Source organism: Phyllostomus hastatus, unplaced genomic scaffold, assembly GCF_019186645.2.
Source record: "Phyllostomus hastatus isolate PE091 unplaced genomic scaffold, TTU_PhHast_1.1 phas_contig_86, whole genome shotgun sequence".
Taxonomy (NCBI): Eukaryota; Metazoa; Chordata; class Mammalia; order Chiroptera; family Phyllostomidae; genus Phyllostomus; species Phyllostomus hastatus.
The window spans coordinates 34,697,913-34,762,804 of record NW_025333977.1 but is presented as its reverse complement, the minus strand read 5'-3'; the positions used below and the strand labels follow the sequence as shown (position 1 = coordinate 34,762,804).

The 64,892-nt window shown below is 39.3% G+C and overlaps 2 protein-coding genes across 2 annotated transcripts; both read right to left on the bottom strand.

Annotated features, from left to right (window-relative positions):
• Nucleotides 1-4,994: 4,994 nt before the first annotated feature.
• Nucleotides 4,995-46,132, bottom strand: LOC123827047 (kininogen-2-like). The gene is made up of 11 exons (XM_045851330.1): nucleotides 45,754-46,132; nucleotides 39,099-39,209; nucleotides 37,507-37,588; nucleotides 34,057-34,229; nucleotides 32,578-32,685; nucleotides 18,437-18,521; nucleotides 17,373-17,533; nucleotides 8,953-9,060; nucleotides 8,750-8,836; nucleotides 7,228-7,305; nucleotides 4,995-5,236 (listed from the first exon to the last, which is right to left on the bottom strand). Exons 1-11 carry the CDS (start codon nucleotides 45,946-45,948, stop codon nucleotides 5,156-5,158), a joined length of 1,269 nt encoding a protein of 422 aa, XP_045707286.1. The 5' UTR covers nucleotides 45,949-46,132; the 3' UTR covers nucleotides 4,995-5,155.
• Nucleotides 46,133-49,756: 3,624 nt separating this feature from the next.
• Nucleotides 49,757-61,024, bottom strand: HRG (histidine rich glycoprotein). The gene is made up of 7 exons (XM_045851163.1): nucleotides 60,748-61,024; nucleotides 58,100-58,216; nucleotides 57,168-57,258; nucleotides 55,851-56,017; nucleotides 54,433-54,513; nucleotides 52,300-52,401; nucleotides 49,757-50,941 (listed from the first exon to the last, which is right to left on the bottom strand). The coding sequence occupies exons 1-7, from the start codon at nucleotides 60,937-60,939 to the stop codon at nucleotides 50,111-50,113; spliced, it is 1,581 nt and encodes a 526-aa protein (XP_045707119.1). The 5' UTR covers nucleotides 60,940-61,024; the 3' UTR covers nucleotides 49,757-50,110.
• Between the last annotated feature and the right edge of the window lie 3,868 nt (nucleotides 61,025-64,892).

Here is a 64,892-nt window from a genome sequence, read left to right as displayed (position 1 = left end):
GTATGTGCTCTCTTTAATTCTGCAGTTGTCAGATTTTTAAACTCAACTTCTGATAGTTCTGATTGATGGTTGTTCTATATCTCAGTTGTAATTTCGATGTGGTTGTATGAACAGGTGACCTATATTTACCTAGGCCAAGAACTTGACTGGAACTACATACTCTATATTATTATTGCAACAATCTTAGTGCATATGAAACTTAGTTATCCGCCTGTCTGCCTGTCCATAAATCTGTCAATCAATTCATCTTTTATCTCTTCTGAGTTTCATAATGCTCCTATTTTAAAAAATATTTGAAAGAGAATAATGTGGAACACTGCACAACTGGATAACTAAGATTAAAAGGAAACAGAGTAGGCATAAATCAATTGTTCTCACATTTCAGATGTATTAGAATCAATGGAGAACTTTTGGAAAATACTGACACTCAGAACAATTAACAAATTTTGGACTCACATGGTCTGGAGCTTCCTGGGTAATTCTAATGTGCAGCCTGAAATTGAAAATGAGATATTACAGGTCATTTGATATGAGCTGATTACAATCTTTGAGACCTGTGTCTGGCTACAAAGACAAAAAGTGATGTATGTATGCTGTGTTTTTTCTCATTGTCTGAAAAAATATTTTTACCAGAGTTAAATTTTAAAAGCAATATATTTATGTCCTAGTAATGCAGAGGTAGATAACTTTTATTGAATGTTTGCCATGTGCTATGCATTATGCCAGTTAAATGAATTATCTCTTCTAAGTCTTACAGCTTACCTATGATCTGAGCATATTATTAATCTAATATTTCAGGAAACAGGGATTTTAATAAACTACATAAATTTCTAGCTTTTGAATTCAGGCTGTCTAACTGCAGAACCCTGGTTCTCAACAACTTTAGTGAACTGCCTCCAATGTGACTATTGGGCAACACCGCCAGTTAAGGTGTTGGAAAAGCCAAAACATGATGGTCAACTCGAGATTCTTCTAGAATAAAGGCTGAAGGTAAATAATTTAACAAGAGCATTTTTGCAAGCTGTTTAGATAATATTTTGCTTTCTGATCACCTAACTTATTATAGGCAGAGACATTGAAATTTCTAGAAAAGTGGGTTGTTATCATATCTACTGGATTCCCTCAAGACTTCCCCTAGGAGACTTGGGGAGGTCTGGCTTCTCCCACAGAGCACCAGCAAGGGCTTGGGGGGAAATGGGGTGAAGCATGAGCATAGGACAGACTCAGAAGGGGCTTAGAAGCAGAAAATGAAGAAGGGGTAAAAAGCCAGAAAGGGTTTCCTGCTTGAGATGCTAGGCCTAGACAACATGAGGAGTATGGGCTGGGCTAACAAGAGGAATGTTTGCAATAAAAAGAAGCACAAATGGGTGAAGCTGGGTGGTTTCAGAGCCAAGGTCAGAAACATGGATGTGCTTTTTTTTTTTTTTTGGTTTTGGAGTGAGAAGAGCATGCAGATATTTCAAGAGTGAGGGGTAGGTGCTGGGTCACAGGAAACTTGTGAGTATTTTATCTAGCAAAGGTCTGAAGTGGAAATACTTCATGTTGTTGAGTAAAGTGAGAACTGTAGGCTTTCTATGCTGGCTCCAAGTAGTCATTCTTCTGTTAAAGTACCTGGATTACTTACTGCCTTGAGACCAGGCTCGTCTCACTCTCATCAATGCTCCCCAGAAGCTTCAGAGTGAAGGCTTCTATACACTCTGTTAGCACGTCTTAGCTCGAGATCTGTAACGGGCTCTCTACTGCCTACTATGAATCCATATTCCCAATTGGACTTCATTTTGTCTTTCCAAGTTTGTCCCTCCACATCTTCCACACTCGTCAGGTCTGCTTACTGCTCCACAAATGATCATGACTTGGATCAAATCTGTTCCTCATGCTTTAGTCCTGACTTCCCAACCAGACTGTGAGTCCCCTGAGGGAAAGGATTTATGTCTTTAACACTTATTTCTCTTCTTTTTCAGTACCCGGTGCTAAGCATACAGTAAATGGCCAATGCTGGTGCTTGACTCATTTATAGCTTACCCTGAACGTGCTCAGAACAGCTCCAAACACAATGAGATGTTCATTAAGGTTTGTTGTATTGAGATACTGGTCATCTCAGATTCAGAAATGTGTGTTTTGGTGATGACAACATTGATAATAATGCCTCATGATAATGTGGCACAATGAAGTTTGAAAGGTCTGAGTTGGAATGCCAGCCTTCTCACGTATTAACTGTGTGACCCTGAGTAGGGCACTGTGACCTACAGTTTCCTCATTGTAGAAGGGTGATCACAAGGACCTAGAGTGGTTGTGAGGACCAAGTCACACCCCGAACAGAAATTGTCTGGCCCTGTCTAAAAGGGCTATAGTAGGTATTCAGTAAGTGAGTTTTATTACAGGAATGGAAAACCTCAATCACTTTTGATTGTATTAGATTCCTATTTCCTCCTTTATTTGGACCAGAGAGATCATTTTAAATTTTCTTTAAACTTGCCTGAGGTTAGATTTTTTTGCTAATGAAAAGTTGGTGGACATAGGACTTCCAGCCAAGATGGAGGCACAGGTGAACACACCGTACCTCCATGCACAACCAAGATTGGGACAACAACAATTTAGAAACAGAATAACATCCAGTAATGACAGAAAATTGATCTGAGTGGAAGTCGGACAACCAAGAAGTTGAATTAGACCCTTGCATCCAGACCAGTAGGAGGGGTGGAGATGAGCAGCCGGGCACAGGTAGGGCTGCAGCGTGGAGGGCAGAGAGCTGTGGGACCGGTGCGTAAGACATTTGGGGGCACGTAAGGCATCTGGGACACACGGGACCGCAGCGGGTGGACCCTGAGTGCAGCAGTTGGCAGACCCAGTGAGGCAGCGATAGTAAAGCAAGGCAGGGCGCGCAACCCAGGATCACAGCGCTGGGAAATACAGCCTTGGGACACTGACTGAGGACATCTGTGGGAATTGGGGCGCACTGAGAGACACCCATCCTCATGGGGGAGGTCCTTGGAGGGTCCACAGTGTGCACAAGCCCACCCACACAGGAATTGGCACCAGAGGGGCCCAGTTTGCTAGGGGGAAGGAGCAGAGGGGACTGAGGTCCCACGGAGAACAGCAACCGCCACTGTTCCCTCTCAACCCCGCCCCCCATACAACATCCCTATCCAGCGACTGCGGGGCACAGCCGTGGTGAACATCTAAGGCTCCACCCCTCACTGTAACAGGAGTGAACAGACCAAAAAAGAAAAAAATGGCTCAAACAGAACAAATCAATACCCCAGAACTCATCCTTTTAAGTGACTGAGAGATAGCTAACCTATCAGATGCACAGTTCAAAACACTGGTGACCAGGATGCTCACAGAATTGGTTGATTTTGGTCACAAATTAGATGAACATATGCAGGCTACAATAAGAGAAATAAAGAAAAATGCACAGGAAACCAATAGTGATGGGAAGGAAACTGGGACTCAAAACAATAGAGTGGACCAGAAGGAAGAAAGAAACAACCAAACAGGAAAGAATGGAGAAATAAGAATTCCAAAAAAAAAAAAAACAAGGAGAAGCTTAGGAACCTCCAGGACATCTTTAAACATTCCAACATCCGAATTATAGGGGTATCAGAAGGAGAAGAGGAAGAATCGGAAATTGAAAACATATTTGAACAAATAATAAAGGAGAACTTCCGCATTCTGGCAAAGGAAACAGATTTCCAGGAAATCCAGGAAGCTCAGAGAGCCCCAAAGAAGTTGGACCCAAGAAGGAACACACCAATGCACATCATCGTTACATTAGCCAAGGTAAAAATGATGGAGAGAATCCTAGAAGCAGCAAGAGATAAGGAGACAGTAACCTACAAAGGAGTTCCCATCAGACTGTCAGCTGATTTCTCAGAAGAGACCTTAGAGGCAAGAAGGGGCTGGAAATGAGTATTCCAAGTGATGAAAGGCAAGCACCTACATCCCAGATTACTCTATCCAGCAAAGCTTTCATTTAGAATGGAAGGGCAGATAAAGTGCTTCTCAGATAAGGTCAAGTTAAAGGAGTTCATCATCACCAAGCCCTTATTTTATGAAATGTTAAAGGGACTTATCTAAGAAAAGAAGATACAAAAAACATGTATAGTAAAAGGACAGCAAACTCACAATTATTAACAACCACACCTAAAACAAAGCCAAAAGAAACTAAGCAAATAACTAGAATAGGAACAGAACCACAGAAATGGAGATCACATGGAGGGTTAGCAACAGGGGAGTGGGAGGAGGAGAGAGGGGGAAAAGGTACAGAAAATAAGTAGCATAGATGGTAGGTTGAAAATAGGCAGGGGGAGGGCAAGAATAGTATGAGAAATGTAGAAGCTAAAGAACTTATGACACATGGACATGAAGTAAAGGGGGGGAATGTGGGTGGGAGAGGGTGTGCAGGGTGGAGGAGAGTGAAGGGGGGAAATGGGACAACTGTAATAGCATAATCAATAAAATTTATTAAAAAAAGAAAAATTGGATATAACATTAACATTTTTGTCTTAATATTAACATTAAGATTTTTTTCTTTTTGGTAATTATCTAGATCATAAAAAATAATACTAAAATACAAATTACTTTTTTACTATACTTTTAAATTGTATCTTCATTACCATTTAGTCCTATTATACTCCCCTCCCCATCACAATCACCCCACTGTTGTCCATGCCCATGAGTCCTTTTTCTCTTTTGCTCAATCCCTCCACTCCCTGCCCTCTCCCTACCCTTTGCTGTCACCCTGCTCTCTGTGAATCTTGCATCTATTTTGCTTGTTAATTCAGTTTGTTCATTAGATTCCACATCTGAGTAAAATCATGTGGCATTTGTCTTTCTCTGAATGGCTTATTTCACTTGGCATAATATTCAAGACAAATTATTTTTAACTTTGGCCTGAGAAAGAGGAAAGCAAGTGAGAGATCCTTTAGATTGCTGGTGGACTTTGCTTCAGGATAGATGTGGCTGAAAGCAGACTACTGTGAATTAACCAGGAGTGAGAACATCAAGATCAAACTTTATTTCACCAAGACACAGAGTGGTAAAGTGGCATTCTTCTCAACTGCAATCTCCCCCACCTTCTTGTCCTTCCACGCGGGGCTGCTGACACGTTGGTTGCTGGGGCTATTGTGCCAGGCATGGAGATTCTGCCCACTGGTCAGGAGACCTCACTCTGAGATGGTGGCTCTGCCCCTGCCTCCCGAGTTCGGCCCTTGTACTCGCAATGACTTAGTCGCTTCTGTAAGTATATTAAAATTCTGTTAATCTGAGGTTATCATTCACTAAGACAAGAGCGAAGCACCAGGTGACAAAATGAGACCTTTTCCTGGCATCACTGGTTCTTTATTGAAAAGTACAGATAATATTTGAAATGAAATAAAAACTCAGAGGCTCAAATCATTCCATAAATTGAAGTGGCAGTGACACATGCATCCACAGGCAACTGTAGTTGATTAAAGCCCAATCCTGTTTCCCCAGGCAAAACACAGCAAGGATTATAAAATATGTGGCTCCCTCACATTAAAGATATTAAACACTATCATATTGTACTTTTTTTTGCCAAAATCAGTGCTTTCCAGTGTTGTAAAAAAAAGAGGATGCAATGGTAGAGGGTGGGTGGAGAGGTAATTTCTGCCAAAATTTCTGAACAAACGTTGCATCACATCTCATGGTGTCCCCTTGACAATTACTAAGAACGATTTCCTGCACAAGCCTGCCTCTATCTTACTTCCTCTGCTTTCCATTCTTTTCATTCAATGCACAGCTGCTAAAAACTAAGGAGCACTCAAACTAGCCTCAGCAACAAATAAACGCACAGAAAATTTCTATTAGAAAGCCATGTTGCAAGGAGTAGTTAATGAGGTAACAAATTATTGGCTTATGAGAAACACTCCCAGTCAGAAAGAGAATTATTGGAATAACTTTGTCAAGTGGGAGCAACTATTTGATATAACTAGGCCATTTTGGAAACAGGAAGTCAATTAGTTTGTGTCTCCTTTTCTTATTTGTTCCTCCTTGACTTCTAGTGTTTTTTATTATTATTTTCCCCCTATTCAGGAGCTCAGCATTCTGTCTCTTGACTTTACTTCACAGGTGTTCAGGGATCAGATGCCACAGTTTATTCAAAAGGGTAAGAATCTTTGTAGGAAGAGCAATATCATTGTAACGTGCCCATTTGTTATTAGAAAAGTAAATTGCAGTAAGCCACAAGGCACATTTGGTTGCCCATTTTCTGTGCTAGTTTAGAAAACTTGTGAGGAAGACTCAGAAAGGGTTTAGAATTCTGCATGCAGTTTTATGTTGTCCATAGGAACTGATGGTGTCCCCATGGGTGTCTCACCACTTCTCTCTAGGCTGTTCTGAAACTTCAGGGTATTGAGTGCATTATAGTGGGGTATTTGGACAATGGGCAAAGGGGGCGGTGAAGTGTTACAGAAACCCCCATGGCTGTATACATTACTAAAGAGCATCAGAGAGATCAAAATCAGGAAAGTCTTTCATTTCCACAGTTGGATTCATTCTATTAAGTGGCTTCCAGGGGTGTCCAGGACATTTGGGGTAGCTTGTTTCTGGAAAATCAGGTATCAGGTTAAATGAAAGACTATTTGGCTTTATCTGGATTTCAGGGATCCAAGCATCATCACTCAGTGTGGGAATAGTTGGTGGTATATTAGTCATCCCAGCTGCAACGAGATCTAAGTCCTGAAAGTCAGAAAAGCTAACTGCTACACCTGGCTGAGCTGGGGAAGGGGAGGGCGTTGGCCTTCCTGTCTTTTCATATGTTTGTGCAGATGTAGTACTGTCTTCAGAAGAACTTTCCCCATGCATTGTTCCCCAATCATTGTGCTTCCCATTCTTTTTTCCTTTATTTTTATGTTTTCCATGGCCATGACCATGCTCATGTTTATGTGCATGGGCTAGGCCATGTTCCCACTGATGGCCATGGCCAAGGCCATGCCTCCCTTGGTGTTCAGGAATATAGTCAAGTTTTCTTTGTTGTGCATGGCCATGGCCATGTTGCTGTTGATGTCCATGGCCTAGACCATGACCATGTCCCCTTTGGTGACCATGGCCTTGGTCATGCTCATGTTTATGGCCAAGACCAAGGTCAAGGCCCTGTTTTATTTTCTTTTCATGGCCCCAGCCATGTTTCCGCATGGGTCCTTGTTCTTTTTCTGAATCCTGCTCTTCATCTTGTATAGGTGCCATGGAAGTGTAGGATGGACTTACAGTTGTTACTTCCTTTGTTTCCTCCACTTGTACTGATCGGAAAGGTGAAAAACCTGGAGGTCTTCTCAGCATTACGGTCTAAACAGAAAATATTAAGATGAATGTATTATTGTGAAGCCACACTGTCAATGAGTAAGGAGGGACTCAGACCTGGCAATGCTTTCTTGGTTTACAATGGAGTGAGTCTTTAAATGCTATATTAATATTGCAGAAAGGATGAAAATGTATATTTTTTCCTTTCATTGATTTTATAATTGTGGATATTGACTATTGTCCTTAATAATAGTCCACTAAGATAGAGAGTTTTTTTCTTTCTTTGAAATAATTGGTTGTTTATATTCCAATAATTTCAATAATTTGGAATATTCCTTTGGAATATTTGAACTACATAATCTCTAGGATTCCTTCTAGTCCTATGTTATGTAAAGCCATGGCACATTATTTATTAATTGATACTATTTCTATTAGCTCAATTACTGCTTTTATTTTAAAAGACTCCAAGTGGCTTTAAGAATGGAATATACATGAAGCACATATCCATAATTACCTGTTTGGGCTGAAACACATGTGTTCAAAAGCTTGAAATGCAGCCTTTGTATGGTGTTTGTGTTAGACTATCTATATATCTATGCTTGGTGAAAACCTGAATCAGAAAAAACAGAGAAGAGGCAACTTGCATGGAAGATATGGATTACTTCCTCCTGCACTTTCGCTGCCAGCAGGAACTCAATGGCTAGAGGCAGTGTTCAGTGCTGCAAAGAGCATGTTCTTTAGAGTTAAGTAAGCCAGATCCTAGTTATCAGCATCATGTGAACATGGAGGCTCTGATTTGACCTAGACTTGCATCTGAGGGCTACTAGCTTCACTTTTCTCATCCCTAAGAAACCAACAGCAACTGCCTCATAGGGTTGTGAGGAGAAAAATATGTGTGATGTCCTCAGTGCACTGGCCTGGGGCACAGGATGCATTTGACAATGATATTATTCACTCTAGGATCTAAGCAGCTTGGTAATGTCTAATGTCTCATTCTTGACAATGGGAAAAGAATTACTTACCTCCCAGGGTTCTCTTAAGAACTGCAAAAGATGATACAAACTAATGCTTCTCACACTTGAACATGGGTATGCATCCCCTGGGGATCATGTTAAAATGCAGTTTTGGACTCAGTAGATGTGGAGCGGGCTCTGAGATGTGCACCTCTCCCAAGCTCCTTGGATGTAGGCAGATGCCAAAGGAGCATCTCAGGCACACCTTGAAGCTGCATAGCTAGTGTCAGCTCTCCTCAGCTGGGGCTAAGAGAGAGCCTGCTGAAGCATGGGGCACTGACAGCGAGCAGGGAGTGATTAAGAGGACTGCTGTTTTCCCTTCTAGCCATAAAAAAGAGAGCTCAGCACAGAAATACCACATTTCTCTCCACTTTAAAATTGTCCTCCTATATTTAAATAATGCTTCATTTTTAACCCCATATAGAGCTTTTCAGAATATCAAAATTTACCCAATCTGACTATAATGAAAACCATACCTTTTGTAGTGGTCGACACTTGATAGTAGATTCAATTTTGTTCAACCATAGTACCTCATAAACCTTAGCAGTGCAGCTTAGAATTTCCTATCCATGAAAACAAAGCCAAAAGAGAGAAGAGTGCTATTCATGAATCACTGAAACACATTTAAAACATCAAGTAGATATGCAGGGAATAAGTAGAGAGTTGCATTACTACGCACTCCAAGTAAATTGATCTTGCAATCTTCAGTCAACTCTTTATCACTCTCCTTGGAACATGTGGTTTCCCTGGCCAGGAACTCAATAGAATATTTTGTTCCAGCCACCACCTGGAAATAAATTAGCAGAAAGTAGCTGCTTAATTTATATTATATAATAAATCATGTGTTTTTACCCTCAGGGATCTTAGGGGAGAATATTAAAATTTTAATTACACACTGATCAGTTGAGAGTTATACAGAAAAAGTACAAATGTCTGACAACTAAACTTTTAGTTTGTATGCATGTGTGAAATATTTGGCCATTGGTTGGTCTTGTTTCTTTTTCTACATGGGAAAAAAAAAGCAGGCTATAATTTTTGTTTTTATACCTTTCTGAGTTTTATTGCTCAATAGCTAAAAATTTCATTAGTCATTCAAGAGCTCAAGTTGTAATTGAATCTACAAAGTATAGGATGAAAAACTTAAACATTTTCTTTAAGTCTGCCTGACTGTCCTGCCAAATCTTGAATCACAGACATATTGAGTTAGTGTCACTATAGAAATTATGTGGGTTAACTTATGTAATTAGAAAGGTTGTTCTGATTTTGCAGTTTGCTTCTCTTAATTTTCTTTATATTAAGAAACCATTTCAATCTGTAGCAAAAGTTTTAATCACTATGCACTGCTGTTTACACAACTGACATTTTGTGGCCCTATTTATTTTTTTCTAGAATAGCCACATTATACTTATTTAAAAAATTAAGCTCACACTTTTTAAGCGATTTTCCTCATTTCATTTTATTTTTTAAAACGCGTTTAAAAAATAAAATGAAATGAGGAAAATCGTTTTAAAAAATACTTTGAGGTCAACAATATCACAAATGTACTTTTTAAAAAGTCATTTTAAAATGCCACATCTTTTATCTCTTACAATGGAAAAATATACTCAGTAAAAATGATTTTAAATTATATGTTAAAAAGTTAGCTGATATGGTCCACTTTCTAGACCAAGTTATTCAGTACTTAATTCTAGAGTTAAATGTTTGTGTATGTGTTTGTAGTATTTTATCTTTATCTACAGAATTCATCAATATATCTTGACTTAGAGAGAGATGACCATTATTTAAAAAAATAAATAAAATCACAGCGGGAGGTATAATCTCATCTGTAAAAGCAAACCATAGCAATCTTCCCCATCTCTTTGTGTTTTTTAAAAGTATGGGGAAAGTGTGGTGAGAAGAACAGAGGAGCAAAAGAACAGAGTCACAGGAAGAACTAAACTCCCTTCTACCTTTTTTTTGTTTTGCTAAATAAGCCTGGTTAAATTTTTAATAAAAATTTCATAATTAACTTTTAAAACTCCAGTTCTGTGTGTATAAATGAGGAGGAAGGTCTAGGAGAGTTTTAGAGTTTAAATTTTTGTGATCATAAGTTTTCTTGCTCATTTCAGAATATATTTTAATCTAATTTTTTAAAGAATAATGTTGATCAAGGTAATGTTGCTTAAGAAGCTTGACAATATATGATATAAGCCACAACTGATGGCTCAACTGTATTCATCATCCAGAAGAGGAAATTAAATGGACATAAATCTTCTGTTCTAGGGCCTCAAGATCACATCCATACTGCCATTATTATCAGGCATCATTCTTTTTTTATTGTATTTTTTAATTTACTATTTATCCCCCTTACAACCTCGTGTCCCCTGTAATCACCACACTGTTGTCTGTGTCCAAGAGTTCTGTATCCTTTTTGCTCAATCCTTCCACCCTCAACCCCCCGTAGCTGTCAGCCTGCTCTCTATCTATGAGTCTGTCTCTATTTTTCTTGTTAGTTCAGATGGTTCATTAGATTCCACATGAGTGAAATAATATGGTATTTGTTTTTCTCTGACTGGCTTATTCCATTTAGCATAATGTTCTCCGTGTCCATCCATGCTGTTTCAGAGGGCAAAATTTCTTCTTTTTCACAGCCAAGTAGTATTCCATTGTGTAAATGCCCCATAGTTGTTTTATCCACTCATCTACTGATGGACACTTGGGCTGCTTCCATATCTTGATGATTGTAAATAACACTGCAATGAACATGCAGGTGCTTATGTTCTTTTGAATTAGTGTTTTGGGTTTCTTCGGAAAAATGCCCAGAAGTGGGATCACTGGGTCTAAAGGCAGATACATTTTTATTTTTTTGACGTATCTTCATACTGCTTTCCACCAATTTACATTCCCACTAACAGTGCAAAAGAGTTTCCCTTTTTCCACATCCTTGCCAGATCTTGATATTTGTTGACTTATTGAAGATAGCCATTCTGATTGGTGTGAGGTGATATCTCATTGTACTTTCAATTTGCATTTCTCTGATGATTAGTGATGTTGAGCATCTTTTCATATGTCAGTTGACCATCTGTAGATCCTCTTTGAAGAAGTGTCTGTTCAGGTCCTTTACACATTTTTTAATTGGATTGTTTGTGTTTTTTGGTGTTCGGTTTTGTATGTTCTTTATAAATTTTACATATTAACACCTTATCAGATGTATTGGCAAATACATTCTCTCATTTTGTAGGTTGTGTTTTTATTTTGTTGGTTTCCTTTGCTGTGCAATATCTTTTTAGTTTGATGTAGTCCTGTTTGTTTATTTTTTCTTTTGTTTTCCTACCTGAGGAGACATATCAGACAAAATATTGCTATAAGAAATGTCTGAGATTTTACTGCCTATGTTTTCTATTGTTTTCTATTGTTTTACTGCCTATTTTTATGGTTTCTGGCCTAATATTTAAGTCTTTAATCCATTTTGAATTTATTCTTGTGTGTGGCATAATAAGGTGGTCTGGTATCATTTTTCTGCATGCATCTGTCCAATTTTCTTAACACCATTTATTGAATAAATTGTCTTTAGCCCATTATGTGTGCTTGCTTCATCTGTCAAATATTAATTGAATATAAAAGTGTGGGTTTATTTCTGGACTCTCTATTCTGTTCCATTGATTTCTGTGTCTATTTTTATGCCAGTACCATGCTGTTTTAATTATTATGGCCTTATAGTATAGTTTGATATTAGGTAGTGTGATTCCTCTAACTTTGTTCTTTCTCAGGATCATTGTTGCTATGCAGGACTTTTTGTGGTTCGATATAAATTTTTGAAGTATTTGTTCTAGTTCTGTGAAATACATCATTGTTATCTTGGTAGGTATTGAGTTGAATCTATAGATCGCTTTTGGCAGCATGGACATTTTAGTGATGTTTAGTGATGTTAATTCTTCCTATGCATGGACATGGTATGTGCTTCCACTTATTTGTATCTTTTTCAATTTCTTTCTTCAGCGCCTTACATTTTTTCAACTATATGTCTTTTACATCCTTGGCTGGGTTTGTTCCTAGGTATTTTATTCTTTTTGAAGCAATCGTGAGTGGTATTGTCTTCTTAATTTCCTTTTCTGATAGTTCATTATTGGCATGTAAAAAAGTAACTGATTTCTGGATATTAATTTTTTATCCTGCTACTTTGCTGAATTCATTTATCAATTCTAGTAGTTTCTTGGAATCTTTAGGATTCTCTATGTACGATATCATGTTATCTGTATAAAAGACAGTTTTACTTCTTTCTTTCCAATTTAGATGCCTTCTATTTCTTCTTGTCTGTTTGCTATAGCTAGCACTTCCAGCATTATGTTGAATAAGAGAGGTAAAAGCAGACATCCTGTCTTGCTCCTGATATTAAAGGGAATGCTTGTAGATTTTGCCCATTAAGTATGACACTAACAGTGGGTTTGTTATATATGGCCTCTATTATATTTGTGTATGTTCCCTCTATCCCACTTTGCTAAGTGTTTTCATCAGAATGGGTGCAGGATCTTATTAAATGCTTGTTCTGGATCAATTGATATGATCATGTGATTTAATCCTTCATTTTGTTTATGTGGTGTATCACATTTATTGATTTGTGAATGTTGTACCAATATTGCATTTCTGAAATAAATCCCACTTGATTATGGTGTATAATCTTTCTAATGTATTGCTGGTTTTGGTTTGCTAATATTTGTTGAGGATTTTAGCATCTGTGTTCATCAGTGATGTTGGCCTATAACTTCTTTTTTTAGTGTAATCTCTTTATCTGGTTTTATAACTAGGATAATGCTGCACTCATAAAATGTGCTGGGGAATCTTCTCTCCTCTTGAATATTTTGGAATAGTTTGATAAAGAGAGGTGTCAGTTTCTCTTGGAATGTTTGGTAAAATTCACCAGTGAAGCCATCTAGTCCAGGGCTTTTGTTTTACGGGAGTTTTTTTTATTACTGCTTCAATTTCACTAGATATAATCTGTCTATTTAAATTCTTTGATTCTTCCTGATTTAGTTTTGGAAAATTGTATGTTTCTAGGAATTTATCCATTTAGTCCAAGTTTTCCAATTTTTTGGCATATAGTTATTCATAACATTTTCTTACAATTCTTTGTATTTCTTGGTATCAGTTGTTATTTCTCCTCTTTGATTTCTGGTTTTATTTATTTGGGTCCTTTTTTTTCTTGATGAGTCTGGTTAAAGGTTTGTCAATCTTGTTTATCTTTTCAAAGAACCAGCACTTAGTTTCATTGACCTTTTGTACCATTTTTTAAAGACTCTGTTTCATTTATTTCTGCTCTAGTCTTTATTATTTCCTTCCCTCTACTCACTTTGGAATTTATTTATTGTTCTTTTGTATGGTCTTTGAAGTGTGAAGTTAGATTGTTTATTTGAACTTTTTCTTGTTTCTTGAGATAAGCCTGTAATGGTATGAATTTCCCTCTTAGGATTGCTTTCCCTGTGTCCCACAGATTTTGGGTTGTTGTGTTCTCATTTTCATTTGTTTAAAGGTATCTTTTGATTTCTTCCTTGATCTTGTTGTTAACACATTCATTATTTAATAACACATTATTTAGCTTCCATGTCTTTGTGTATTTTTTCAGTTTTTTCTTGTGATTGATTTTTAGTTTCATAGCATTGTGGATCAGAGAAGATGCTTCATATGACTTCAATCTTTTTAAATTTATTGAGACTTATTTTGTGTACTAGTATGTGGTCTATCCTAGAAAACACTTCATGTGCACTTAAAAAATATGTATATTCTGCTGTTTGAGGGTGAAATACTCTATAAATATCAATTAAATTCATTTGATTTAGTGTGTTGTCATTCAAGGCTGCTGTCTCCTTGTTGATTTACTTTTTTAAAAAATATTTATTTATTTATATTATTGTTCAAGTGCAGTTGTCTGCCTTTTCACTTCACCACACCCTTCACCCCAGCCAACCCCACCTCCCTCCCCTGATTCCATCCCCCCTTTGGTTTTGTCCTTGTGCCCTTTATAGTTGTTCCTGAAAACCCTTCCCTCTTTTCTCCCCATTACTGACAGTAACCTCCCCTCTGCTTACTGTCAGTTTGTCCTTGTTGATTTTCTGTCTGGAAGATGTATGCATTGAAGTCAATGGGGTGTTAAAATCTCCTACTATGACACTGCTTCTGTCAATCTCTCCCTTTATGTCCATCAAGATTTGCCTTACATATTTAGGTGCTCCTATGTTGGGTGCATAAAGGTTTACTAGTGTTATATCCTCTTGTTAGATTGTTCCCTTTATCCTTATTTAGTGTCCTTCTTTGTCTCTTACTATAGCCTTTGTTTTAAAGTCTATTTTGTTGGATATAAGTATTGCTACACCAGCTTTTTTCTTTTCTATTTGCATGAAATATCTTTTTTCTTCCCTTTACTTTTAATCTGTGTGTATCTTTCAATCTGAAGTAAGACTCTTGGAGACAGCATATATATGGGTCTTGTTTTCTTATCCATTCAGCTACTGTATGTCTTTTGGTTGGAGCATTTAAGCCATTTCCATTTAAGGTAATTATTGGTAGATATGTATTTATTGTCTTTTATTTTTTTAACTATTGGCATTAATATCAGGTGTCATCCTCATCTGAAGTCTTCCTGGCTTAAGCCCTCCTACTGAAGTGTTGTTTTTAAAATAGAGAATACCATAGAGCAAAATAAATTCTAAATGCATTAAAAATTTAAATTAAAGAAATGAACTCTAAAGATATAAATAAAAATTCATCAGATCTGAGCATGAGCAAGGCCTTTCTTAAGTGATAAGCACAAGAAGAAAATCAAAAGGAAAAAAAATCTAAATTTTTCTACATAAAAATGAACACTGATTCTCAAAAATCATAGCAAACAAAGTAAAAAGACAACAGGGAAAATATGGTATATGATTCATATTCTTTGCCTATAGCCAAACACTAGAAAATGAACAAAAGACATGAACAGATATTTCAGAAAAAAAGTTAAAATGGTCATTAAGCCTGAAAAAATGTTTACCTTCATTAATAAGCAAAGATATGCACATTAAAAAATGCAACAGTATTTTAAATCTTTCATATATTGGGAAAGGTGAAAAATAGCAATGATACTTGGTATTGTTTGTGTGTGGGAAGCACTCAGCCTCAATCACTGTTGGTAGGAATGCAACTCAAATCAAGAATTCCAATGTTTTATACCCAGGTGGTGTGAATTTAAATTGCATAATTGCAAATGGTTTGTTGATTTGCAAAAGTCTTCAACATATACATAAGCTTTGATATTTCTAGTATTTTGTAAAGAAAAAACATTTTGAATGTGCACACAGGCTCTTGAGCTGAGCCTGAGCCTGGGCCTGACTCATCTGACCAAAGACAGGGAGAAATATGGGCCATAGCAGGGACAGTGGAGGTAGAGGCAGGGCAAAATAGATGGCCTAGACAGATATTGCAATCATTCACATATGCAAACAGAATGTTTAAGAAATATTTGGTATATGAAATATGAAATGGAAATGCATTCAAATAGGACTAAATATGCAAAGCCAAGGAAAGGCTAAACCTGTAAAATAAATCTTTACTAATTTGGCAAATTGATCATTTGGAGATTGGCTTTTGGAGTATTAGACTATTCCTGCATCATGAAGAATAAGGGAATGTCACAAGAAAGCAGAAAGAGGAAGTGAGAAGACAAGCCGACAAACCCAAGAGTAGCATCATTGGTGTGCCCTGTGAGTAAGCCTAATGTGGGCCATGTGCCCGTAAAATGAGGGAGAAAGATTGTGGTGTTCGGGACAGGAATAGGTGCCTGAGTAGGAGAGAGATCAAAGTGTCAGTCTTGATTTATTTTAATAATATTTGCTTAAGGTTTTCTCCCAATAATAAAACTAATACAGGACATTAGAAGATGAAATTAAACAGCCCATTGTGTCATTACTTAAAGCCGTCACTGTGAACAGCTGGAGGCATTTGTGTCTTTTCAGCAGTGTTTTCTGTAGTTGTTTATAACACAACTGACAACAGAATGTACATTCAATGGATGGCCTCTTCTTTTTTCACTGCATACTTTAACACAAGGAATTTACCACATCAAGAACTCCTCACAAAATGCTTTATAACTGCTGCTTGATATTCTTTCTACATTATTAATCAATTGACAGTTTATAATTTTTTCTTTTATAGTTAGTGCTGCAATGAATGTCATTGTCTACAAAGACTCTATTTTAGATTTCTAGAAATTCAGTTACTGAGCCAACAGTATGAACTATTTTAAAAGAAGGCTTTTTTTCCTTCAGATCAGAAAGCATGTTTATTTGCTTAAGAGTGTGGTTCTATTTTGATTACTTTAGCTTATGATTAGGGAGGCCAGTTTTGAGGTTTATAATAGGAATCTGCCCATGAATAGATGAGTCATACAGTGTTGGAGTTTGAAGCAGTTTGGGCTTTTCTCATCCAGCCACTCAGTTTACATGTGGGCATGGAGACTGAGTGAGTCTGAATGACTGCCTGGGGTTACCTAGGACATGAGGGGTAGGTACTGTGGTAGAACTGGGTCTCTGGACCCCCAGACTGGGACTCTTCTTATCCTCCATTAACAGGGCATGGAAGGAAAGACCACTCCTTAGAAGGTACATTTGTGGGCCAGAAGGACACCCAGCCAGGGGGAAAATGACACAGAGGTGTGAGTGTGAAGAGACTGGGTGATGATAGACTGACTCATGTGGCTGAGCCCAAGGCCCTAGATGATGCTACAGTAAGAAACAAGACTGGAAAGGCAGAGAATAAGTCCTGCTTTTTATAGCCCTACATTTTATTAATTATGTAATAGTTGCTAAAATTTATATAACACTTTAGAGTTTGGAAAGATAATGTATTGACACAAATTATCTTCCTTGATCCTCACCCCTGCCCTTTACAGACAGAAAATGAAAAGAATGTTCTCAAGACTTGTCCAAGATCACACATCAAATATGCAGAGAGGCTGGGACTTGAAATTCAAATTCCTTTCACCAACCCAGGTATACTGTTTCCCAACCCAAAGCCAAGGTCAGTGGCAAATTATTAAGTGATTTGCACACAGACTAAGATATAAGCATTTTTGCAGGAAAATTTACAGACCTGTGTTGTTGCTCTCTTCACAGTGTCAATCTTGAAAAAGAAAGTTCCATTATTCTCTGCATTAAGCTTTGTGATGGAATGTTTCAGAATCCCCTTTAGTTGTGGGCTGTCAACAGGGATCTCACTGGGGCAGCCCACGCAGTGTGGTCTAAAATCCTTCCCTGAAAGAATCAGGTTTTATGTCAGCATGTGACTGAAGGAGCAATCTAGCTCAGTACCTCTCCTTCTCATGGTCCAGCATGCATTTGCACAAGGCCATGCGGCCACCCAAAGCCCAGTAGTAAGTGGGTGGAGGTTCTCTTTCTCACCTTCCCATTACTGCCTCTCCCCTTCCTTATCCTCAGAGTCAAGTATATTTAGGGAAACCTTCAACTGGTAGGTGTTAGTTTGTGACTGAATCAATATGCTGCATTTTTCCTAGTTTTTGCATTTTTGATAGAAAGTATTAAAAGCAATGCTTAACATAAAATGAATGACTGCCTAGTGGGAAAATTTTAAGTCTTAATAGTCCAGTGATGGGCAGTTTCATCAATGTTTCTCATTGTGGAATGTATGCAAATATCTTCCAAGTGTGAGAAAAGCCAACACTTGGTGTAAGACATACTAGCTTGACCATAAACTCTCACTATCTCCTTTTCCTGCATTATAACATGCAGGAGGAAATAGTCTTTAATTGAAAGGATTTCATTTTGAGTGATTAAACATGAGATACTGTTTCCCCAGTTTACAGCACCTGACATCTTATACACAAGGAAGTGTACAGGGACACTTTTCCCCAGTTTACAGGGACATCTTATACACAAGAAAGACCAGATGACATTGTCTCAGGATTCCAGCTTTGCCCACAGAACATGAGTCTTTTCTTCTGTCACCATATTCCCTTCTGGCACTTCCAGAGCAGTCTCAGCTGCATCTGCTACAGCACAGCTGTGCAGAGGTCTCCTGATCATATAAACTTTGTGGCATATCATGGGACCCAAAGCACAATGTCTATGAAAAGACCTAGCCAGTTGTCTGGGATCGACATGTACTATATTAGGGCACAAACACGTATTATCCCATACCTGGATGAAGACTGCAGTTCTGTGAGAAGGAAGCAATTCTTAGCTGAAGGTCCATGTGTGCATGAGCTGTACATTCACCAGTATCCTAGTTGTTAATACAAGTACATAAGTTTAAAACATCTTTAAGAACCGTTAAAGTAAACAATTAGTAAAAATAAATATAGGATGTCAACTTTACATAGAAAACAAAACAAAATATGATCCAATTGCTAAACAGGGCATAAGAAACAATTAGGTATTAGCATCAACAACAATAAATGCATATATGCAAACACATAGAAACATGAAATAAGGTGACAAGAATACCTAATATAGAAATAATAATCACATAATTGAGTGGGTAAAATTTTTTTAAAGTATAGACCTCAGATTATGTTAAAAACAAAATTAATGTACTACATATTCAAGAATAGTATCTTGTAATATAGAAGATAATGGAAGATTAACATAATGGATGAGCAAAGTTATATGGGACAAATATAAACAAAAAAGAAGCTAGAGCATTATTAATATTGGACAAAGTAAAATCCCAGATATCAAAAAAATCATAACAGTGGTTAAAAAATTATTTTAATACAAGATACAGTAAGATATAGTCTAGAAGCATGAAGTCAAAGTACATACAGCAAAAATTAGATATATGAATAGAGATAGATTAAAATGAGGGTGGTGGGGAAATTTAATGTACAACTATAAGTCTAAGGCAGACCAAAGGGATAAAAAATAAATAAGGTCATAGAAGACTGAAGCAACATAATTTATTTAAGTGATATTTTCATATGATACATATAATTTAAATAATATTTTTATAAGCATGATATAGATTTTTAAAAATAGCTTTTACATTATTTTACAAGATAGGGTCAGTAAATTTTCAAGTCCAAACAATACAGGTCATGTTCTTTGACCTCAGAACCAAAAAGAAAAAAATCTCTGAAAATTAATAAGTTTAAATAAATAAACAAAAACTAACTACTTGGAAATCTAAACTCACCTGGCTAAATAGTTAGGGTCTTCCTTAAATGAGAAAAAATATTTAAAAAAAAACAAAACAAGAAGAATAAAAATTTTACAAAATGTTGCCAGAGCAGCATTTAGAGTGCCAATCATCATTTTATATGCTTTCAAATTTTAAAAAGAGAGAGGCTAAAATAAAATAAACTTTAACTTAATTTAAAAGAAGAGATAGGCAAAAGCAAATAAAAGAACCTCACATCGGGTAATTATCTGAAGAAGTTAGAAAAAAGGAAAAAAATAATAGCCTTAAGCACAGCAGAAAGGAAGAGACAATGAAGCAAAACTGATAAACTAGAAAACAGAAAGCACTGGCATTAATAAATGAATATAAATGATTATTCTTCAGGTAAGGAAAAAGTCAAATACAAAAAGGCAACATAGCAAAGTTTACAGAGAAGTATAACCATATAAGAGAATATTTATGAACAAGTGTATGCTAATTTAAATCCCTCCAAAATGGATACTTTTCTGGAAATCTATAAGTAACCAACACTGATTTAAAAACAAGAAAAAAATTCTAAACCAAAAACACAAACAGTCCAATTAAGAAATAAGCAAAGGACCTGAATAGTCACTTCTCCAAAGAGGACATAGAGATGGCCAATAGACATGAAAAGATGCTCAACATCACTAATCATCAGAGAAATGCACATTAAAACCACAATGAGATACACCTCATGCCTGTCAGAATGGCTATCTTCAATAAATCAACAAATACCAAGTGTCGGCGAGGATGTGGAGAAAAGGGAACCCTTGTGCACAGTTGGTGGGAATGCAGATTGGTGCAGCCACTGTAGAAAGCAGTATGAAAATAACGCAAAAAGTTAAAAATGGAACTGCCTTATGACCAGTGATTCCACTCCTGGAAATTTATTTGAAGAAACCTGCAACACTAATTAAAAAGAACATAAGCACCCCTATGTTATAAAAGACTGTTCTGTGTAGCATGGGGAATGTAGCCCAGTTCCCACTCGAAAAGGCCAGTGGAAAGCGAGGTCCCACGCCCATGGATAGGTTCTCCCATGGGCAATCAGGCCTGCATTGTACCTAGGCCGCTTTGAGACTTTCTTTTTGCTAAAACTCTCTCACCCTGACTTGAGGCAGCAAACGTTTACTGCATATCTTTAAAGTAACTTCCTAAAATCTATGCTAAACATCCCAAGGACAAGTGTAACCAGTTCAGCCACTTTTGCCTTTACATTTGCAAATACTCTTCTTTTTTGATGTAATCAGCAACATCCTCTCCTTTCTTTTCTGTAAAAGGTAACCACCTAAAGCGAACCTGTGCATAATAAATGAGGACCATCCTCAATGTAAGGTGCCCAGAAAGCAATAAAAGCTTGTCCAAGCAAGGGTTGGGGCTGGCCCTCTCTTTCACTGAGCAAGTGGCCGTGTCATCCCTTTTTCTCCACGGGATCTCTATAGTCCATGTGAATTTGTCTCGTCTCATCCATAACACTGCAGACACTGTAGGCCAGTATCTGCATCACTATGTTCATTGCAGTATTATTTACAATAGCCAAAATTTGGAAACAGCCCAAGTGTCCATCAGTAGATGAGTGGACAAAACAGCTATAGTATATTTCACAATGGAATAGTACTCAGCCATAAAATAGAAGAAAAGTTTATCCTTAGTGACAGCATATATGGACCTGTAGAATATTATGCTAAGTGAAATAAGCCAGTCAAAGAAAGACACATACCATATTATTTCACTCATATGTGGAATCTAATGAACAAACGGATCTAACAAGCCAAATAGAGACAGACTCATAGAAACAGAGTAGGCTCACAGCTCTGGGGAAGGGTTGCAAGTGGGGGTAGTGGAGGGATTGACCAAAAAAGAAAAAGGAGAGAGAGAAAGAACTCATAGAAGACCTCTGGTCAGAATGGCAGTGTAGGCAGACATAGCTCACCTTTTCACACAACCACATCAAAATTGCAACTAAAATATAGAACAACAAACACTCAGAACCATCAGAAATTGAATTGAATGGAAGTCTGACAACTATGGAATTAAAGAAACCACATCCATTCAGACTGGTAGGAGGGGCAGAGATGTGAAATGGGCTTTATCAACGTGTGGTGGATAAAAATTCAAGAAGGCTATCTCAGGAGCAAGGAGTCCCAGCCCCAGCCAGCCCCGCACCGCAGGGTTCCAGTGACAGGAAGATAAGTTCCTAGAACTTTCGGCTGCAAAAATCAGTGGGGATTGAGTTGGTGGAAGAAACTGGTGGAACCCCAAGCAGTTCCTTTTAAAGAACCCACACATGGACTCACCTACTCAGACTTACTCTCTCTGAGTACCAGCACCAGGGTAGTTTGAAAAGTACCAGTGGTATACAGGGAGGAACTGAAGTATCGGACATCAAGGGGAGCAGAGACAATTGTCCCTTTTCTAAACCCTTCCCTCACAAAGCTGGCAATCTGGTGCCATATCTGAGACTTCATCAACTTGACTAACATTGTTTGACCTGCCTTGGAGATCCCAGAGACTCTGCCCCACCTAATTTATGGGCCCACCCAAGATGCTTTTCCATATCAATAGCTGGTCTCGGTTCACACTTCACAACTTCCTGAATCCTATCAAACAAGTAACAGCTGACCTCAGTGAGTCCCAGGTCTGGCACTAGCAGCAGCCAGCCTAAATTCACAGCTTGGCTTCCCCTGGGAATCTCCAAGCCCAGCAGAAGAAGTAGCCATCTCAGATTGCTTTATAGTTCAGGCATGGTGGACCAAGGCAAAACACAGGTGGAGGATGACCTTGGCCTGTACCACTCATGAAACCCTAGGGCCAGTGCACCCAGTAGACAACTACAGACCACTTCAGAGCCCCACCACCCTGCCCCTGCACAGTTGATCCTCCATGGAGGGTAGAGGTTAGTGGTCACGGTCACAGCCAATTCTTGTAGCTGATTGGCCTGGGTAAATCCCTCCCATTGATCTGCCTACAGCAACCAAAGATCAATTACAAGTGGAGGGTATACTTAGTACCCAGCTTGGGTGATAGGGAAGGTTATGATACTGGACCCTACAGGATACCTACTGCATTAGTCCACACAAGACACGGAGTCAAGGCAGCTCTACTGAATACATAGGAACAAACACAGGGAGGCTGCCAAAATGAGGAGACAAAGAAACATGGCCCAAATGGAAGAATAGAACAACACTCCACAAAAATAGCTAAATGAAATGGAGATAAACAATCTATCAGATGCAGAGATCAAAACACTGGTTATAAGGATGCTCAAGGAACTTAGTAAGGACCTCAAAAGCATAAAAAAAGACCCAGTCAGAAATGAAGGATACACTAATTGAAATAAAGAACAATTTATAGGGAAACAACAGTTGAATGGATGAAGCCAAGAATCAAATCAATGATATAAAACATAAGGAAGTAAAAACAGCCAATCAAAACAACAACAAGAAAAAAAGAACCCAAAAAATGAGGATAGTATAAATAAACTCTGGGACAACTTCAAATATTCTAACATTTGCATCATAGGGGTGCCAGAATGAGAGGAGAAAGAGCAAAGAATTGGAAATCTATTTGAAAAAATAATGAAAGAAAACCTTCTTAATTTGGTGAAGAAAAATGTCCAGGAAGCACAAAGACTCCCACATAAGATGGATGCAAAGAGGCCAAGACACATCATAATAAAAGGCCAAAGGTGAAAAATAAAGAGAGGATCTTAAAAGCCACAAGACAAAAGAAGTTAGCTACCTATAACTTCCACCTATACCCATAAGACTGTCAGCTGATTTCTCAAAAGAAACTTTGCAGCTTAGAAGGGATTGACAAGAAACATTCAGTCATGAAAAGCAGGGACCTACAGCCAAGATTGCTCTACCCAAACAAAGCTATCATTTAGAATTAAAAGGCAGATAAAGAGCTTCCCAGACAAGAAAAAACTAAAGGGGTTCATCATCACCAAGATGGGAGGGGGGTATAGAGGAAAGGATGAAGAGATGAGGGGATAAGTACTATAACTAGGTAGTTACAAAATAGCCATGGGGATGTGAAATACAGTACAGGAAATGGAGTAGTCAAAGAGCTTATACATATGACCCATAGATATGACCAATGGTAGGGGGATTGCCTGAGGGAGTAGGGATACTGGGTAGAGGGATAGAAGAAGGGGGAAAATCAGGACAACTATAATAGCATAATCAATAAAATATAATTTAAAAAATAATCATGGACAAAGACTAGTGTGGTGATTGAGAGGTCAGGTGGGTAGAGGTGGAAGAGTGCATGGGCAGTGAGTATGAAAGGTTATGGAAAAATTAAAATAAAGTAAAATCTTTATATGGACCAATTATTGAAGTACTGGATAGTGCTGCCATTATTATTAACTTCCCTTCAACTTCTCACCTCCAAACAACATAGATGTTTTATAGATGAATAATTTTTTAAATTAAAGAAACACATAGTTCCATGCTGCATAAACTGTGTCTAAATACAGAAAATGGTGGCAAACAACTGAACTGAAAAATAGAAGGAAGCAGAAAAAGACCAAGACCAAATATGACATTCACTGACTCCATGAAAGAAGTCACAGAAATGGCCTGCAGGCGCCCAGCAGAGCTGTTGAGATCAGGACAGTGTGGCCACCACTCATCTGTAGGGTTGCCAGGAGTCAGAACTGATTCAGCTGCATGTAACTCCCACCCAATTTACTCTATAAAACTAATCTAAATAGGAAAACTTGAAAAAAAACAGAATGAACACACACACCCAGAAAACTATCAAACCATTTTTATTTATAAACATAGACGTAGAATTATTAAATACACTAGAAATAAAATGCAAATGCATATTTAAGAAATAATTAGCACTAAACAAACAGGGTTTAAGATTCTAGAGATTACTATTAGGAAAGTTGTCAGAACAACATAACAGATTAAATTAAAAATACATAACATGGTATTTTGATACATGTCAAAAGGATTTATTACACTAATGCCAACTACTTTCTCTTTAAAATTTATTTTATTTTATTTTTATATATTTTATTGATTATGCTATTACAGTTGTCCCATTTCCCCCCTTCACTCTCCTCCACCCTGCACACCCTCTCCCATCCACATCCCCCCCTTTAGTTCATGTCCATGTGTCATACTTATAAGTTCTTTAGCTTCTACATTTCTCATACTATTCTTGCCTTCCCCCTGTCTATTTTCAACCTACAATCCATGCTACTTATTTTCTGTACCTTTTCCCCCTCTTTCCTCCTCCCACTCCCCTGTTGCTAACCCTCCACGTGATCTCCATTTCTGTGGTTCTGTTCCTATTCTAGTTGTTTGCTTAGTTTCTTTTGGTTTTGCCTTAGGTGTGGTTGTTAATAATTGTGAGTTTGCTGTCCTTTTACTATACATGTTTTTTGTATCTTCTTTTCTTAGATAAGTCCCTTTAACATTTCATAAAATAAGGGCTTGGTGATGATGAACTCCTTTAACTTGACCTTATCTGAGAAGCACTTTATCTGCCCTTCCATTCTAAATGAAAGCTTTGCTGGATAGAGTAATCTGGGATATAGGTCCTTGTCCTTCATGACTTGGAATACTTCTTTCCAGTCCCTTCTTGCCTGTAAGGTCTCTTTTGAGAAATCAGCTGACAGTCTGATGGGAACTCCTTTGTAGGTTACTGTCCCCTTATCTCTTGCTGCTTCTAGGATTCTCTCCTTCATTTTTACCTTGGCTAATGTAATTATGATGTGCCTTGGTGTGTTTCTTCTTGGGTCCAACTTCTTTGGGGCTCTCTGAGCTTCCTGGACTTCCTAGAAGTCTATTTCCTTTGCCAGAATGGGGAAGTTCTCCTTTATTTGTTCAAATACGTTTTCAATCTGCTGCTCTTCCTCTTCCTGTGGTACCCCTATAATTTGGAAGTTGGAATGTTTAAAGATGTCCTGGAGGTTCCTAAGCTTCTCCTCATTTTGTTGAATTCTTATTTCTCCATTCTTTCCTGTTTGGTTGTTTCTTTCTTCCTTCTGGTCCACTCTATTGTTTTGAGTCCCAGTTTCCTTCCCATCACTATTGGTTTCCTGTGCATTTTCCTTCATTTCTTTTATGGTAACCTGGATATGTTCATCTAATTTGTGCCCCAAATCAACCAATTCTGTGAGCTTCCTGATCACCAGTGTTTTGAACTGTGCATCTGATAGATTGGCTATCTCTCAGTCACTTAAAAGGATGAGACCTGGGGCATTGATTTGTTCTTCTGTTTGAGCCATCTCTCTCTCTCTCTCTTTTTTTTTTTTGGTCTGGTTGCGCCTGTTACGGTGAGGGGCGGAGCCTTAGGTGTTCACCAGGGCTAGGCCCCGCAGTCGCTGGATAGTGATGTTGTATGTGGGGCAGGGTCGAGAGGGAACAATGGCGGTTGCTCCATTCTCTGTGGGACCCCAGTCCCTTCTCTGGGATCCTGGGCTGCGCGCTCTGCCCTGCTCCACAATTGCCACCTCACTGGGTCTGCCAGCTGCCGCTTGCATACTCAGGGTCCACTCGCTGCGATCTTGTGTGCCCCAGATGCCTTACGTGCCCCCGGTTGCCTTATGTGCCCAACTCTCTCTACTCTCCACACTGCAACCTGTGTCTGGCTGCTTGTCTCTGCCCCTCCTACCAGCCTGGATGAACAGGTCTACTTCAGCTTCTTGGCTGTCCGACTTCCATTCAGATAAATTCTCTATCAGTTCTGGGTGTTATTCTATCTCTAAATTGTTGTTGTTCCAATCTTGGTTGTGCATGGAGGTACGGTGCATCCACCTATGCTTCCATCTTGGCCAGAAGTCCTCTCTTTAAAATTTTTTTAATGCATTTGGGTGACATTGGTTAATAAAATTATATAGGTGTCAAGCATACAATTCTATAATACATCACCTGTATATTGTATTTTGTGTTCACCACCCAAAGTCAAGTTTCCTTCTGTCACCATTTATCCCCCCTTTACCTTCTTCTACTTACCCCTACTCCCTTTTCCCTCTGGTAATGGCCATACTGTTGTCTGTGTCTATGAGTTTTTTGTTTGTTTTTCTGCTTAATCCCTTCATCTCTTTCACCCAGCCCCCTAACCCACCTCCCCTGTAACAGCAGTCAGTCTATTCTCTGTGTCTATGAGGTTGCTAACACACATTTCTTATTTAAAAACAAAACAAGCCTCTTTAAAAGCAGGAATGTAAGGATAACTCTTTAAAATGACATGAATGTCTACCTGGAACCCACAGCAAATATTAATAATAACACAACTCTAGAGGCCTTCCCAAATAAAATAGGAATAAAATGTAAATTTGTGTGAAATGTCTCTGGGCATTTGGGTCAATTCATTGAGACACAGAAGAAAAAATAAGCACTGGAAAAGAAGAGATGAAATAATATCTTTTTAGTCTGTCACTAGAACAATCAAAAGAGTCAATGCAAAGCTGTTGGAGTTAACCAGAGAGTTCACTTGCTGAATATAAGGTGGCTGTATCAAAATTGATATATTTATATACAAAATAACATTTAAAGAGAATAAAATTAAATAATCATAAGATTTAATTCCTAGGAGCAATAACCAAAAATAAATACACATAACCCCCCAAAACTAGAAATAACTTTAGTGAGAAATGTTCTGAATATACATAAATAAAATCACACCACCTTTAAACATTTAAAATATAACTTGACTAAGTAGAGTTGTATACCAAGTTCTTGACAGAAAAGACTAAATATAGTATATATTCCAATTCTCCTCAAATTAATTTAGAAATGTAATGCAATTCCAATCTATGACAATGTAAATTTTTTCTTACAAACTTATTCTAAGGCTAGTTTTTGAATATATAGACACTAGAATTGTAAATCACACATTTATACCTACTGCAGAGCTATGGCTGTTAAAACATGGTGATACAAATATAGAAGACAGGCTTTTCATGAGAAACTATTATAGGGTAAATGTCACAAATTCATGTATAAGAAAAGAATGTTGAAATACCTGGTTATCCTCTTGAAACAAAACTCAATTTAAAGACCTTACCAGATACATTAAAGTTAACTCCAGATAGTTTCATAAATTATGTTTAAAATACTGACCCTAAACAAACTGGGGGGTGGGGGGGTGGGGAGATGAATGCAGAGCAAATGGTGGAAGAATTCAAAAGGAAAATATTGTTAGATTTGGCCACCTATAAGCAAAATCTATTTGTAAGTCAGAAATACCACAATGAATGCTAAAAAGTAAACAACTGAGAAAAATATGATAAAGCACTGATACCTTTAATAGCCAATATCCTTTTCCAAATCATTAAGATTTATCACAAAAAGAAATGGGTATAGAATATAGAAAAAAATCATAAATTTAACTCATAAATTTCTAACAAATATATAAAAACAGGAAAAAACAAATACTGAAATAGCTTTATTCTCAAGAATGTTAGGTGAGTTGTTAATTATAATAAAAAAATGGAAACAACCCAAATGTCTAAGTATAGTTATTCAAAAAATAATCTGTGTTATCTTTAATAGGGTATTATCCAGTAATTTAGGAGAAAGTTCATCAGTTTTAATGACACAGGAAAATTCTTAGGTGAAAAATGCAGCATGTGAAATAATTACAACTATTATCAGGAAAAAAGATCACCACAAATTGTCTATATTCTGTCCCCCACCCCTCCAAACAAAAAAATAAAAGGGACATACACTAAGATGTCATTGGGTATTTGAGTATGTGATTCGATATTATCTTTTTCTGTGTTTCTGCATTGCCTTGAAGTTTTCTCTCTATCTTTACTTTCAGTGAGGAAACATGCATATAATAGATGTCATAGCTGTTAAAGATACAAGAAATACCATACTATAATATCTTAATTTTGGATGGGGAGAAGGATGCTGGAAGTAGCCCTGAGGTTCTCAATTCTATCAGCCTATTTGATTCACAAGAAGCTTTTATTCTGACTCCAGAAACCCACCCTCTGACCAATTAAGTGACAATGTCTGGGGAAGAGCCCAGGAATAGTTATTTTTAAGCTGGAGAAGTGATTCTAATATGCAGCATGGCCTGAGAACTACTTAGGAGACCTCTTGAATCAGTGCTTCTTCAACCTTAAAGTGCAAATGAATCACCTGAGAATCTTGTTAATATGTAGTTCCAGTAGGTAGGCCTGGGGTGGAATTCAAGACTCTGATTTTCCAACAAGCTCCCTGGTGATGCTGATGCTGCTGATTCAGGGACCAAGTGCTGAATAGCAAGGCCTTCAATCATACCAACTGCAGGCACAATAGTTCATTCACATTTTATGTCCTTTCATTATTGTAACCACAGCTGTGAGACAGGTGCTATTATTCCTCCCTTTTCACAAATGAGGAAGTGGAAGCTCAGAGAAGTGATACCCCAAATCTGATAGGCTTTGTGACTGCAACCAGCCCTTGCGCCTCTCTGTGCTGCAAAGGGAAAACCAGTAGGCCGTACAATATTGAGGCCTTACAAATAAACACAGAAAGATTCAAGTTAGATAATATTTGAGCCTATATAATCTCAAATAACTAAAAAACAAACACCAGAAGGTGTTGATAGATGCTTAAAAGGCCAGACTTGACTCAAACTAAACAAGATAAATAGTAGCTAGAACATACATTTCTTAGAGTTTCTCTCTCTCCTGTTTACTATTTTTGTATTATAGTAAAATATGTGTAACATAAAATTTGCTGTGTTAAACATTTTTAAGGGTAGAATTCAGTGACATTAATTACAATGCAGCCATTACCACTGTCTATATCCAATAGTTTTCATCAACCCAAACATAAATTCTGTACCCAGTAAGCAATAAATTCCTATTTTCCTTCCTCTCAATCCTTGGTAAACTCTAATCTACTTTTATTTCTATGCAGTTGTATACATGAGATATTTCATACAAGTGGAATCATAGAATATTTGTCTTTTTGTGTCTGGCTTATTTCACTTAGCATAATGTTTTCAAGGCTCATCTATGTTATAGCAGGTGTCAAAATTTCATTTCTTTTTATGCCTAAAGAATATTTGACTGTTTTATATTTATATCACATTTTGTTTTTCCATTCATCTGTTAATGGATATTTGGGTTGTTTCCACTATTTGGCTATTGTGAATAATGCTACAGTGAATAATGGCACATAAGTATTGTTACAGGGTACAGCCAAGAGGGGGACCCCAAATAGGGATTTGGAATGGGGTCCAGAACTCAAGGTGTCCAGGAAATATTAGGATATCCCCACCTCCAAACCCCCTCCACCCCTCACCACAGGTGTGGGTTGGGGGAAGGGACAAATGGAACAGGGCCATTGAGAGCTGTTTTGCATAGCAACAGCTTTGCAGCTAACCTCTGGTGTGTTCATTTAACATATCTATAACCTTTAATTGGTTGCACAGATATGTTAAATAGCTGTAGACATGCTCTGAGCCAGGGGAATGGAAGTAACTTCCCCCCAAGATGTAACTGGGGGCAGGTCCCCCGAGTTACAGCACCTGCGTGGGAGCTTGGAGAAGATTGGCTCCATGACATGGGGCCACACCTGCCCAGACTCATGATGGCAGCCCAGTAAAGCTGGAAGGCTTTGAGAGTACTGGCAGGTGTAACTGATGGTGGGAGGAGTCGGAAATGGGGCTGCAGAGGAAGATTGGCACAGGGATTTGAACCCCTCCTTGCAGCCATTGCGGAGAGAAGGCCACAGACATGTAGGAGAGAACAACACAATTTTGGCAGAGTGGAGACTCCTGCAGCCATTGTGCAGAGAGGACCACGCGGCTGGGGCAGTGGAGAGAGAACCTCGTGGCTTTGCCAAAGTGGAGACCCTTGCAGCTTTCAAAGTGGGAACCGCCATCCAGCTTTAGCAGAGACCCCGGCAACACAGCTGATGGTGCTGGGAATGGGGGGAAGCCTACCAACCAAGACGGATTACTGAGAAGAACTGGGGCTGCCTGAGCCACGGACTTCTATTTCTTTTCCTGAGATACGGTACCCCAGACTTGGCAAAGGGAGGAAGGAAGGACTGTGTGTGTTTGTGGGTGTTTTAAGGGACTTTGGGATTTTGAAGACATTAGGTCACTACTTTAAGTCTGTATAGCATTAAATAAACATTTCCTTTCCTTTTCACGAATCTCTGACATTGAAAGACATCTTTCCTCTGGCAGCGGACATAATGAACCTGGGGGGTTCCTTTCAGTAATAGTATATCCCTCCCCCTAGTCCCCTTGTTGTTCTGTAACAGTTTCTATTAGAGTCCTTGTTTTGAATTCTTTTCAATATCTACCTAAAGTGCAATAGCTGGGTCATATGGCAATTCTATGTTTAACTTTATGAAAAACTGCCAAACTGTTTTCTACAGTTGCTGCACCATTTTACATTCTCATTGGCAATGAACAAAAGTTTCCATTTTTCCACATCCTCACCAACACTAATTATTTTCCAATAAAAAAAATTATAGCCATCTTTTAGGTGCGAGATAACCTCTCATTATGGTGTGTATTTACACTCCCCTGATAACTAACCATGCTGAACAACTCTTCATGTGTTTATTGGACACTTCATTATTTTAAAATTTTTCTTAATTTTTTAAATCCTCATCCAAGGATATGTTAATTGATTTTAGAGTGAGAAGGAGGGAGAGACAGAGAGAGAGAGAAACATCGATGTCAGAGAGAAACATTGATCTATTGCCTGCTGTACTCACCACAATCAGGGATCAAACTTGCAACCTAGGTATGTGCCCTAAACAGGGATCGAACTCACAGCCTTTTGGTATATGGGATGATGCTCCAACCAACTAGCCACCCAGTCAGGGCTATATGTCTTCTTTAGAGAAATGTTTATGTTTAAGTCCTTTGCCCACCTGAAAATTAGGTTGATTGTCCTTTTGTTGTTGCATTGTTGGGGTTTTTCTTTGTATATTCTTCCTATTAAATCCTTATTGGATATATGATGATGTAAATAATTTCTCCCACTCTCTAGGTTGTCTTTTCACTCTCTTAATAGTCTTAAGTATTTTCCCCAGTTATGAAATAAATACATGCTTGGTTAGAAACATTGGAAAATATTAAATAATGAGTTCCAAAAAGTACAAAGCATAAAAAAAAAGGCACCTGTAGTTTCAACTGAAAGTTAACTGTTTCATATTTTGGCATATTTTTCCCATAACTTAAAAAAACTTTTAAGAGTTTATTTGAGCCAAACTAACAATTGATGGGGAGCAAGATCTCAAATGCTCCCTGCATCACTTTTAATCTTTACATTTACTTTATATACTTGAATGAATCTATGTGTATAGTGTTGAATTCTATTTTTGTGTGTTTTACTTAACATACTATAACCATTTTACTAAGTCACTAAAAATCTGTAAACATAATTTTAATGGTTGCACATGTTCTACTCTGTGGATACACAGTAATTTATTTAAACAGTCCCTAATATTGAAAAAAAAGTTATTTCCAAGATTTTCCTATTAGTAATAATGCTGAAATGAACATCTTACTGTCTGGATTTCTCATTTTCTTCCCATATAATCAAACTTTAGAAGTAGAATCTCAGACTGCAGGGCTTGCAGCGACCCTTGCTCACAGCACAGCCTTCTGCTACAATGCACATATCCCTGGGGAGGTCATCATGCCTTAGTCGTCTGAACAGGCACTAACTACTCTTTTAACATAATTTTGGATCTGATAACAAGGTACAATCCTAAAAAGTGATAGAGGTTCAGGATGTGTTTATTAGCAGTAAAGGAAGGGAGGAGGGAAGGTAAGAAAACAGACAGAGACAATTCTGAAGTCAGGGATTACCCTGCATAGAGCTCAGGAGGACCTGAAGGATGTTGAGCACAGGGGGAAGAGAGGGCAACAGGCAAGTGTGAGCACAGGAACAGACAAACTTGGAGTGGCATCATTTTGTCTCAGGCCCTGGTTGTATCTGTAAATGCTTTCTGCAGAATGTACAAATTTTTTGACCAGGTAGGCAAGGCAGCTTGATCAGTGAGTGACAAGGTGAACATGATTGTAAATTCACGAGTGTCGTCTGAAATTTTAGTGACCAAGTCTTCCTATATGGCTGAGTATTCCTGCTCCTGTAAAAATACTGAACACCAATGCTAATAACTTTATGATTAGATTTTGGCCTACTTACAGCATTGAGAAGGACCTTGCAGTCTGGAGTTAAGAATAGAAAATTCTCCCTGGAACAATTAGTTTGTTCAATAGAGTAAGTAACTTCATAGTTCCATCCAGCTACCACCTGAAACAATTTTGAATTAAATAGTTAAAGGGCAGTTTAAACATTATTCACAGTGTTATGAGGAGCTTAGAATATTGCTGAGCATATCACAAATACACAAAAGTATAAACTATTATTCACAGGCAAAAATCATGACTGAATAAATATTAATCACACCCTTCAAAACACACACACGCACACACACAAACACTACTACACATCTGAAAATGAAAAACAATATATAGCCAGAGGACTATATTTCTTTAAGTAAGTCCTAGCAATATTCTCTCTGCTAGGTAGCAGAAAAATAATGTCCTATTGAATTTTGTGAAATACTAATAATGCTCTTCTATATGGTTAAAGAAAACTTTGGAGCGTCAGTGGAATTTACTGGTAGGTTTTCATGTTCCTAGACTGTCCGGCAATAACTACTTCTCTTTTGCTTTATCCTAGACTAGTCATACCCAGATAGCTGGATATAAATATATTTGAGTAGAACATGTGTCTTACATGAAGGCAGGTTGGAAATTCTATTAAAAGCAGGAAATGTTACTGACCAAAGTGAGTCCCTCATAATTACACACTGAAATACAAGGGATCCAGAAAAACTTAGTGAACAGAGTCCATGAAAACCAGACTTACAAGTATGTGCTTTTTCCCCCCTGATAATATGAAAACTATACTTTAAAGGGTACTCAGAAATCTGTGCCACCCTTTTTGGGTACCATTTAATATTTTGGAGCCATGTTTGACTCATATAGCTAGGTGATAAGGCAGTTTTCTTAAAACCTTTAGGCTGTCTTGGTGGGTGTGTTGTTCAGTTTGTTGAGCACGGTCCTGCAAACTGAAAGGTCATGGGTTTGATTCCTGGTCAGAGCGCATACCTAGGCTGTGGGTTCAGTCCCCTGTCAGGGTACATGGGAGAGGCAACTAACTGATATTTCTCTCTCACATCGATGTTTCTGTCCCTCTCCCTTTCACTCCCTCCTCTCCCCTCTCACTACCATCCATAATAGTGCCCTCAGGTGATGTAATAAATAAATAATTAATTAAATACTAAAAAAAAAAAAAAACAGAATCCCTTAGGGTGAGAAAGACCTTTTCATTTCATTATCTCTGAGAAGAACATGTAATGCTAACTACCCACTTACTGAAAGCAGTCTCAGAGCAAGGGGTCTCCTTAGCCCAACATTTCCCCTTTTCTATTGCAGTATCTGAATCAGTTTGATTACAGAGGAAGCTCTTTTTTTGCCTTGTCTGTCCCCTCACTACCAGTCATGGAATCATAGGTTTTCTTTTCACCAGTGATATATTTTAGGAACTGAAACCTTAAGCATAAATTCCCAACAAATTGTAATAATTCTGTGCAAAATAAAAACCGAAATAACAAACCTGTCTGTGTGCCCGTTTTACTTCTTTCAGGGCAAAGAGGTGGGAATGGTCAGTGTGGTTGTTAAAATGTTGAATGCCATGTCTGAGAACAGGTTCCAAGCCTGGGCTGGCAGCTGAGATGGGGTGCACACAGCCAAGGCAGTCATACTGCAATGTCACCACAGGGCCCCTGGCTATACAGAGAAAGAACAGGCCAAAGGGCAGTGTTAATGAGCAAAATCTGCATTGAGATACATTACCCTAAATAAGTAAGATAACTTCAATGGCCCTAGTAATCAAAATCTTTGTTTTTGTTTTTTTTTTTCTTATTTTTAGACAGAGGGGAAGAAAGGGAGAAAGAGAGGGAGAGAAACAATGTGTGGTTGCCTCTCATGACACCCCAGCTGGGAACCTGGCCTGCAACCCAGGCCTGTGCCCTGACTGAGAATCGAACTGGAGACCCTTAGGTTCCCAGACTGGCGTTCAATCCATTGAGCCACACCAACCACAGCTAAACAAACTTTCTAATGAATTCTAGTATATATTAGAAAAAGAGAATATAAGTTTACTTTTCACTCAGTGAGAGGAAAGAACCTATCATTGACTTAGGAACATCTTACATGCATACTATTGTGCATAATTGTTTTAAATGTATTTAAAAGTCATTGTAGCCCTGGCTAGTGTGGCTCAGTGGACTGAGCACCAGACTGTGAAGCAAAGGGTCACCAGTTCAATTCCTAGTCAGGGCACATGCCTAGGTTTTGGGCCAGGTCCCCAGCAGGGGGCATTGAGAGGAAACCACACATTGATGTTTCCCTCTCATTCCCCTTCCTTTCCCCTCTCTCTAAAAATAAATAAATAAAGTAAAATAAAAATAAAAGTCATTATAAATTATAGAAGTAATAATTATGAGTTTATCAACTTCTAAAAATGTAAACCTTTACACATCTATTATTATTTATTTTTCAATGTTAAGGCTCCTTGAGGCCTGTTGCAGGGTGTAATACGTTTTGTGTCAATTCAATTCAAGAACCATGTCCATGTGTTGCACCTGCTGTCACGTGCCAGGCGCTGAGCTAGACTACATGGACATGTAAATTTGTTAGTAATTGTCACTGTGGTGAAGGAGTTGGGCAAAGTCGAGTGGGAGAGACAGAACTGTAGATGGATATTTCATTATACTTTGGCGAGAGCTTGGAAAGACAGGGGCCCAGAGTGAATTCAGGACAGACTTTCCTGAGGAGAAAAGGCCCAAGCCAAGAAGGGTGAAAAGCAGACAAGGCCAGCTGAGGTATGACACCCGAGAAGAAGGTACAAATGGCTCCCAAGAAAGCAGCATGAGTCAGGGGCAGCCGTGTGGGACAGGGTGTCTACACATTTTACCAGAGCTTAAAGCAGGAAGCAGGCAGTGGTGACTGAGGGGTGGTCAGTTGGTGGAGAGAGTCCTCTGCTGCTGAGCCTGGGCCTCACTCTGGAGGCCAGGGGTTACACCCTGTTCCAAGCAAGGGTCATGGGCTCCTTGGTGAACCTGATGGAAGCCATGGCACCCTCTCCAGGGAAATATGGGTACTCACAGCGTTCTCCACATAATTTCAGGGTATACACAGACCCACTGATGTGAATGAAGAATGGTCTGCAGTAACAGTGGGGGTGCCACTGAAGGGTTTTTAAATAAAATGATAAATATTAAAACAGGACTGAGTTTGTATTAAGTTACCAATTCATGTTTATAACAGATAGCCTTAACCCGCTGGTCAGCAGAGGCACAAGCTATAGAGAGGGGAAAGTCGTGAAGGCATCCTGAGCTTCTTCAACTGGGAGCTATGGCTGCCTGAGTGTGTTCCAGCCAAACAGAATCAGGAGGCCAGCAGTGTTCTCCAACACTGCCCCTCAGTTGGGAGCAGGTCAGCACAGCGCCCCCTGCCACTGTCTCTTGGCTTTTACTCCACAAGTCAGCTTTCCTCACTGCTCCCCTTGCAGACATTGTGCTGCATCAGGTTAGTGGGCAAAGTTAAAAAACTGGAGGGGAATTACAGAGGAAAGGTGAGAGGATTGCTGACAGGAGAACAAAAGACTGAGGATCCCAGGAGGTGACAGGAAGATGGAGAAGAGAAGAGAGGCTGGTTTGCTGACCTCAAGGGCAGCTCTGACTGGGGTCAGAGAAGTGATGGAGCCGCCTTTTGAGGGTGAGAAGAGTAGGGGCTGCTGCAAATTTAGTTTTTCTGGGTGACAGAACGCCTCTTCATTTTCAGGAGAATTTTTAAATATTAAAATAAAGATTTTAAGTTTTGAAGTCAAAATATATTCAGCCAAAAAGTTTTTAGGTAAGGAATTGTGGATCTAGTGTAATTGTGGACCTAGAAGTTTGGCAAAGACCTTTTCCCCTCATAGTATATAAGGGCTGTGCTCTGGATAATGTGAAAATTTGCTTATGAGCTAGAGTTCTTCAACTGAGTAACAAAAAGCTACTCCAAAAATTGTTCATTTGCTTGTGATGTCTTTTCTATTTGGACTGTATTTCTTGGAATGCCACTTCTTGCAAGAACTGAAGCTCAAGGGATGTGGTTTTGTGGGTTCCACATGGACGACGAAGCCAGGACGGAATAACTGCCCCTCCACTGGCAGTCAAGAGTGATGTGGATGATGCGGTTTGGGAGCCTTGTACGCTGAAACCCTCTCTTGCAGGAGGCCAGTTCTGAGTTTACTTTTGTGATTGACATTACCTAGATGTGCCCATTCTTCTGCACCCAGGCACTCAGCCACGTTCCTACAGGGTCTATATAGCAACTCTGCTAAGTGCTAGCTGTGGGATCTTGGGCAAGACACTTTACTGTGGTGGGCCTCAGTTTCCTCATCTGCAAAATGAGAATATTTACACTTGCCTCATAGGATTTTGGTGAGGATTAAATAAGTCAACATGTGAAGTGATTAGAACCCTGACTGGCAATAAGTGCTCAATAAAGATCAGCTATTATGACTCTTATTCTGATTATTCTTAATGCATTATTATGATTGTACTTGCAGGCCTATCCTCTAGTTCAGTCTACAACAATCTCCTGTAGCAAGCCCCTCTTACAGATAAGGAGAAGGGAAACTGGAAAGTTTAAGAGCTCTTGAAAGATTTCAGGCCAGATTGGACCTCAAAGCATGGCTCTTCTCACTCTATCATGCTGCCTACAATCGATGGCAAGTGGTATGTTTTCTAGTCCTTTCCCAGGGTTCTTGCACAGGCCTAATGCAGCACTGCTCTCCAAGAAGAGGGTCGGTTTAGTGTGGAGGAGATTTTGTCAGGAGCCTGGCCTGGAACTCAGGACTCTGCCACCCCGAGTCCCTAAACCCCCACCAAGACTGCAAAGGCATTGCTGCAGCCACTCTGCTCCCTTGGAAAGGGGCTTTGTCTAGGTCATGCTCCTGGCCTCACAGGGAAATGGTTCATTCCCCCAGGGCAGGGCCACTGGCTATGTCAGTTACCTGGAGTAACCTGGCAGGTCTGGGTAGACACGAAGAGATTATTTGCTCTTTCAGCCACAATTGCAGTGCATTCTCCTGTGGCCTAAAAAGAGAGAGAGAGAGAAAGAGAGAGAGACCATTTCTGTTAATCTTTCAGTGGAGAAGTGCACCTACTACTGTTGCTCAGTAGTCACTTGTCAAGATTTTTTTCTGACAGAGTTTGGAGACACAAGAATTGTAGGGGACGGATTTGTTTTGGTCTGAGAAATGTGACTCAGCTCTGTATAGAAAACCTACAGAAGCGAGGCGGTGGGCAGGAGCCAGACCTTCAAACCAAGTTTTCCCATTGGAATCAGGTCTAGAAAATGCATACAGACTGTTATGGCTTGCTCTTGCTAAAACTCCATCACCCTGGTCTAAAACAACAAATGTGTATTATCTGTCTTCAAAGTCTGTGTGAATTTTCCCAAGCAGAGAGCTAATCAGCTTGCTACCTTTCCTTTCTGCATATGTTATTTTCTTTTCCTTTACTGTACCTCAAATGTAGACAATAATATTCTATGCAATAGATAATAAGTCCCTCTTTGATGTAAAACCTGAGAAAAACAATAAAAGCCTGTCTAGGCAAGGGTCAGGGCACTCTCCCCTTGAGAGAGTAGCCATGCCATTCCCTTTTTCTCCACAGGATTGCTGTCTCCTGTGCATTTATTCTCGTCTTTCAGTCACAACAGGTGGACTCTGCTGGCTGGAGACCACCACAAGAATGAATATTTTTGTAGCCTAATCATTATTATTTACAAGCCACTGATATTCATGAGGCATCAAGACAAGTGGCAGTATAAACGTGGAGGTTTTAGGGAGCTTTATGTTTGGGGCTCTGGAGATACTTCTCTTTCACCAAGATGAACACAATGCCCTAGAATCAACTGGCTCTACTCTCCTCTTAACTTACTTTTCAACTTCAGCATTCAAGTGCACACAGGGTGCAGGTCTTTTGCCATTAAAGAGGTGAGTCCATGCACTGTGGAAAGTGCAGCTTACTGGCAGATACTGTCTGCCGCCTCCCTCACTTAAGGCCAAACAACCAGCTGTGGTGTGACACACAGATGTTAGGTACTTGGATAAGATTGCCATTGTTGTTAAAATAAGGCCCTTCCATAGTGGATCTCCTTGCAGCCTCCAACAAACAGGTGAGGTCAATTTTACCTTCACTTTACAAGGGAGCCCAAGGGTTCAGAGTGGTCAGCCAGTTGGAGGCAGAGCAGGATGCAAACTCAGGTCTGTGCAAACTAAGCAGCCACGGTATCCCTTACAAGCCTTTGACCTCAGCACAAATATCAATCTGTTCACTCTCTGGGACCTGGCCCATGTGTCTCAATTGACCATTAGAGTCCCCTCCTCATGGGAGGGCTTTCTCCACATTTAATGGCTGGCCTCTCCATGCCCTTTCTGTCTAGGCAAGAACACAGACATAGAGCATTTCACTTTTCTAAACACTTGAGGGTTTATGTGCACCCCCTCAAACAGGCTCACAACACTTATCATCCCCAGCACTGGTGAAATAATCACAGTCCCCACGGAGAAAACTAGAGGCTCTGGAGCACCCCACTTACAGCCTGCTCAGCTTCCTTGTAGTCACAATCCTGCCAGGATTTGTCACTTTGAACAGGACAGTCTCCCTCCTTGATCTGGTACTTGACTGAATAGAATGGTTGCTCGTCATCCTGAAAAAAGGCAATGAAAGATATGCAGGCTTCATTCAACTGATGCAACTGCCAACTATTTGAGTTGCAACTAGTACATTTATATATAGTGGGTGTGATGTAATTTAATCAGATCTAAACATTTATTTAAAATGTGGAAAGTTATAAATACTCAGAAGAATGTTCATAATATATTTTAAATATATATGTTTTAAGTCACAAAATAGTATCCTTAGTATTAGCCTATTTTTTAAGGTTATATATATTTTTTATTTTATATATGAGGAGAAAAGAGGCACAGATAATGACTTGTTTAAATTCTCTTTAAAAGAATTCAAATAGTGTTTTTTCCATTATTGCCTAAATTCTTGAAGGTAATGAAAGGTGCACACAGGAATCAAATTCAGGAAAGCTTATATATATAAGCCATATATATATATATATATATATTATATATATATAAGCTATATATATATATAAGCTATATATATATAATATATATTATTGATTATGTTATTACAGTTTTCCCATTTTCCCCCTTCATTCCCCTCCACCCTGCACACCCTCTCCCACCCACATTCCCCCCTTTAGTTCATGTCCATGTGTCATAAGTTCTTATCTTCTACATTTCCCATACTATTCTTGCCCTCCCCCTGTCTATTTTCTACCTACCATCTATGCTACTTATTCTCTGTACCTTTTCCCCCTCTCTCCTCCTCCCACTCCCCTGTTGCTAACCCTCCATGTGATCTCCATTTCTGTGGTTCTGTTCCTGTTCTAGTTGTTTGCTTAGTGTGTTTTTGTTTTTGTTTTAGGTATGGTTGTCAATAATTGTGAGTTTGCTGTCATTCTACTGTTTTTTATCTTCTTTTTCTTAGATAAATCCCTTTAACATTTCATATAATAAGGGCTAGGTGATGATGAACTCCTTTGACTTGACCTTATCTGAGGAGCACTTTATCTGCCCTTCCAATCTAAATGAAAGCCTTGCTGGATAGAGCAATCTGGGATGTAGGTCCTTGCCTTTCATGACTTGGAATACTCATTTCCAGCCCCTTCTTGCCTCTAAGGTCTCTTTTGAGAAGTCAGCTGACAGTCTGATGGGAACTCCTTTGTAGGTTACTGTCTCCTTATCTCTCGCTGCTTCTAGGATTCTCTCCTTCATTTTTACCTTGGCTAATGTAACGATGATGTGCATTGGTGTGTTCCTTCTTGGGTCCAACTTCTTTGGGGCTCTCTGAGCTTCCTGGATTTCCTGGAAGTCTATTTCCTTTGCCAGAATGGGGAAGTTCTCCTTTATTATTTGTTCAAATAAGTTTTCCACTTGTTGCTCTTCCTCTTCTTCTGGTACCCCTATATTCGGATGCTGGAACATTTAAAGATGTCCTGGAGGTCCCTAAGCCTCTCCTCATTTTTTTTTGAATTCTTATTTCTTCATTCTTTTCTGATTGGATGTTTTTTTCTTTCTTCTGGTCCACTCCATTGATTTGAGTCCCAGTTTCCTTCCCATCACTATTGGTTCCCTATGCATTTTCCTTTATTTCACTTAGGGTAACGTTCATTTTTTTCATCTAATTTGTGACCAAATACATTCTGTGAGCATCCTGATTACCAGTGTTTTGAACTGTGCACCTGATAGGTCGGCTATCTCTTCATTGCTTAGTTGTATTTTTTCTGGAGCTTTGATTTGTTCTTTAGTTTGGACCATTTTTTTTTGTCTTAACACACCGATTACATGGTGAAGGGCGGAGCCTTAGGTGTTCACCAGGGCAGGGCAAACCAGGTCGCAGCATTGTGACGCTGTGTGGGGCAAGAGTCTGAAAGGGAACAGTGCCTCTTGCTCCACTCTCTGCCAGATTTCAGTCACTTCCCCCACTTCCCAGAAGCAAATTGGGCCCTTCTGGTGTTGATTTCTGGTGGGTGGGCTTGTGTACATTCTAGGACCCTGTGGGTCTCTCCAATGAACACTCCTGTAAGGCTAGGAGTTTCTTCTGCTGCCTCAACCCTCACAGGTGTTTTCAATCAGTGGTTTGAGGCTTTATTTCCCCACACTGGAACCCTGGGTTCTGCAGTCTGTCCACTCCCCCTTTGTTTCACTTGGTTTATCTGCGCCAGAATGTGGGACCACTGGGTCCGCAATGGACTGCTGCCTTGCCACACATCCTCTCTGCCCAGCTGCCTGTTTCCACCCCTCCTACCGGTCTGGATGAATGTGTCTTCTTTAACTCCTTGGTTGTCAGACTTCCATACAGTTGAATTTTCTGTCAGTTCTGATTGTTTTTTTATTTTTAAATTGTTGTTGTCCTTCTTTTGGTTGCGTGAGGAGGCACAGTATGTCTACCTATGCTTCCATCTTGGCCAGAAGTTCTTGACTGAGTATTTTTTAAAACAAAAATATATTACTTTTCCAATAAGAAGAAACTGAGGACTTTTTTATTTTTGAAAAAAAATGTTAACAGTTATCTCTCAATAGTGGAATTACTTATAATTTTAATATTTATATTTGCTTTGTTTTGTTTTCTATTTTTTCTAGCATATCACAAAATGAGTTAAACTTTTAAAGTTCAAAGGTTCTGAGTTAGATGGGCTTTCACGTGCGAGGTCCAGGCATGTTGCAGCAGTGGGGGACCTGAGAGGAGATGTTGTCCAGTCCCTCACTTTGCAGGTGAGAGAAAGAAGCCCCAGTGACAGGCCACAATAGCTTAGGCAGCCTCCCACTTTGGAAGGGCCCAGCCAGCCCAGGTCTGAGGTCTCCTGAGTCCCAGGGCAGTGCTCTCTCAGAGCCTGCCTGCCTCAGAGTATATGCATCTGGGAGATGATGGAGTCAAATGAGGTCAACTCTGAGGTTCCTTCCAAGTCTCAGATTTCGATGAAGCAATAGGTGGTTGTGGTATAGATAGCAAAATAAAGAGTAACTCTATGGAAATTTGAGAAAAAAAGAACATATTTTCTACAAATGTCAGCCAAGAAAGATAACACCATTAAATGTTGCTGAGCACACTAGGCCTCACATCATCTAATCACATTAAATGGCTGAATTTTTTCTTCCACTGAAGTGAACTATCACAGAGACACCACAAAATTCACTTAAACAAACTACTGAAAGTTTGTATTTTGTTTTCTTAACTTTGATTTTGTTTTTTTCAAAAATAATTTGCTTTCTTCTGCATGCCACAAAACAGATTTCTAGTTTCAAAATAGGATACACAAAGAACAGAAATATCCCCCTTCCATACCATCTTCATATTCACCAATATAAGAAGTCCTTTTGGAATATAAGCAAGTGACTAAACAGGTGTTGAAACACTGAATCTATAAGTTAACATGTAACCTGTTATGGCAGAATAAATAACAAAGTGCCCCAAAGAAAGATTTTAATTTTCCAAAAATAAAAGTGTCTAAGTGGATCATATATGAACAAACCAAAATCTTTTATTGCAGGTTTGATGGTAAAGATGGATAACTCACTAGCATGGGAGGAAAGCTGAAATTCTTAACTAGTAAATATATCCAAATTGAGAATTTCTACATTTCTTCAGAAAATAAAACCAAAACTCCTGTGGAATGCCTTTACTTCATGTGTACCTAATATTACAACAGTAAAACAGACACCAGAATGTTGATGACTGCCCAACAATGCTGGACGCAGGACATTTACACATACCACTTTTGTCTAAAAGTCTAACGGGTTGATTGACAATGTCTAGACAGCACATCGCATGATCCTATTTGGTGCCTCTTCACCATGGTCCAAGATCGTTAAATGGATACAGCCAAGGACTGGACCCCAACTTTCAGGAAAAAGACCACAGAGAAAAATCAGGGTGTTTATTTGGTCCCCGCATCATCTGTGTTCTGGAATGGAAAACAGAAGGTGGAAAACACAGACTGCCAGGAGTTAAGGAGTTGGAAAAAGGTAGTGGAGAGTCACGCAGTATATGAGTAAGACCACTGGGCATGAGATGGCAGAGGTGCTGCAAGAGAGCTCCCACAGGAACAAATACTTATATTCTTGCTGTGTCTCTCCCCCAATGACCTTGGGATATCTGTATGTGATAATAAGTAGATGAAGTATATAATAAGGCAGTGTGTTGAAATGTATCCATCCTGTAAGATTAACCACCACAGACAGATATGTGATACCAGGCACATTCTTTAAGTTTTCTTGTGTTGGATTTGATTTGTTTGTCTTCAAGGCTATCCAGCTTAACTCTTCCCAGGGATTTCCTGGGAAGTGTGAGGAGGCACAGTGTGTCTACCTATGCTTCCATGTTGGCCAGAAGTTCTAAGAGAAGAGTGGTCTACTGAGAGAAGAGTGGTCTACGGAGACTGGTTTGCTTAATCTTTCTGTTTTTTAAAAAAGATTTTATTTTTTTTAGAGATAGAGGAAGGTAGGGAGAAAGAGAGGGAGAGAAACATTGATGTGTACGTGAAACATTGATTGGTTGTTTCTCACAAGCTCCCCAACTGGGGACTGAGCCCACAACCCAGGAATGTGCAATGACCAGAAATCCAACTGTTGATCTTTCTCCCTGCAGGACAACGCTGAACCAACTGAGCCAAGCCTGCCAGGGCTTAATCTTTCCTCTATCAAGACATGATGATTGGCTTTAAGGAAAAATAAAGCTGAAGTTTGCTTAATTTTTATGTTTTCCCCTTTAGTTACACCATTCTGAGTGTTTTCATATAAAGAAAAAAAATCACACACAACAGCATAAAACCACAATAGTTTTTGATGCATCCAGGCGACGTACCCTCAGGATGCTCTAGATGTTTCCAGGTAACTCTGTAGTTTATGGACTGCTGATTTGTCCAGCAACAAAGGTCAAAATCAAATGCATTAGTGATATGAAAGTGCCCAGTTTTCTCTATGAGGTTCATGACTGCTGTACAATGTTTCTTTCTCCAGTGTCATTCACCTTCTGGGAAGCTCTACCAGCTCACCTAGGCATGCTTTGTCCCGTTCACCATTCTTTACTTGCTTATCTGATTTGCTTTGCTTTACTGGACTTTTCAGTTCAAGAATCTGGTTCTTGTTGGTTTTTAACGAGGGTGGCAGAGGTTCATGACATAGAGGGAAGAAGCAAAACAGCTTTTACTGTTGCTGCCATCACTTTAGCTAACTCTTGGAATTGGGTTGTCTCCTCTATTTACATCTCTCTCCATTATAGATACACAATCGTTATCCTCTACCTTGTCCAATCTCTCCTAATTTTCATCTGAATGCAAATCTTTCATGATAGACCTAAAGGACCTTGCTGCCTCATCTGGGACTGTGTGAAGCTGGTCCTGAAATTGGAGCTGGAGCAGGTACTAGAGCTGGAGTGGAGCTTGCAGGACTGGGTTGTACAGAGCTGTGCTCCAGTGGAGGGAAGGTGACCCAGAACAGACCAGAGCCACACAGGGATATACTGGGCCATGGAGTCCCTGGGAGAAGGCTGAAGGGACAGCTGCCCAGATTCCCCCCATCTCCCACACCCAGATGAGTCTTTCTTTGCCCACACTACCCACAGACGCCACCCTTCCAGGTCTGAAAGTTTGTATTTCTTGGAATCACATACCCTGTCAGGATTTATCTTCAACCTGAGTGTATCAACCAGCAATTAAAATAATATTCAAAACCAAATAGAATATTACTATTACCCTTTATGTGTTCAGCAATAGGAACATTTTGGCAGATATTTTGTCAAATGCAGCAGAACCATGAGAATCTCGCTTGTGACTCCTCTTAGATGTACTTCACTGCCCCTCATTACCCTAGCTTTATTGTGGTATAATTCACAAATAAACTGTATATATTTAAGATGCAAAATGAGAAGATTTGACATACATATACATTGTGAAATCAGTACCACACTAAGTTAATTAACACATCATCACCTCACATAATTACCTGTTTCCTGTGTGTGCTGAGAACGCTCAAGGTACAGCTTTTTGGCAAATTTCAGGTACACAACACAGTATTATCAGCTCTACCCAGCAAGCTGTATGGCAGACCCCCAGGAGCAGTCATCATCCTATGACTGAAAGTCTGTCCCTGTGACCAATGCCTCCCCACTCCATCCCCCCCCAGCCCCTGGCAACCACCATTCTGTTTTCTGCTTCTGGGATTTTGACTTTTTAAATTTTTATGCATAAGGATGTTTATATAGTATTTGTTAGATGCAACCCCTTAGTCACCCCCTCCTCATTAGAGGTCTGGAGGTCTTTGTATTTTAGTCTGAGTCTGGTCACCCAGGAAATCTTGCTAGGTCTGAGTTCAAGGATTCTCCAGCTCTGCGTAGTCCCTTTCAAGTGACTCCATCTACCTTTCTTTCATTTCACCCTAGGACACCCCTCCTCTGATCACCCAGGAAGCAAATCTTGGTGGATGAGGACCAGTTGTACCCTGCCCTCCACCCCAGCCCAGAGGTGGGACTGGTCTTTTGTAAATGCTGTGAGGTCCTACCTTTGATCACCACTTCTTTGGTGATTTGTGTGTGTGCACATGTGTGTGTGTGTGTCTCAGGTTCCAAGTGACCACACAAATCCAAAATGACCTCAAGGCTGAACACAGCTCACTCACCGTCTTGTTGACTTCAGTTATGCGGTATAGCACAAACTGGTTGCCACTTTTGCTTCTACTGTTATATTCCTTCAGAGCTGAGTCCACAGCCTTAAATACATCTTCATCATTGCAGTCAATTGCTTGCCAGTTGTCCTCCTTGGTTAAACTTGGTAGCAGTCTAGAGAAAAGGAGAAGGATGGCAATGAACTTCATGATTTAACAGTCTCCCTCTGGTAGTTTCACCAACAATTGGGAGCTGCTTTGGATGCTGATGGTGACTCTCTTCAGCCTCTTGTTTCCTGTGTCTGTGCTTTCTCTTCCTAGCACCTCAGGGGCCTGCTTGGATCCCTGCTGCCACCCACAATTTGCCCTATTAGCAAAGGACAAACAGCTCTGCTAGGTTATCCAAACAGATCTCAGGCTGGTACATTACAACACTGGGGTCAGTGACAACAAATGCTTGTTTGCATTTGGGAATCACATGGGAGCACAGAGCAAATTTCCATGCAATTGCACAACTTTGATAGGAAATCAGAGCAGGAACTAATACAGGAGAAAACAACACCAACCTCATGTTATTCCCTTTTCCAAATGACTTTCCCAAAGCCATTTATGAAGGTCACTCTATGTGACAACAATGCCACCGTGCGCAGACACCTTTCAATAAAATGTCTTTGCATACCCAGGGAGCCACACACATAATGAGTACAGTAATTTCCTCCCTGGGACAGTGGAGCAGTCAAAAATAAAAAACAGGTATCCTGTCTGCCTCTGGCCAAGTCAGCCCTTCTCCACTCAATTGTATTAGTTGTAGAAAGGAAAATTCCCCAGAATAGGGGGGACAGAGGAGAAGCATAAGGAGAGATGGGATGAGTGAAGCCCACTCACCCTGTCCTTCTTTCTCATGTCTGGTTTGGTGGACTTCAGGGAGTCTTTCATTCACCAAGGCTAAGTAACCTTTCTGATGAAGTCAGACAATTCAGGGAGAGGAGTTCTGGGGCAAGCCCTTGGTAGATGTTTGCCCTCATTTCTTACCCTTCCCCCACCCCCCACAAAAGATGTTTGAAGGCTTTGTTGTTATTGTTAGGGTCTCTAGTTTTGTGTCCTGAGAGCCCTGAAAAGAGGGGTCAATGGGGCTGAATGATGGCCTTGTAGCCAAGTGGCAGATACATGAACTTGGCAGTGAGTCCCACCTTGATTGCAATGCAGCTCTGCTGCTTGATGGCTGTGTTATTCTGAGCACATCATGGTCATAGAGCCTTTCTGAGCCTCAGTTTCCTTATTTGGGAAACATGAAAAATTCTAATACCTTAACAAGGTTTGTTTGAGGAGTAAATGAGATACCATATGTGCAGGGCCTGGTAATTAGTTCTTAAAAATTATGTCTAATATTAGGGTGGGATGGTTCAAGATATCTGAGTTACTGAGGCAGATTCAGGTGTGTGGTGATGGCAGAAGGTAGATTTTAGTGTGTGTTTGGGGGAGGTGTGGGTTTAGAAAATAAAACTAAGGGTGAAGGAGACTTGGGTACGTTCTTAGTCCGGGAAGAAAGAGGAACTCACAAGGATGGAGAAACTGAGAGTGAGGGAGTGAGGAGATGACTGCTGTGCTCAGTCCCAGAGGGTCTGGGAAGGGGCACCAGGCTGGTCACTGTGGGTATTTCAAGTGGAGACTCAGAAACAAAGAATGGCAGGAATTCAGGCAGCAAAATAAACAGGACAGCACTTGAATTTGGAGGCTGACCTGGGTCTAATTCCAGTCCCACAATTTACTGACCATAACAGACATTAAACATTCATATACTTTTTAGTTATCATGTAGAAAAAATCTAGACAATGCAGCAATCAATGGTATCTTGTCTAATCCTCTAGCACAATGTAAGATACCTAGAGTAGGGATTGTTTCTTATCCCATTACTCACTTGCAGCAACGCTGTTTGCACATTGTAAATGCATTTAATTGAAACAAATTGACAACATTCAATCTTAGGTTTTCCAGGTAATATTTTTAGTAACTCAAGCAATATTTGTGAAAGTACTTTGTAAATTGAAGAGCACTAGTCACATGCTTCTGTGAGTTATTAAACTATGTACTCTTTGTGTGGTGGTTCTTCCTGGATTTCACCCATCTGTGCTTTCTACCCAAGCAGCCCACCCTGTGTTCACACCTGGTGAAGGAAGGTCGATTCTGCAGAGCCCACATTCAACTGCTGCCACCCAGGCTGTTTATGGCTGGCAGCTCTTCTGACTGGTGGTTGTAACTGCTCTGCTGGTTGGCGCTGGTGTCATATTGGTTATTCAGTTGTTTGGTATCATCATGTGGCTCCAGGAAATGAAGTCTAGGGAGGGAAGGGAAATGGGCTGCCACCATCATCGTGTTTTAGAGGGGGAAGATGAGGCCCGAGTAGATTTAATGACTTTCTTAGGACCTTAGAGTCCACTAATTGTCAGTGTGGGCTTAGTACCCAGCGGGGCCTTCTCCACAGTCACATTCTTTCCTGTTTGTTACACTACTGAATACACTGCCATGCTCTGCTTTCTTTCCAATTTTACTAAGAAATAATTGACATACATCACTGTATAAGTTTAAGGTGTGCAGCATGATGCCGTGATTTACCACAATGGGTTTAATTAACATTAATTGCCTCATATAGATACAATAAAAGGAAAAACTTCCTGTGATGAGAACTCTTAGGATTTACTCTCTTAACCTCTTGTGTGTATATTACAGAGCAGTGTTCACTATAGTCACCATGCTGTAAATTACATTCCTAGACCTCACTTGTCTTAAAACTGAAGTTTGTGTCTGTTGACCTCATTCCTCTATGTCCTGTTTCTGAGTCCTTTACTTGATTAGCCTTCTGCTCCTCTTCAGCTCCTCTGGAAGGAGCACATCAGTCATCTCCTCCTTCTCCCACTCCGCTTCTTCATCTTTGTGGGCCCCTCCTTCTTACCAGCCTGAAACATAGTTGTTTTGTTTTGTTTTTTGTACTTTCTTTCCCTTCCCCCATTAGAATCTACCTTCTGTAATCACCACACACCCTGAAACTGCTTCAGTAAGTCAGACAGAAGCAGGGGTGTCCAACCGCAGCCCATGGGCCATATGTGGCCCAGGATGGCTATGAATGCAGACCAACACAAAATTGTAAATTTCCTTAAAACATTATGAGATTTTTTTCCTTTAGTGTTTGTGTATTGAACATGTGGCCTAAGACAACTCTACTTTTTCTAGTGAGGCCCAGAGATGCCAAAAGTTCAGACACCCCTAATTTTAAAGTCTCATTAACTTATGTCTAAATGCTTGAGCCTGATTTGGGAAAAAGAGAAAAGAAAGAGAATTTAAGTGTGGAAAAAGAGTGTCCTGGGATCAAAAGTGAATAGAGAAAACTTTCTGAGACTAGAAAGCCCCTAGCCTGGGGAGGAGGTATGAGAAGAACAGAGTCTGGGGGCCTGGGAGCAGAGGACACCTCTGCCCTGCTTTTTGGAAATGTAGGCTGAAAGACAGCAAGATCTCGAGGAGCAAACAGTCACACGGTATCTCTTGGCAGCCATGTTCATCAGTAGTCTTACCAAGACTCCTATAACCCCAGTTTGATGCAGAGGCAGCAGATAAACTACACCCAAAGAGTGATGTGAACAGGGTAGGAAGCATCCCTCAGCAGGGGGACCTGATGGCCCAGCGATGAAGAATCAGATCTCTTTCTTGTGCCCACCACCCTGGACTAGGTGAGAGTCTCGAATGTGACATAACTTTGTGCGGGGAGCAGCATGGGGGAGGAACTTCAGAAGGTTAAGTTTTCTGTTAGCCCAGCAGGATGGCAACCTGAAGTAGAAATTAATGTGTTCTGAAAAGAAAGAGATATGTCTGGTACACCTAAATTTATGATCATGATTCATGTCTATAAAGTTCTTTGTACATTATAGCCTGAGCTTTGTTTGCTTTATAATTAAAATTAGAACTTATTTTTCCAAAACAAAATTTAGAAGACTAGAAATAAAAAAAAAGTAGGAGAGAATTTGGATCACTTTAATAAGAATAATCATTTATTTGACAATGTATAGTTTCTTGGTATGCCCAGCTACAGCATAAGTATTAATTAATAGAGGAATGATGCTAGCATTTCAGGAGTCCAGTCCAGGAAATAGAAAAGTCTGAGGATCAGAGATTTGTCTTGAGTATTGTAGTAGCCACTGAGAGAATTAACTTCTGATTTGTCACTCCAAGCTTTTCCTTCTCCTCTCCATTTGTCTTGCTCTTCTCACGCCATCACCTCCCCCACCCACATTTTGTTCTATCCTGAATATGAAAGGTAAAATAACTTCTAATTTTGCATTTATTACTGGTTATATTTTATTTATTGTTCTACTTCAGAACATTACTCATTTTTCCAGGAACTCAGCTTTTCTTTTGGTAATGTATATGCAAAAAACTTTGAGACTTGTGAAAACTCCCTCTTAAACATCCCTGGACATGATTCAGAGGCTGATTGAGGGAAGGGCTGAATTTTTGGCTTTAGAGGATGGTCGTGGTTGGGCAATGAGAAGATAGGAAAATTGGCTTCAGGGAGAGGAAGAACTTCACCATTATTTAATGGAGGGAGTCGGTTAACATATCCAATTCGTCTCCATTGGAAGGGATGGTGTCCTCTACCTGGACCTCTTTCTTCTGAATGCCTAGGCGGTGGGCCATGGTTCCTGTGATGGTGATCTTGGGGACCTTGGCTATGAGGTGGTGGGTCACAGGGTCCGTGGTCATAAAAGTCATGGCCATGGGGAGGGGGTCCATGGGGATGGTGCCCATGAGGACGATGTCCATGGGGACGGTGTCTGTGAGGATCATGTTCATGAGGACGGTGTCCATGAGGATGATGCCCATGAGGATGATGCCCATGAGGATGATGCCCATGAGGATGGTGCCCATGGGGATGGTGCTCACTGGAACTATGATTACGAGGGTGTATGTGGGTTCTATTGGTGCCAGAATGGAAGTGATGACATCTTAAAGGAGGAAATGGTGGAGGAGGTCCTGGTGGAAGTGGTGGTCTGTCTGAGTGATTTGTGTCTTCTAGAGGAGATGGGTGTCCAAGTTTATGTATCTTGTGGGGATGTCGGTAATCTCTGGACCCATTGTTCTTAAATGGATGCTTGCCAATGTGGAGGAAGGGAGGCCCCAGATGGGGCGGTACATCACTGATGTTTCTATGTTCCTGGAAAAGGACACAGAAAAGTGAATATCACCATATAAAGGAGAAATTAGAAGTTTAATTTGATTTAGGCCAATGACTACCACCATCTTGGATTCTACAAAGAAATTTTAAAAGTAAAAAAACAAAAAAGGGTTCTCAAATTTTTATCTAGCTGAAGTTGGCATTTCAAACACAAACAAAAACTGTCATCTACCACCATCATTTCATAGTAGGAATAATATTGATGACAACAGAAAAATAATCACAAAGTAAAGGTTGGTTCTTTAAATAAAATATGTTAAAACACCTGGCTGGCGTAGCTCAGTGGATTGAGCGTGGGCTGGGAACCAAAGTGTCCCAGGTTCGATTCCCAGCCAGGGTACATTCCTGGGTTGCAGGCCATAACCCCCAGCAACCGCACATTGATGTCCCTCCCTCTCTCTCTCTCTATCTCCCTCCCTTCCCTCTCTAAAAATAAATAAATAAAATCTTAAAAAAAAACACTTTAAAAAAATATAAAAATAAAAAAAAATATGTTAAAACACAAAAAAAACTTTTCTTATTATCTTTGTTTTTCTCACTTCAACATAAAGTGCCAAATTTATTTTATAGTAGGGTACTCATCTGTAGGCCAATATTTAGAAAACTAGTACCTTATAATTTAGTCTCTCAATGGAGTTCTGAGGTCCTATGGTATAAGCATTTCTTACCCCTAAAAGGATGAATACTTTGCCTTTTCACTCTCCTTAAGTTTTAACTTTTTAAAAAAAAATCTATGCAGCCATGTTCATGGTGACTAACCTGCTCTCCCCCGCCCTCCCCACCCCAGCTCTTAGGTTTGGCACATGAATGTTTGAATTATTTTCAGGTTTTTTTCTGATATAAAAAATACTATGAAGAATATTTGAGTGCAGAACAAAGGTTTCTACACACAGATATTCTCATAAAATATTGTTTTGCATCTTATTTTGTATATCTTTATAGATAAACTTGAAACTAATTCATTCCCATTAGCCTCTGTGCCTAATAATAAAACTAGGATTACTAAGTCTCAGTGCTGGAGTCCTAACTGCAAGGATCATTTTCAAATTTATTAAATGTTGATTAAATTAGTCATATTTTACTTTCATGCCAAACCTTACCCTTTCCAATTCTTGGAAAAAACTTCATACTTGTGTCATACCAGCAATTGCACTCCTTTCACCAGGGGCTGTTCTCTCTGTATTTCTCTTAAACCCTTCCCCCATCACATCTCATCTCTCTCATACACACCCTCACGCACCAACACACACACAGAAATAAGAACAAAATACACTGTGTGTGTGAAAATATCATTTAGTCTGGCACTGCTCAAGACAAAGTCTGCTTAGGCTACCTACCTTAAGTTTGAAGACTTCACAATTTATGACTACATCCTCTGGAGTTTCCATGTCAGAGGTTCCTACATTATAGGACAAATCTAATTTGCAGAACCCAAAAACCTACAAATAAGAGAGAAGCCTGTTAGTGTGTGTGTGTGTGTGTGTGTGTGTGTGCGCGCGCGTGCATGCATGTATGCAGGTGATGTGAAGGTGTGCTAGAGTTGTGAACTTCCAGACATTCTGGAAAGGAAGGAGAGCTCTAGAAAAATCAGGGTAATATTATCAAGTATCTCTACCAGTTATTTAACAATATTTCCTAGTCAACACTTTGGGGAAAGTACAGGTTCCAAAGCTCTTCATAACAAGTTGCTGTGGTTCTTTTTTAAAATATTTTTTTCTTTTATTGATTCTAGAGAGAGAGGAAGGGAGGGAGAAAGAGAGGAAGAGAAACATTGATGTGAGAGAGAAACATTGATCAGCTGTCTCCATCTGAGGACCAAACCCACAACCCAGTCATGTGCTGTGACCAGAAATCAAACCTGTGACCTTTCAGTTTGCAGGATCATGCCCAACCAACTGAGCCACACCAGCTAGGGCACAAGTTGTTGTGTTTCTCTTCTACGACTGGTCATTAGCATTGAGCTTCCCCATGGGTAGTAGTAGGGAATATTATGTCCTTAATGCCTTGACTTTAGGCCATCCCCCCTGCACTGAAGACCTGAATTGCTTATGCCTAGAGAAAATGAATAGTGTAAAGGAGAGACTTATACAACTTTAACCAGTTCCTCAGAGAAGAGTTGGAAAGGAGAAAGCCAATGTAAAAACAGTTTTACACAGACCTTGTCAAAGTGACTATTTGCTGCCCCTACCCTAAGTTCAGAGGTTACAACTGGCTGGCTCCCCTCTGATCCAGAGAATTGTAAGCCCAGCTGTCACAGTTACAAGAAGAAAAGTTTCTTTTAGAAGAGACTGTTAAGCATTGAGGTTACGAATACAGTTTTGGCATCAGACAGACCTACTTTAACCCTGGTTTCATCATTTACCAGTTGTGTGAGGCTTAGGTAAGTTGCATAAAATTTCTGAAACTCAGTCTTTGTTTGTAAATGGGTACAATACTATCTACTCACAGGTTGTGGGAGGGGTTAATTAAATAAGATAATGCTATAAAGCACTTAGTACTGAGCTCCTCTTCACCAGCCTCCACGTTTCTGCACTGAGTTTACATTATCCACACCAAGACAGTTAAGAGTGTGTTGGGATGGGAGTGCGGGAGGTAGTGTCGTTTCTGGTGGCCACTAAGCAGGATTCTAGAACTACTTCAGGTTGAAAAATTGAACAGCCAGAAAAAGAATTAATAAATATTTTCTCTCTTCTGGCCTTGGAAAACACATTGTTGTACTCCATAAAAATCCTGGACTTGAAATCAGAAGACCACCATTAAAATCCTATGTCCTAACACTTTCTAGCTAAGTGTCCATGGGTAAGTATTTAAGCTTCTAGGCCCTTCTGTCCCAGTGAAATGGAAGCAGACACTTGTTTTTCCTCAATGGGGTGGTCACAGGGCTCTAACAAGACAATAATATATGTGAAAGTGTTTTGTAAACTATAAATTGCTATATGAATGCTGTGTATCACTCATAACATCTTCCTGCAGGCACATGAGTATCAATTTATAAATTATAAAGGGAAAAATCACACTGGACTGAGCATAGAAATGGATTCTGATATCAGCTTGGTGGTGAACATTGGGTAAGACCCTTACTTTTCTGATCCTATTACCTCCCCATTTATCAAATGGGGTCACTGTGAGGAGTAAATGAGATAAAGTAAATGAAAGCACCCCTCCCTGAGTGTAGGTTTTTAATGCATTCCAGTTATTTGTTTTAGCTAAGTCTTTAATCCTAATGAACTAAAAAAAAAACCCTCAGTGTTTATTTTAGGTATATATCATGTATATTTAAAAAATTATATTCTCATGGTTCACTTAATTCTCCATGTTTCAGTTTCCCCATATGTAAATTGGGGATATAAATAATATCTGATTCATGGGGGTAATGGGTTAACATATGTGTAAAGCCCTTACAAGGGTATCTGGCACATAATTAACCTCTAAATATTACCTAGTATTTCACAGACATCTAATATACTCACATTATGGTGCCTGGGAAAATGGTGATAAGAGCAGTTCCTTACAGAGAAGTCCAGATAGTAATTGGTTCTTTCCCCTCCTCTCTAGAACAAATAGGATCAAAGGAGTTTCAGGAACATTAAAAAAAAAAAGGCAGTAGATACCTACTATTTAATATACTGTAAAGGCACTATGCAGATTCAAAATCACCAATATGTGCTATTTTTCTTATTGTCTCTTCCTTTTTAAAATGTATCACATAAGTGATAAGGTAAGTACTATTTCATTGAAAAGATTCAGATTATACAGACATAATCAAGCATAGTGTGAAAAGTCATTCTTCCTGCACTTCAGCCTGTTCTTCTCAGAGGTCCCATTATCATTCATTTGATGTGTTTTTCCTTCTAGCCTTTTCCTAAATATGTTGTGTATATACAAATATATCTAATTATTTAATGTAAAGGGTCTCATAGTCTGAGTATTGTTCTGTAACCTGCTTTCCCCCTTAGCAATGTATCTTGAAACTCTTTCCAGTGCATATAGGTCCAAAACATTCTTTTCAGTAATTACACTGTATTCATTCCACTGCTTGTATGCACCATAATCTATTTAACTTTATATTTTCAAAATACAAGACAACATCAACTAGCTTCTCTACAAGACCATTCTGTGTGGGAGTGTGGGAGGCACTTGTGTCCCCGGGCTGGGAGGAAGAACTGCCTAGCTCCAGCCATACCACTGAGCCTCTGTTTTCTATCATAATACAAGGAGGTTAGGACCAGGTGATTTTAATGATTCAAATAATCCTAATATGCTCTTCTGTCTTTTGCTCTTTTTTTTTGTTTGGGTTTTCCCCCTCACTGTTAGATATCACATTCCTCACAACTCCCAAAAATAAAAAATTGTAGGAGGGAAGTTCTGTGGTATCTGCTGCCTGTCTCTTGATACTGAAACAGGGGTTCTCAATTTTAAAAACAGCTGGTATTTGTCTTTCTTTTTCTGACTTCTTTAACTTAGCATTGTATCCTCTAGGTCCATCCATATTGTCAAAATGGTAAAAAAATCATTCTTTTTTATAACTGAGTAATATTTCATTATATATATAATCATGGATGGATATATATATATATATATATATATATATATATATCACATCTTTCTCTAATTGTCTATCAGTACACATTTAGGTTGCTTCCATATCTTGGCTATTGTAAAATAATGTTGCAATGAATATAAGGATGCATATATCTTTTTGAATTTATATATAGCTGAAAGTAATACAATATTGAATGTTAACTGTAACTGAAAAATTTTTTAAATTATAATAATACAATCAGCTGGCCGTGTGAGGTCACGGGAGAGGGTCAGTGCTACTGAATTTGTGCCTGCAATGTTGGAGCCTGGGCCCTCAGACTCTAACTGAACATTACTGCAGACTCACCACTCTTGCAACTTTCTCCACTTGGTCCACTCTGAAAGAGGCAAAGTCACTATTTTCCATTTTATACTTCTCAAAGGCTTTCTCTGCTACTTTTCTGTAGAGTTCAGTATCCTCAAAGAAGTCAAAGAGTACTGGGCTGTCTTTAGTGTTGGCCAGTACAGAGAAGACTGGAGAAAGAAGATGGCAGCTTTGTGGTTATTGGGTTGGAAACAGCAATGTCAATTCTGAGACTTAATGCATATAAACATGGTGGTGGCAAGAATGACAAAAGCTTCCATTTTACAGATAGGGAAATTGAGGCTTGGAGATGCTAAGAAACTTGTTCTAGCAAATCAGCCAATCATCAGCAGAGCTAAACTTAAACCCAGATCCTCCCGATGCTCAAGTTTCTGTCATGACCCTATTTGTGATGCCCCACTTCCATCATTCATAGAGTGTTGATGTTTTAATGAATGCTTCCTATCTCTGCCAAGGAGGGAGAGCATCATTAACATGAAGTTTTGCCCAGAGGGAGAAGATACAGCTCAATCTTCTTTAAGGCAACCTCCTGAAGGATTTGCTTGGTTGATGAATTTTTATATACTGAATCATGTTGAGATTTGCTATTTTTAAAAGAATTCTGTGCTAATTCTTTTTGGAAAAGTAAATAGTAAGAGCACAGAATTTGTATTCAACACTGGTGGGGTAGGGTTATATTCACCACATTTTTACTGTGTGCCTGAGGCCAAGTCTTTGAACCTCTTTGAACTTCAGTTATTTTAACTCTAAAATAGAAAGTATCATAATCTTCAGTCTTGTGAGATTAAATGAGATGACATGTGTATAACTGCTTTGTAAACTGTAGTATTAATATATAACTTAGATGCTGAGTGCTAAGTACTTTGGAAGTATACTACATAGAGCATCTGATTTAATTCTAACAAAAGTCCAAAAAGCTAAGGCTATTATTAGCTTTACTTTACCCATGAGGAATGCTTAACGAGGGTAATTACCTTACCCTCAAGACCCTGCAACTTGTAAATGAAGAGGCTGAGATTTAAATTCAAGCAAATCTGACCCTAGAGCCCACGTTCTCTACAGTGATGCTACACCGCCTTGTGTAGATTTCTTTTTACATATAGAATTTCTTTTTTAAAAAGTGCACCAATATAACACAGGAAACCCCTCTTGCTTTTCTTCTCAGAGAGTAATAATCAATTCCATGAGCATAGGCATCATTTTTAATATGTACCTCATAGTTTTATGTGTTAAATACCACTGTCTGATTGAATTCTATATTAATCTAGAATTAAGTAGCATTTTAATAGATTGCCATACCAGAGCTTGTGGTACAGTTGAAGTCATTCACTCTAAGATCCTGAAATTCATTCAAACATGTTGTAACTATTACTTTACATTGTCCAATCACCTGTAAGAAAGAGGAGTTTGTCATTGCTTACTGCTTTCTTCAGGTTGGATATGAAGAAACAAAGAAGTGATACAACATACCCTATTATCTTCTTAAAATTTATTTGCAGTTTCTCTCAACAAATCCTCTTTCAAAAACCCATATTTTCTTAATCTGTTCCTGTGAGTTAGATGCTATAGGAACCCAAAACCCTTAAGAGGACCAGGGAGAAACACTTTAAGCAGGTCATGGCTATATCTTAAGCATTTTCAAGATGAAGCAATGCTAAAATTTCTAGGTACGTAAATGTCTTATTTTCTGGAACTGAAATCTTAGATCTGTGCTTTTTCATCTTTGTGTTCTCCTCTTGTGGCAGAGATCCTGGGGCCTGAGTACCCACATTCAGTGTGCAGAACAAGACCCCATTCCTCAAGGCAATTGCAACTAATCCCTTTGGCCATTCCTGCTAATGGGTCCAGCCTTCATCAGATACAGTTACAAGTTCATAGGTTCCTAGACCCATAGACTGTCAGGGCCATAAAGGATCTTAGAGTTTATCTGTTCTAAACTCTTTCTCTTATTTTACAGCTAAGAAGATGGAAGTCTAGCAACATTAGGTGATTTGCACAAGGTCTCACAGCTGGTCATGCTATACCAAGGGACCACAAGCCCCAATGACTTACTTTGAACTGGGTTTGTAGGTATGGCTCTCAAGAGAATATTAATTAAGGCTGACATAATCTTCATGAGTCAAAAGACAGAAACTGGTCTTACTCTTTTGCTGTGTTAGCCTAGGCACATAACTACCCTGAATAGATAGAAGTCAAGAAAGATAAGAAGAGATGGTGCCATGGTTACTTACTATATCAGATGGACGTCTAGAAATAGCTGGCTCACAGTCATCCCAGTGTTTCCTGGATTGGACTGGGCAGTCAACTTCTTTCACATCTAAGACTAAGTAATAGACAGCTATGGATTCCTAAGAAATTCCAAGAGAGCAACAGGTGAGTAGCATGTGGGTGCCTCATATGTTTTCAGTAGAAGCAATCTCTTGATTTATTTCTTTTTTAAATCATCACCAGAGGATATGCTTTTTATTGATTTGAAAGAGAGAGACACATTGAAATGAGAAACACTGATCCTCCCACCCCTCCCTGTGGAATATCTTTTTTTGGAATGTTTCATGTCTTTTCTTCATTTTCATTTATCTAAATTTCACTGCTTGGATCTGGTCTTCATTTCCTCATCCCTGAACATGTAAAATAGCTTTATAGTTCATGTCCATGTCACCTGCATCCATCTCCCCAGGCACATTCTGCTCCTCCCCACTTATATTACATTTAGAGATAGCACTGGGCCAATTCATCCTGTGTCCTACAATGTGGCAGAGAGCCTGGAATGGAACTAGTAGCCATTGAATTGCTGGCTGAGTCCTAAATCCCTGTACTCTGTACAGGTTACTCATTCTCAGTAACCTGTAGTGCCTCCACATCTAATACTTTCATGAATAAAGTTATCTGCTTGTCCTCTGTGGTGTTCTATTGTCTGACCTCCTTGATTTTAGTGGTTCTCCAAAAGGGTAGTTTATTTTAGGGGGTTATCAAGGGAGGCCACCCTCCATAATCTCTATCAAGCCCTAAAATCTACTCCAAATAAGCATATGATCTAAGTCAGTGATTTTATTTCTTGTTTTTAATCATTTTTATTGTTGTTTCAATATAGTTGCCTCCATTTTCCCACCACCACTTTCCCCTGCCCCACCCACCCCTACCTCCCACCCTCAATCCTACCCACCTTTGGCTTTGTCCATGGGTCCATTACACATGTTCTTGATGACCCTTTCCCTTCTTTCCCCCATTATCTCCCTCCCCTCTCCCCTCTGGTTACTGTCAGTTTGTTCTTTATTTCAGTGTCTCTGGTTATATTTTGCTTGTTTGTTTTGTTGATTAGGTTCCACTTACAGGTGAGGTCATATGGTATTTGTCCTTCACTGCCGGGCTTACTTCACTTAGCATAATGCTTTCCATTTCCATCTATGCTGTTGCAAAGGGTAGGAGCCCCTTCTTTCTTTCTGCTGCGTAGTATTCCATTGTGTATATGTACCATAGTTTTTTGATCCACTCATTTACTGATGGGCACCTACGTTGCTTCCAGCACTTGGCTATTGTAAATTGTGCTGCTATGAACATTGGGTTCATAGATTCTTTTGAATTGATTTTCGGGATTCTTAGGGTATAATTCCAGCAATGGAATGCTGGGTCAAAAGGCAGTTCCATTTTTAGTTGTTTTGAGGAAATTCCATACTATTTTCCTCAGTAGCTATACCAGTCTGCATTCTCATCAACAATGTACTAGGGTTCCCTTTTCTCCACAACTTTGCCTGCGCTAACAAGTTGTTGATTTGTTTATGATGGTCATTCTGACCGGTGTGAAGTGATATCTAATTATGATTTTAATTTGCATCTTTCTGATGGCTAGTGATGCTGAACTTTCTTTCATATGTCTCTGGCCCTCTGTATGTCCTCCTTGGAGTAGTGTCTGTTCAGGTATTTTGTTAAGTCAGTGATTTTCAGCCTTTTGCATCTCATGGTACACATAAACTAATTACTAAAATTCTGCAGCACACCAAAAAATTTTTTTCTTGCTGATCCAACAAAAAATGGTATAATTTTGATTCATTCATACCAGGTGAATGAATCATACCAGGTGAATATTGTTATGTTGGCTGTTGTCATTTTTTTAAATTCGATAATCTAAGAAAAAAGAGGTCAGTGCCCCTGACTAAATAGTCAGGTATTGCATGTTTTAAAAATTCTTGTGACACACCAGTGTGCATCTTGCAGCACACTGGTTGAAAACTGCTGACCTAAGTGAAGACAGCAAGCTTGCTTTGCATCAAGATAAGACTACATTCTTTTTTTCTCCCTGCTACCGGTGCCAAATCTCACATAGAGCTTCTAGAATACCCTGCTTATATTTAACTACTCCCTAATACTCTCCTTCCTGATTTCTTACCCACAGAGAGGTAGATCCTGTAATTCCCCAGGCCATCTTCCTATTCAAATCCTGCTTATTTGACGGGACCCAAATAAACCTTTCTCTCATTCAATTATAATAGATCACATTTCATTAAATTGTCCAGCATCTATACCACTCACCTGGTCACTTAAATATATCCTACCCTACACAGTTTGTCTATATGTGTGTGTGAGCTGATGATTATTCCCATAAGGACAAGCACCACAGTTCATTCTAATTTTTCTCTTACAGTACTTAGCATTTGATTGGACTCATCATAAGTATTCATAGACTGATTCACAGTTAAGGACATACTAATAACAAATGTTAATTAAAAAAAAATAAAACAGTTTAGAGCCAGCAGCAGAAACTAAATAGAAAACCCTAACCAAAGCCATTCCATTGTGCAAAGCAATAGGCTTACAGACTAGAGACACATTTGCCCCTGGTGCATAGTTTTCTAACTAAGCTCTTTCATCAGCAATTTCTTACCATTTTGTCCAAGTGGGCATCAGTGACCCTCAGCAACTGGAAAAGGTAGCCATTCCGACGTTCTTTATTGATCAGGTCTAGAGCTTTCTCAGCCAGGGACTCAGTAGCATTGCAGTCTATGGGACTCACAGCACAGGAATACTGCAGGGTGATCAAAAGGATGGAAAGCAGAGCTACTGTGAATGCCTTCATTGTGTTAAAATCTGAAAACCATTCCTTGTTATGGTATACCACAGCAGAGAATTTCGTTCAAACTTTTAAACACACATACACACACTATTAATTAACTAAATGGTTTTTGTCCATTTTTATTGTGTAACCAGGGAGATTCACCTTGACCCCTGGTTAAAATGTCTGTCAGCATGCTGTAAATGATTAATGGGTCCTGGGGGCAGAATGTTGAAATGTTCTGGTGAGTGGGTGAAACTGCAATCTGCACAAATCTGGATATTTCTAGTCGATACCAGATCCACAGTGTGTTTTTTACCATAAGCACTGCCTCATTAGTGTGGGCAGTAGGGTTAGAAGTAAAGTAATTTTCCTACGTCTGCCTGTCTATCTCAGCCAGAAATTACCACCATGAGTCCCCTCTTTGGATTATAGCACTAGAAGTCTTTAGTAGAAAGCAGCTGTATTATTTAAGGGAGAGGTCTCAGGGGTTTCCAACCTTTTGACATCTCTAGGCCACACTGGAAGAAGAAGGATTGTCTTGGGCCACACATTAAATACATAAACACTAACAAAAACAAAAGAATCTCATAATATTTTAAGTAAATTTACAATTTTGTATTGGGCCATATTCATAGCCACCCTGGGCTCCATGCAGCCCATGGGCTGCAGGTTGGACACCCCTGTTCAGACAGTTAACACCAAAAAGGAACGGAGTTCAGGTAGAACAGAATGATTAAGAGGCTGTTTCTTTGAAGTCAGATCTCAGTTTCAACTCTGCATTGTTATTCTTCTACTGTGTAATGCTGGGTAAGCTATGAAACTTCTCTGAGTCTTAGTTTCCTCATATATAAAATGGGGGTTAATACTGCTTAGCAAGATGGTATGATAATTAAATGAGAAAACATAATGTAACCAATACAATTCTTGGCATGGATGCAAGTGCTGAATAAATTATGCTATTTATTATTATTATTGTTTTTGTTATTATTATTATGCTTGAGAAGAAGTTGGGGACACCCCATATATTTCCAGTTTTCCATGCCCTTAAAGTGTAGCCAAAAAAAAATTGGTTCATGTGTAAGAGAACCATAGTGAAGGTAGAAGTCAAGCCAGTTGATGCCCACCCATCCCAGAAAAGTAGTTAGAGAGACTATACCATTGGGGCAGGGACTCAGAATTGGGGGATGGAGCTGGGATTAAGCTGATTCCTCAGCCCTCAGCCCTCAGCCCAGAAAACTCAAATAGTTTTTTGATCCACTCATTTACTGATGGGCACCTATGTTGCTTCCAGCACTTGGCTGTTGTAAATTGTGCTGCTATGAACATTGGGGTGCATAGGTTCTTTTGGATTGGTGTTTCAGGGCTCTTAAGCACACATGTATCTTTTGAAGTGTGAGAGGTGTTATGTGCTGAACTGTGACCCCCAAAATTCATATAATGAAGTCCTAATCCCCAGTACCTCAGAATGTGACTATATTTGGATATGAAGTCTTTGAAAAGGTAATTAAGTAAAATGAAGTTATTAGAAAGGGACCTAATCCAATATGACTGGTGTCCTTATAAGAAGAGGTGATTAGGATACAGATGAGCACAGAGGGAAGACCATGTGGGAACACAGAGAGAAAGTGGTCACCTACAAGCTGAAGAGAGAAGCCTCAGAAGAAACCAACCCTGTGACACCTTGATTTCCAACTTGTAGCCTACAGCACTGTGAAAATATTAATTTTTGTTGTTTGAGCCACCCAGTTTGTGGTGCTTTGTTATGGCAGCCCCAGCAAACTAATACAGCAGGAAATTTGTCAATATAACTATTGTCCTCTGTCCTGGCAGCTGCTTCTTAGAAGAGGCACATAGGCTTTGGCATAATTTGCTCAAGAGGAGTAGGCAATATACACACAATTACTCTTCTCTACTTCCTATACGAAGGAAAAATAAGTAGGGTGTCATGTGGAGTTTTAAACCTTGTTTCAGTCAAGGTCTAGCAAGAAACACAATTTTACTCAGATAGTTTAACTGAAGAGACTTTAACAAAGGGAATGAAACCTTATGGGCCAAGTTAAGGGAAGAAAAAGGGGTGCTGAGACACCTGCAAAAGAGCAACAGTGGGAGGCCTTGACCACTCCGGGCCTGAGAAAGCTGTAGGCAGAATGGCCCTACCCAAGCCCAGGGGGAGATGGAGCTGTTGGAAGAGGGGCCCCTTGGCAGCAACAGCCTTGGAGAGGGGTGGAGCCACTGCCAAAACCTAGTGCTGAAGTGGGCAAGAACAGGGAACAAGCACCCGGACCTCTCCTTCCCTCTGATAGCCTCCTCCCAATTGGCTTTTTGACCCCAGTAGTCAACTAGCCTGCAGGGGAGCCTGGGCACTCAATCCACAGGAGTTGGCCTGAAAAGACAGAGAATGGACCTGGGGACAAACAGAGGAAAACCATTGCCAGCCCTACACGGAATTTCCCAAAGGTGTTCTATAACACCTTCCTATAGTTGTTGTTGTTGTTGTTGTTGTTGTTGTTGTTGTTGTTGTTGTTGTTGTTGTTGTTTTTCAGTAAAAATGGGTGTGGAAGGACCCTGGAATTTGTGTCCCTTTCTTTGTGTCCCTTGCTGAATGGACAAGAGCACCATCAACAGAGAGGATACAGGAGGAAAAGTAGGTTTGACCGAGGAGTTACTGAGTTGACTTTCTTAAATTCAAAGGAAGCATTATTGTCAACACTTACTTACCCTCTTTCAATCATCTGATAATGCTGACTCTTGCTCTTTCTTTAAATTTTCTCAGGTAGACTTTGTCCTACATCCAGGTCCTTCTCCTACCCTTCTGACAACTTCTCCTAAGGCATTTAGGTTCCTCTTTGGCTCATATCTTAGATGCTATTTCTCTAGGTTTTGATTCTTGATTTTTTTTCTTACTCTGAAAACTTCATGCAGGCAAGCTAATCTAATAGTCTTGTCAATAGTCTCAAAATGCTGCAATCATTAATCATTTGAGGCCCTTGTATTCAAATAATTGGTGTTTGCAAATTACTGATGTTAATCTTCTATGCTAGAACTTCAAGATATGGACATTTCTAGTTATGTGGTATTAAAAGTTCTTTCTGAGGAATCTTTAAAAGTAACTTCTTTAAACAATAAGAAAATGAGTGACCCCTCCTCCCCTCTGACTATTGGGGAAGGGTTTACAGGAACTACTATAAAGGACACATGGACAAAACCAAGGGGGAGGGTAGAAGCAAGGGAGGGAGGTGGGTTTGGCTGGGGTGGGAGGAGTGTGGTGGGGAAATGCAGACAACTGTGACTGAACAACAGTAAAATAATTTTAAATAAAATAAAATATCCAGGGAATGAAATATTGGGGAGCTATGACATGTTAGAAATAAATTTTCTAAAATTAAAAAGATACACATGTATATAACTGTATGTATTACATATATTAGTGTGTATATATGCATATAAATATAATATACATATGTGTGTATGTAATATTACATGTTAAATACACATATATTTATTTTCTTTAAGTGAAAAAATTGGGAATGAATGTTATCTGGACTGTTAATTTCTTCTCAAAGCAAAACTGTTAAGTAAGCCAGACAGCTTCCAAACTTGGAATAATATCTGATTCTCCTCAGGCTGAACCACAGGCCACAGGCAACAGTCTCTTCCATTTACCCAATTGCTAAGTTACTTTATCGAGTTCTGGGCTTGGAGGCTATTTGGACAGGTAAAAAAAAAAAATCCACCTTCCTGCTGAAGGCTGTGAAGACAATATCTGACCAATACTTGGTATTAAAATAATTATGAAATAAAGGGACTGTGAAGCTGTGATGAATCTCAGTCTCTTGGTACCCCTCAATTTTCATCTCATTTTGATCAAAAGAATCTCAGTATGCTCTTTCCCAGAAACAGGAAGGAATTCCTAAGTATGGCAGGTCCTACATCAGAGACACTTAGCTAAAAGTCAATAATCATTACAAAGGGAA

Bases quoted from the DNA above. Each gene is read 5' to 3' on its own strand.
- LOC123827047 (XM_045851330.1), bottom strand. From the start codon at position 45,948: ATGAAGTTCATTGCCATCCTTCTCCTTTTCTCTAGACTGCTACCAAGT. The intron at 37,589-39,098 runs GTAAGTGGGGTG...CTCTCTTTTTAG, and splicing joins ACAAGGAAGCTGAGCAGGCT to GCCACAGGAGAATGCACTGC. The intron at 34,230-37,506 runs GTAACTGACATA...TTCTCTGTATAG, and splicing joins GACCTGCCAGGTTACTCCAG to CCAGGGGCCCTGTGGTGACA.
- HRG (XM_045851163.1), bottom strand. From the start codon at position 60,939: ATGAAGGCATTCACAGTAGCTCTGCTTTCCATCCTTTTGATCACCCTG. The intron at 58,217-60,747 runs GTAAGAAATTGC...GGAATTTCTTAG, and splicing joins ATGCCCACTTGGACAAAATG to GAATCCATAGCTGTCTATTA. The intron at 57,259-58,099 runs GTAAGTAACCAT...TCTTTCTTACAG, and splicing joins CTAGACGTCCATCTGATATA to GTGATTGGACAATGTAAAGT.